This window comes from Crocuta crocuta, unplaced genomic scaffold (assembly GCF_008692635.1).
Source record: "Crocuta crocuta isolate KB4526 unplaced genomic scaffold, BGI_CrCroc_1.0 scaffold102, whole genome shotgun sequence".
Lineage (NCBI taxonomy): Eukaryota > Metazoa > Chordata > Mammalia > Carnivora > Hyaenidae > Crocuta > Crocuta crocuta.
In genome coordinates, this window is record NW_027530019.1 from 2014196 (window position 1) to 2086284 (window position 72089).

Consider the following 72089-nt stretch of genomic DNA (forward strand, 5'->3'; position numbering starts at 1 on the left):
TACTCCAGTTCTCATCCTTCTCTGTTCTTCCTTTTCTTTCTTTTCTCCGGTTCCTGATTTAGCTGGGAGCTGTTTATTTATGGCTGCAAATGTGTGTGCGAGGGAGAGGGAGAATTGATCTTTGCCTGGATTTAAAGATGGAGCCGAAGGCGCTGGAGGGAATTTGGGTTTGTGCGTCTGGCTCAGACCCTGGGAGCCAAAGGGGGCCGCTTGGCACGGAGCCCGAGGTCTTTCTTTCTCGCACCCCTCACCTCGCGACCCTGCAGGAATCCGCGGGCCCAGGAGCTGCCTGGCTGACCCACCTGCCCCAGGCTGAGCTGTCGAGAAAGGCTTCATGGAGAGGGCCAACCCGTCCCAGTCTTTAAAATGAGCACAATAAAAGGTATCACCTGCGACATGTGCGGATTATTTTTTCTTAGGGTTCATTGACGCGGCTGCGGGGTGGGGCGGCTTACAGGTTCTGGGGAGGGGGGAATGAGGGGGCCTTAAATTAGACTCCCCGGTTTCCCGGTTTCTTTCACATTTGAAATTATGCAGATTGACTCTCGTTTCCCTCCCTCCTAGGGGGCAAATCCTCCAACGCGAACCTGACCGCTTGTCACAGAAGCAACTTGCCATGAAATCCGCTAATGCGCCGCGACTCGCCCACCGGGGTAAGCCAGTGACACAGGCGCGTGCGGGGGAGGGGAGTGGGTAAACCGGGGCGGGGGCTTCAGGGGCCCCGCCATGCCGGTCCACTGCTGAGCTTGTGACCTAGCAAACAGGGTGGGAGCCGAGGGCGGAGGGCAGAAGCCGCGTCACGGCCTGGGAGCCGAGCGGGGGCGCCCCCCTCCCGCCTGCCCTCCTAGCCACGGCCGGCCGATAACGGGTCCTCCTGGCGAGTTTAAAGTAACAAATGAGGGCAGGGAGGAGGCCTCCCTAGCAGGGAGTAAATATCCCGGCGTGCCCGGATGGGTGGCCGGTACGCGAGCGCGTGTCTGTGGTTTGTGCGCGGTTCTCCTTTGAAGCAGCGTGAGGCTGCGGAACAGCACCTGCGTTGGTGCGCGGTGTGGAACTGGAGCCAGCGGAATTCACAAGGGGGGGGGAGGGGGAATGCCCCCGATTGGAACTTGTCTCCACGTCCCTAGACTGCTTCCCGCTTTCTGAATCTCCCAGATTGTTCGATTGGCTCTCCAAATCCAGCCCTAAACTGCTAAAGATGGTCACAGGCCACTGTTCTTGCAGCACTGACCATTATCTCAGTGGCAGAACCAGCTCCTATGGTCAGAGAACAAAACGCGGCGGCTAAATTTGTTTTCTTTCTTTTCTTTTTTTGAAGTGGTGAGAAATTGTAGGCTTCTTAAACCACAGAAGCAGCCAAACACGTATTTGCCAATGTCCTTTGCTTATATTGGTTCCAGTATTGAAAGCTGTCTGTCCATGAGCTTTTTCGTTGTACTGTTCTATGCAGAGCACTCGGGATATTTTTCTCATTTTTTTAAGCCTTTGTATCTTAAGTATATATATATTTATCTTAAATATATATATATAGACAGAGAGAAGAGACAGAGAGAGAGAGAGAATGCTCTCCTGATTGTTTCACAATAGGTTTCTTAAAGACGAGATATGTGGAGCGAGTGCTTGGGATTGAATGATGAAAAAAGCAGACTGGAAGGTACAAATAAACCCAGTGCAAATTGAAAACAAATTGAACAAATGAAATGATTATGAAAGAAGATCAGGGAATTAACTAGGCTGGAAAGAGCAGGTTTAAGGTCTGAAGTTTGCAGATTTAATGGCTATAGGTAACAAATCGAAAAGAATTAAACCTATGCCTTTGCCTGTGTATGCACAACCAAAGAACACACATCCTCCTGGGTGTCTTGGTCAAGTGCATGTTTATTTCAAGGCGTTTCAAAGGGCAATTCAGCTTTGAGATGCTTTCCTATGTTTTTGGCAAACTACAGCTAGTTAGGTGACCTTTAGTTCTGGTGGAAAACAATTTAAAATTTATTTCTGGCTGTAGAAAAAAAGTGAAAAATTTAAAACCCTGATAATTAAATTGTTACAGGTTTCTAAGGAGTTAATTTGACGTAAATAACCTACTCTACTGTGAGCACAGGAGTAAGTTAGAGGCCTTTGCTACAGAGGCTTCTGCCTGGTGGTGACAGAGCTTTGTGTGTTTGAGAGGGGTGTGAGGAGGCTCTGAACCTAGCTTTGGATTTGTTGCGTCCTTTTCCCTCTCTTAAAACAGTAACTCAAGATGTAAGTAAAAGTGTTTTCATTTTTTATTGATCCTGCTAACATCTTTCATTATCCAGCATGTAGCCACAGCAAATTATTGCTCATTTGATACCGAGAATTCTATTGACCATCACTTTCATTGGAGAGAGAATTCTAACTACTCCGCTGCTCTATAGTCAGTCAAAGCTAATGCTGAGGACGGTCCTCTGCTAAACCTGAAGTAAATTGAGCCCTCTGCCTCCAGGAATTGATGGAGATATGTTCATTACATTGGGCCACGTGAACATGCATAGAAATCTGCTTTTTACTCTGCTGACCTTGCCCCCATTCATGCAAAAGGTCGGCCCCTTTGAAACAGATCTGCCGGCTTGGAGGGCTAGGTATTCGTTTGCCTCTCCTGGATCCCTTGTGTCAACTTCTTTCCAGCTCTGACCAGGGTTGGAGCAAAGGAAATGATGCAATAGAAGCCCACTCCTGTGGTCAATCCTGAGCTCAAAACCAGTCCAATTTGGACACCTACAGAAATCATTAAACCTCCCCACCCCCACCAAAATAAAAATAAACCTCCTAAAATATCCAGATGAGTGATTTTATGGTCTGGATATGATTTTCTAAATTAAACTGAACCCCCCACACACACCAAGACCCCACCTTATCAGAGAGGGCTAAGTAGAGGAGGAGGGAGCTGTGACATAAGCATCTGTTCTCTCTTTGGTTGGCAATGGGCATCCAAAAAAGAATGACGGGCCAGGCGAATCCCGTGCTCACACTAGCAGCTGAGCAGGTGGAAGCTAGAGCCTAGTGAAGGAGTGAAGGTCTGACCTTTGACCCTCAAGCCTGAAGCTCTGGGACTCTCAAGGCTGGAGAACGAGGCCAGTCAGGAAAAGAGATGGACGGGGAGAGGAGACAGATGGGGAGAGGAGACAGCCGGGTTTGTTCCCTGAGAAGCTGGTGGCTGAATCTGCCTTGACACAGGAAGGAGCTGGAGCTACCACACAGCAGAGGCGACCCAATGCCCCAACCCTCGTTCCACAGGCAGCCTCCACAGGCTTTGCCTGTCAGAACCCACACGCCCTCACCTCCTCCCTTTGGGTGTCTCCAGGAAAGTTGCCTGACTTGAGAGTGCGCTGTAGCGCTGGACAGGGCAGCGAGCTGCATGGTACCCGGCACCGGAAGAAGGCTAAGGTGGTGGGGCTGGACTACTGCTAGCCCGGTTTCAGCCCAGCTGGACCAGTCAGATTTCCAAGGAACAAGCAATCCATGCTGGCTTCACTTTAAGCCCTCAACTCCTGAGAAAAGGCCAGACGACCTTGGAGGAGCCATGTCCCTGGGGACTCCGTAGAAGAGTGGGTTAGGTTAGGTTTCATTTCTGAAACCTCCAGGAGATAAGTCCTCCGGGTTCCAGAACAAAAGGAGAGCCAATTAACGACTTTAACAAATGAGTCCGCGGTGTGTGCAATCCATGAAACAGAGCCAGCTCCAAATCAGAAGGCGCATGGGATTCTAAGGGACCTGGCTTGGTAGTTTTTTTCCTAATTGTGCTAAGTGCACATGAAGCTATTCACACTCTCTCACAGGCCTCGCTCCATGAACCATAGTGCACAGCTGGGAGCCACTTTGTTCTAGAACAAGGCAGTGAACGAGTGGGAGAGTGCTCTGGGCACACTAGTCTCTGACCCGAGAGCAGCAGCTGAGAGATGAGGGTAGATTCTAACTTGGCTACTGGGGATAAGCGTATGGGAGAAGGGAATGAATTTAAGACAAGATTCACATGGTGGATTTTTTTTTTTTTTTTGGTTTTTCTTTTTGTTTTTAACGTAGATAAATACCCGCCGGCGTTGGTGTAACCAGCGCACGCCCAATACACTCGTATTCCTCGAATGCGCTCACCGCCGGCCGCACTTGGAGAATCCAGCACACAGAGGTTTCCGAAACCCCATTTTCCTGATTGCAGCCCAGACTCTGGAAACCCACGAGCCTTCGGGGGAAGGGAGCCTGATCAGGCCAAGCAGAGGGTCAGGCGAGCCGGCGCCCGCGCACATACACATGCACACACACGCGCATGCACACACACATGGATGCATACACGCACCCAGGTCTGTCGGTCCCTGCGACGGAGGATGCAGGGTGGCTGGATGAAGATCTGGGAGGCCATGACTGAGTGAAGGCTCTGGTGCTGCCAGAACGATGCAACCTCTAAAGCAGTGTCATCCTTTGAGTTATTTAGGGGAACAAGACCTGGGACTTGGATTTGAGTTAAAGAAGTTAGGGGCAAGGTACAGATGGCCCAGAACATCTTTGGAATGAAGCAGAACTGAGAACTGAGGAAGCTAGACCGGCACTGCTGTAAACTGAAGATTAGGAAATATAATACTCTCGCACACACAGCAGCACACGCCTCCGATGACTGGCAAGGTTATCCCTGAGCAAGGGGTCTCTGGCCCTGGCCGCGCCACTGAGCTTCACAAATGCCCTTTCAGCCTCTTCCAGGTTTTGCCAGGCAAATGAAATGAGCAGAACACCATAGTAAATTATTTTGTTCAGCCCTCTGTCTTTTTATGAGAATAAAAGGCAACACTTTGTCATTTTTAATCATATAAGCAGACAATAAACCTAATTTCGATATTGATTTTTTCCAGAATCAAGTGATTTTGTGCAGTGTCTGTTGTGTTTCCTTTCCAAGGAATGGCCGCTTGCTGGTAGATTGTGTGGGTATAATGCTGCAGCTACACAGCCGGCGATTATCTGAAACATGCAGTTGATTGTGGAATTTGAAGCCAGATAGGTGAGAGGTGGCTCTTCCTGGATGGCAGGAAGTTTGGGTTCTAATTATCTAGATAATAGCCTGCCTCTAGAGTCCTAGGATAGATTTAAGGCTCTCAGCTGGCGCTTTTAAGAGTTATGGCCTCAGAGATTCACTTTAATTTTTCTTCCAAATATAATCAAATAAATAGAAGTAAAAACAACCACCCAAGATTCTTGCTAATATCAGGGGCCCAGATGGCCCCGGGAGGAGCATTAGCAAGGGGAGCACACTCTCCCTGTTTGTCGAGTTCCAAGCCTGGGAAAGGGGTGCCACTGAGCCGGCTGGACATGGACCACAGCAAAGGCTCAGCCGAAAGTGTCGGGATACCTGTTACAGCAAAAGGGCCTAGAGGGTGCTCTCTCTGCATTCTGGACCTCACTTGCCTCTTTCCTTTCGAAGGAAGGAAGGAAGGAAGAAAGGGAAGAGGGAGAGGGAGGGAGGGAAGAAAATATTATTTGATGTCTGTGCAGAATACAGTGAGCACCTTTCATGGGAAAGTCCTGAGGTGCAGAGAGGTGGGCCAGGCCTCCACCTAGCTATAGGAGGAAGAGAAGGAGAAAGGAAATGAGGGAAGAAAGCTTCAGAGAAAAAAAAGAAAGAGAACAAATAGGTTGGGGAGAAAAGAAGGAAAGGAGAAGAAAATTAAAAAGGAGACGTGGAGAGGAAAGAATGGAAGGAAGGAGGAGGGAATGAAAGAAAAAGGAGGGGAAAAGATGGTGAAGGACAGGAAGGAAAGAAAAGAAGGAAGAAAAACAACTTAAAAGAACTAACAAAAAAATACAAAATACCCCATCCTTTGGAGGAAACTATAGTTGACCTGGAACATTTCCTGCGGCTCCAGGTGGCTCCTACTCCCTCCTGAAATGAAGAACAAATGATAGTCCCAAGCATAAATTAAAAGCCTCCCAACTTCCTACTCCAATCCAAAAGACTAGACTCAGGACAAACCGGACCGAGTCCTAAGGGGGAACCCATCTACTACCCTAGCATCTTGCTGTATAAGAAGGCCCTTATAATTAGCAGGGAGGGGTCGTCCTCTCCCCACCCCCCACTGCCTCCGCTTGCAAAGGCTTAGGACCCTGCTCTTGGGAGGGGACCTGGTGGCCCTATGCCCTGAGGTGGGGGCTGTGGAACCTCGGCCTGAGAGTGACCCTCGGGCTTTGACCTTTCCCCCGCCGTCCTCCAGGGTCAGTATTTAACCTTTCGCTCCCCGGTTCGTGCCCTCGGCTAGGGAGAAAGGGAAAGTGGGTCGATATTTGGGACCAGCCAGGAGGAGTGGGGAGGTGCCTAGGCCACCTTGCTGGAGGATGAGGCCCAAACCAGAGGGCTCACACCCCTCCCCACGCTTCGGAAACCGAGCCTCGAGGATCTGAGCCCGGGCGCTGGATGCCAAGGCTCAGTTACACCCCGTGCCTGGTAAAGAACCCCCTGAGGCACGGAGAGGTTGCGTGGGCTCCGTTCCCAGTTTAGAGCAGTTTCCATGCCCTGTTTAGAGCAATTTCTCTTCAAACAAACTAATCCCTTCTAAGACACGAGCCACCCATTCCCATTTGGCGAATCCGGAGAGCCTTAGCCAGATGGACCAGAGGCAACAGTGCGGAATCAGACCTGCGACTCCCCACTCAAGCCCCAAGTGTTAGGCGCTTCTATGGGAGCGGGTGCTAAGAGGACCAGTGAAGAAATCGGGCCAAAGTCCAGGCTGCCTGGCCCCGACGACCGCCTCACTACCCCGCTGGGACCGCAGATCCAGCCTCTCTCCTGCCCCATTCCAAGAACTTCCAAACGCGCCTGCGACCAGCGCCCCAGAGGGCTCTCCTGGCGGGGGTGGGGAAGGTGGGCGGCAAACCGGAGGCTGCAGAGGCGAGCGGAGCGCCCCCCACCCCCCAGCTCCCCTCGGCTTGGGGTTTCGCGGTCTCCCCAGCTGGAGCCGGGCCGCCAGGAGCCAGAGCGTTAGGTTCAAATGCATCAAGACTCTGAAGTCATTTATCCGGTTTCATAAATAATTTTCTTATTACACTTAAGCCTGATTCCTGCCCCCTTCCCATTTTTATTGCGGGGTTTCAGCGGCTAAAAAGTTTCTAAGTCGTGTGGGCCGTTGTTTTCCTTTTTCCATCATTAACATCATTAATATACGCTATCAATAACCCTGTCGTTCAGAGCCGAGTTTCACGGTATTGATCCACGCAGCTATTCATCTCTGCCATGCAAGACACGGAATAATTTTCGCATTACAGTAGCTTGGATTTGCTTTTAATTCATATTTAAAGCTGCAACCGGCTCGGTGGAGCGCTCTGCGAAAGACTAGAGGCGCCTAATTAATAATAAGTTAGAAACGAAGGAAGGCACTGGCGAATAAATAATTAATACAGACATCTATGTCTCTTTGAATATTGCTCCTTTAAAAATTTAGACTTACCAGGACCATACTGTAAGTCTGCAATTTATATTGCGAGGATGATTTAAGAAAGCTATTTTTTTCCCTTGAAATACTATGCTAAATTATTTACAGTGTTTTGCAAACCTAAGTTCCTTCATTAGCTAGCCCCTCCGGTTTGTTCCTTCCAGGTGAAAAACACCAATATTTCTTAAATAATCATAATAAGGACTATAAAAATCTCCCAGCAAAAACCACCATTTGTGATTAGCTGCGAGTGGTAAGGGTGTAGGCATACTGGTCCAGAAAGTCGAGTATGGGGTCTCCAGTTCTCTGAGGGCTGGAGGCTGCCTGATCGGGGGTTTTCTTAGGGAAGGTAAACAACAAAATCCAAACTATTGAGCAGTGACTTTGGGCATTTGCTGGTACCAGAAGGGACAGCATTTGAGGTGAACTCAAAAATCCTCAAAGGGCCTCTGGAAGGAGGCTGGGCTTTGGAGCGTTCCACGTTCTCCCCAAGGCAAAGAAATAAATAAATAAATAAATAAATAAATAAATAAGATTTTTAGAGAAAGGCTACTGAAACAATCCACGACTGGATTCCAGGTTAGCCAGGAACTACAGTGGATGAGGAGAAAGAGCAAAATTCAAGTGGGTAGAAGTGACTGAAAGTCGGGAGCAGTTTTTGTGAGAGAGACTAGGATTTGTTTGCAATATTGTTAGCAATATTGATTTTTTTTGTTACTTGGATTAATGTATGTTAAACAGGAAAATACAGGCATTAATCAAGTACATTATAATCATCTATTGTTGAGAGCAAAATTTCTCAGGTGAGTGCCAGAGATTCGCAACTATGAGGCACTTCCAGGGACCTCAAGACCACCGAGGCTTAGACTGGGGCAGTCGAAGCCCCCAGGGGCTGGCAGTGCCGGAGAAGGAGGGGGCTTCACCTCCAGCTCGCTCTTCCTCACCTCCTTTCAGAATTACAGCCTTATATTTAACCGATCCACTACTCAGGTGTGTCAGGCTTGACCTGTCTCCTGGGTTAAATGACGATTAGAGAACATGAGAGGTGGAGGTGTTCTTGGCCACCCGGGTCCCTCAAAATTCCTCACCTCACCCTCCCATCTTCCTCCCAGCCTCCTAGCCCCGCCTCCAGGTCTCTTGGCTCAAGTAACCAACCTGCCTGGACCTTGACTCAGGACTAGGGGCTCCCACACCCAAGCGTTGGTGTCCCGAGGCCGGGCGGGGCGCACAGCCCGAGTGCCTACACAAATATATGCACACATACACACAGGTTAGGCCTGAAAAAAAGACATGCAAGGTGGAGAGGGAGACACAGAAGCAGCTCTTCATGACCGTCTGCAGACTTTTCCCAACTCCTCCGGAACCCTGGACCTGGGGCGCCGACCGTGCTCAGAGAAGCAAGCCTCAGAGAGACCATACATTCACATACACACATCTCTCTCTCTCTCTCTCTCTCTCTCTCACACACACACACACACACACACACACACACACACACGCCAATCCCTAGGGACGCCGCCCCCCACCCCCGCAGGCCCTGGCTCCACGCCCCGCTTTTGTGGGTTGGAGGCCAAGGCTGCGCTCTCAGATTTTCTTCTCAAGGCCCCTCCTGCGCCCTGGGTCACCATATTTATGTGGCAAGACCCTGCGACGCACGCACTCACGCCGCCCAAGTGAAGGTCTTTTCCGAACTCTTGCGAAGCTAACCCGCACGCCCAGGACCCCTTGGGCCTCGGGCGGATCCGGTAGAGACGAGAAAGTGAGCTCGGGGGTTAGAGGGCCAAGGTCCAAGGACAAGACTTCTGGGCCCCAGAGACTTCATAATCCTGCGCCGCGAAGGCGCGCGGGCCGAAGGCAGGCGCGCTCGCTCGGAGCACGAGGGGTCCCGTGCTCCCGGGACGGGTTCGAACGCGTGCCAGTCGCGGGGGTGAAGGGACGAGGAAGTCAAGACTAGCATTGCGGACAGGGCCAGATGGGCAAGAAAAGAAAGACGAGTGGGAAATGTGAAGGGGAAAGAAGAGACGAAGGAAGGGAGGGAAAGGGAAGGCTCGGCCAGGAGAAAACAAAGGCCCGGAGGGGGCCCGGCAGAGCGTGGAGAGAAGCGCCGTCTGGGGGCGGGAAGCCCGGAACACCGGCGTTTCATTTTTAAATCTTCTAGGTGTCTGCGGGTCAAATAAAGACAAGGGCAGTAACGATTATTCTGTTAAATCTATGGTACTTGACTGCGCAAACACTAATTGATTAGACACCAAAATGATTTGTTTAAAGAGTTTTCCTGCCCAAGTGCAGCTGTTCTCGGCCTGGGTTACCCTGGGAGGCTGCGGAGAACCCCGCCAAGTGGGCCGTGCGCCCGACCGCAGAGCCCGCAATCTGCACGGGTTAAGGGTGGTGGATCCTAGCCTCGCCAGCCTCGGGCTCCCTGCGGGGCCGAGCCCCGCCCAGGGTGGTGTTCCTCAGGGCTGGAGGAGGGGGCACCCGGAGACCGTCGTAAGCCGACTTCGTCCTCCGCCGGCCCCCTTTGTTCCGAGTTGTACCCACTTCGGGTCGCTTTGACTTACACAACCAGGGACGGCTTTCCCTTGTCCCGGTCCTCCCTACCCCCAGCACTGCTACTTTCTACCCGCGAGCGCGGCGAATCCAGAAAGGAGCCCCAGATGGGAGACACCGGAAGAGGAGCCTTTTAAGCATCGCCCCAAAACTGAAAAAAATTCGTCGTCCCCCGCAGCCATTATAGGTCTCCTTCGTGATAGGCTTCAACCACACAGAGATAAGACCAAGGAAATCCGCTGAAGGGTTGGCGAGAGAAGGCCAACTCTCCCGGAAAAGAGCTGACTGCGTCCAGCGCCTGGCCCTCTGGCCAGAGCGTCACCCAGAAGCTTTGGACCCTTCCCGCAGCCCCACGGCCGTCAGGACACCCCTTCTCGCTTCGCCGCTCTGAGACCTTAATAAGCCCTCGCCCAAGTGGAATGGATTTAAAAGCCCAAGAAAAGCCGCCTCTGGTTTACAAGATGGTCCAAGAGAGAAAGTAATCAGAGCTGCTCTATCAGGACCGCTGACATCCTGAGACCGCTGCCTCTCGCATCTCCTGGAATGCAACCCTCGAACCTTCTAGAACCCAGAGTCAGGAGGGGTTGGCACGAGCCCTTCTCCATTGCCTCTTCTCTTTGTGACTTAGAGGGGGAGGGTAGGAAATGAAACAAAGGAGAGTGCAAAAGTACAGAGTCTTATATATATGTGTGTGTCCGTGTGTGAGTGTATAAATTTCATACACAGATCATATACTGTGTGTATGTATATATAATGCACACACACATATCATATATGGTCATAGGCAAAACCTGTAACTTAGGTGGTTAGGTTTCCTTTTTCTTTAAAAAGGGTAAACATTTAAGCTAAGAGTTGAATACAAACTATATGCTAAATAGAAGATCAAAGGTGGACAGAGAGGGCTAGGATAATTGTTTACCACTTCCTTGGACCCCGGAGAGTGGGGAGAAGCCACTGACTAATTTCAAAAAATGTTTTTCAATACTGAATCACCAGGACACTTCTGAATTTTTTGGTGTTCTATTCTAAGCCAACAATAATTTTCTGAATAAAATTCCTGCAGAAGTCTAAAGGACAGGGGAGGCTGACAGGATGCACCCAGTACCAAACTCTTCACTCCAGAGTTATCAATCATGTTCCCTACTGTTGCCAGACACCAAAGAAATGGTTCCTCACCAGGAGTTTAATTTTAGACTTGCTATAGGCATCAGAGATTCTGGTGATTTACATTCTGAGGCTCTAGCCAAGGAGTCAGCCTACCACTGGAGCCCTGGGTGGGGGACTCTGCCTTTGACACCAGGTTTGCTGTTTGTATGGCCAACAAATGGGAAGTAAACATTTTATGGCTTGGGGGGGCTAGAAACCTTTCTTTGGAATGGTCTTAAAAACTAGGACTGAGTCATATGTTACATCTCTATAACTCAAAAAAGAACTAACAGGAATTCTGAAACTGATGGAAGGTTCTGAGAGAACACTGTGTGGCCAGCTTTTGGCAAAATGCCCTTATTCTCAGTCTCTTTTCTAAGCATGGTAGAGTTACCTGGCAAGCGGTAGCCAACTCAGTACAGGAAGGACTGTATCTACCCAACTACCACCACTGGACATTTACAAAATAAGTAGTCTGAAATTCCTGTTTCCACAATGAAAATATTGCCAGTAACAAACATCCAGTCTATAGTCTTTTTTCTTTTCTTCTTAAATATATACATGTAATTTTGTGATGGTGATTGACCCCATTTTTTCCCTTTAATTTCCCTGCAGCTACTCAAAATCTAACTGGCTGACAGTAACCCCTCCCCTCAAATTTCTTGACTGTCATAAAAAATTGAACATCATCCTGTAATTGTATACACTGACTAGCCATATAGTTTTAAGGGGTCCCTCCTTGAGCTCTAATTATTTCATTACCCATAGTGCAGCCGATGGGTACCAGACATTGTACTGGCACTGGAAGGGGGAGGAGGGGAAGGAAGAGAGGAACAAAATGATGAAAAGCTATCCTAGCCCTCCAGCAGTNATGTGTTCACCTTAACTAGGCCTAAGAGCATTCTTCCCACTCATCACACATCCTTAGTAATAGGAAAATTTTCCAAAAGGTCAAATAAGAATACAATGCTTCTTTAAAAATCATTGCAATTTGGGTCAACTACAGGTAAACAATGGTTAAACAAAAGGCATGAAAAGCCAAGAAAGATTAGGAAGATTTGCAAACCAAAGCAAGTCCTGTACACACATTACTTTAACATATTTAACAATTACCCAGATCTTTCCTTTGGCTTCTCCTTTAGAGACCAAGACTGAACCAGACCCCCTTTTCATAGGGGATGGGGGCCAGTGTTGATTGAGCTCACCTGATCCCAACCCTCTTCATAGGCTTCAGGGGCCCAGCTGGAAACCACACATGAAGGAGGGTTTCTAGGATCAAGTCCCTAAGTACTTACACAAAGAGAAAACCATGAACAATTTGTGCACTTGGTGATATTTACTTCTTTCTTTTCACAAACTGTCTTTTGGGAAGAGAGTTGTCATAAAGGCAAATCAATAATTTCAAGGGGATTAAAATATGTGGAGGTGGGGAGGATACACAAGGGTTTAGCTCAAAGGCAGCTTGCTACTGTAAGCCATTGTCTGGTCTCATATGAGAGCTACACGCTCTATGTTGTAAGAAAAGAGAACAGAAACAATAAGGAACCAAGGATACAGCTTCCCACCAATACATTGTGATCCACTAGGCAGAAAATGTGTTTTATGCGCGTGTGTGTGTGTGTGTGAATAGTTAGGTGTAAATACAAGTTTAAATAGAATAACTGTTTTCTGACTTCCTTTATGCCTGTGCTTTTTTCCCCCAAAAGACTTTTCTTTTCTGGGAGCCTTAAATTCCTAAATGTTCACTATGCAGATAGACACTAAGTTCTCCAAGATGCATTCCCATTTCCTGGGCCTCCACAAGCATCATTTGGACAATATAGACATATCTCTGGTGATGAAACGCACCAGACTAGCCAATCCCAGGATGTGACCACTTTCAAGGAAGTCAGGTTGGACTGTACCCACTAGCCTTAATCTACCTGGATCATGATGTTGCCCTGGTTTTGTCAGGGAACTAGATAAAGAGATGGGCCTGCTCACTCCTTAGCTGATTGGAAGTTTCTCCTAAGGATTGTTTGGCCCAAGTGTTTGCCTAGGGGATTCCATCACCACGACTCCCACTATCCCAGCCCTGACCTCTCCTAGGGTCTAAACATTTTCAGCAGAGACACTGCTGGTGGGCTCTGATTGAGTGCCCCAAGAAAGGGACGTACAGTCTAAATTTGGCCCAGTGAAGGCCACACACACTTTGTTCCACATCCGGGTCCCGATAACCCAGGCTCTGGGAGGCTGTCCTGTATTGTGACCACTGCTCGCCCGGGGCTGAGGCTCCGCGCTGACCCGGTCGTAACTGCCAAGGGCTGGACAATGGGCACATCTGTCCTTTCTCCGAGGGATGAAAGCACCTAAGCAGACAGGGCTCTGCCTTTTGTTACGGATTTTTTTTTCTCTTTTGTAAATGAAAGAAAGCCTCGGCATGTGGTAGCCGGGTGTACGTCCCTCACTGGGGGCCTCCCCACGCGTCCGCATCAAGCCCAGGGACCAGGTTCGATTCCAGATTGGAGCGTGATTGTGGGGAGCGGGCAATTACGCCCGAGGCTGAATTGATTTTCAAATCTGGAGACTTCTCGCGGGGATGCCGGGAAGAGGGCGTCCCTACGGGCCCAGCAGAGACCGGCGCGCCTGGTCCACACTCCCCGGCGTCAGTTCTTCCCACAAGCAGCGTCCTCTGGGTGCTTTACCACGGGGGCCTTAGAGCGACCGCAGGAACAGCTCGCGCCTCTGCAGCCACACCAGCACCCAGAAGTTAACATAGGAACCCACCAGGGAACTCTCCACCCCCAACACACACACACACACACACACACACACACACACACACACACACAGAGCCATTCGCGAAGCGGCACTCCGCCTTAATTATCAGCTGAGGTGAAGAAGGACTCAGGCGGCGGGGGACAGCGAGGTATGGCCCCGGGTCCAACTCTTAGCTAAGAGTTTCCCTCTCCGGCGCGTGTAAGAGGAAGGGTGGGCAGAGGATTATCAGGAAGGAGGGAGGTTGTCGGGTCAACAGGCAGCAAGCTGACCAAGGCATTTAAGATAATTTGCTTCTACTCCCTCCAAAGTGGCCGAGCACTTGAGGATGAGGAGAGCGCGGACTCCCAGAAGCCCTCTGGGGAAAAGCTTGGTAGGCCAGACCGAAAGGAGTAAGGACACTGGCTGAGGCTCTCTGGGCAACCTACACCGAGAGGCAGCGACTGGGCAGAAGGGTGAGGGCTCTCCAGGCGTAGCGCGCCTCTCAGGATGGGAGCCTGGGAAACGTTGCTGGGTGAAAGCGCACCCCAGCCAGAGAGCCGAGAGGGGTGCAAGTCTCCCGCGGTTGCGTTGGCCGCCGCAGGCAGCGCTCCACGCCAGGGCTCCACACGTGCGCGCGGCTCCAGGGCCACCCAGCGCTGCTGTTAGGTGCGGGGCCCCCCTTCCATCATTTGTACGGGGACGTCACGGGCCCNACGCAGAGGGGAAGGTGGGGGCAAGAGGGAAGGCGAGACACACACAGAGAGAGACAGAGCCCCACAGTGAGAGGAAGGCAGGCAGGCAGGCAACAGTCGCCGGCAGCCGATGTGAAGACCGGACTGCTTGCGCCCTTCGCCGCCTCTGCCCGGCCTCATCGATGTTGTGTCCGCCGCCCGCTCGCCCGGATCACGATGAACGCGCAGCTGACCATGGAGGCGATCGGCGAGCTGCACGGGGTGAGCCATGAGCCAGTGCCCGCTCCTGCCGACCTCCTGGGCGGCAGTCCCCACGCGCGAAGCTCCGTGGCGCACCGTGGCAGCCACTTGCCCCCCGCGCACCCGCGTTCCATGGGCATGGCGTCCTTGCTGGACGGCGGCGGCGGCGGCGGCGATTACCACCACCACCACCGGGCCCCCGAGCACAGCCTGGCCGGCCCCCTGCACCCCACCATGACTATGGCCTGCGAGACTCCCCCAGGTATGAGCATGCCCACCACCTACACCACCTTAACCCCTCTGCAGCCGCTGCCGCCCATCTCCACCGTCTCGGACAAGTTCCCCCACCATCACCACCACCACCATCACCACCACCACCCGCACCACCACCAGCGCCTGGCGGGCAACGTGAGCGGTAGCTTCACGCTCATGCGGGACGAGCGCGGGCTGGCCTCCATGAATAACCTCTATACCCCCTACCACAAGGACGTGGCCAGCATGGGCCAGAGCCTCTCGCCCCTCTCCAGCTCCGGGCTTGGCGGCATCCACAACTCCCAGCAAGGGCTCCCTCACTATGCCCACCCGGGCGCCGCTATGCCCACTGAGAAGATGCTCACCCCCAACGGCTTCGAAGCCCACCACCCGGCCATGCTCGGCCGTCACGGGGAGCAGCACCTCACGCCCACCTCGGCTGGCATGGTGCCCATCAACGGCCTTCCTCCGCATCACCCCCACGCGCACCTGAACGCCCAGGGCCACGGGCAGCTCCTGGGCACGGCCCGGGAACCCAACCCTTCGGTGACCGGCGCACAGGTCAGCAATGGAAGTAATTCAGGGCAAATGGAAGAGATCAATACCAAAGAGGTGGCGCAGCGTATCACCACCGAGCTCAAGCGCTATAGCATCCCACAGGCCATCTTCGCGCAGAGGGTGCTCTGCCGCTCCCAAGGGACCCTCTCGGACCTGCTGCGCAACCCCAAACCCTGGAGCAAACTCAAGTCCGGGAGGGAGACCTTCCGGAGGATGTGGAAGTGGCTGCAGGAGCCCGAGTTCCAGCGCATGTCTGCGCTCCGCTTGGCAGGTGAGCGGGACAAGGAGCTGGGCGCGTGGGGAGATGAGAGGTTGGGGAAGCTGAAGGGACCGAAGAAGGGAGGGGAAAAGAGAGGGCTGGGCACGCTTCATCCCATTCTCCTTTCCCCCCAAGAAGGGAGGGGGGGTTCTCCTGGGCCTGGAAGAGCCAGCACGCGGCTCCCAGGCGCAGACCGCCTCCTCCAGGACTCAGTGCATTGCGCAGTGTGGTAGACTCCCGGAGCTGAGCGGTACCGCCGGGGCGACTGCGGGGACGCGTTTGTGCTCGAGACAGTGCTGGAAGCGCTCACCGCCGGAGGCGAAGGGAGACCCCGGCACCTGACCGGTTACGGTCTGTGCGTCGCTTATCAGTTGGACGCTCCGGGTTTGGGAACAGGAAGGCGACGCGTGCGTGAAACTGCGCGCAGGTTTTGCCAGCCAGTACCCCTGGCACACACCCGGGTGTTGAGCTGGAGTGTGCCGCAGCCGCCCGCCCACGTTTGGCTGGACTTGGTGCGGTGACCCCCTCCAGAGCTCACTCTATTGGCGCGAGGCAGGGATGGGAGGGATGGGGAGCGGGCTCTGGAAGTTTGGTTAAAGGTTCGGAAGCCGATGGAAGGTGTGTGTTTGGCGCCGACGCTGTGTTTAGAGTTAGCAAGCACTCTGCCCCGGTAATCAGCTGTGGAAGGGAAAAGAAGGCAGATGGTGCCGAGGTAAGGATGAAGGCGTCGGATCAGCTAGGGAGTTGACAGCTGAGCCCAGGGACCGCCTTTGCTGCCGACTAGTTTACGACTTCGCATTTCGTTGTTTTTTGTTGTTGTTTTGTTGTTGTTGTTGTTGTTGTTTTCCCCTTCTGCTTGATGTTTCGAGTGAATCCCCATGCAAGGGGATGGGAGTGTGGACATGAGCCCCGAGTCTGCGAGCGGAGGTCTCCCAGGCGCGAAACCCGGAGACCCGGGGTTTCCGAATTGAGCGGGAACGTCTCCTCGGCGCTGTGCATACAGCGCCTAGCTTTCTCAGCCTCTCAAAGCCAAGGTTCAAGGAAAGCTCCTGGAAGCTGGCCGAGGGCACAGCTTGGCCCATTCTGAATCACACTGGAGATTTCAAGCGGATTCGGCGACCCCGGAGGGCAGAGGACACACGGGGAGGTAAAGCCAAGGGTAGCCGAGGGCGGACACGGTTTGATGAGACCTGGCCGATTTGATTGACTCCTGGGTCCGCGCTACTCCCCCCGCCCCAATCTCAGCCTGGTGCCCTGGCCTGAGTCCTGGTGAAGAGAAAGGTAAAAGCCGGAATGAGGGTTTGTTAATTAACTGATCGTTCTCCATTAATTCGTCCCTGGAGAATGAGAGACAGTCAATCCGCTCAGAGCCGGGGGCACTGAGCCGTTTCACAGTCTAAAATCAAAGCGAGAGGCCAGAGCCCCCTCCCCCACCTGGTGCAGGCCAATGAGAAGCTGGAGCGAGGCAGGTGCTGGCGTGCCAGTGAGCCCGCGGGGGGAGCCGGATACAACCCAAAGCACTCCTAGGGTCTGGGCGCTCCCGGCCTCTGCCTCTCAGCCTCTCAGCCTCTCAGCCGTGTTGGGCATCGCCGAGCCTCTGCCCAGCCAGGGTTTCCAGCCCAGCCCTGCGCTCTCTGGTTCCAAGCAATGTCCCCATGCAGGCTATTACAGCTTGCGCCTATAAGTGGGGGGGGGGGGGAAGGGAGGCCATGGGAGCTGAGGACAGGAAGGGTGAGAGAGAAGTTGACAAGGTGCCCTCTGGGGCTCGGCGAATCCATTTCGTATTCCTGTGTGCATCCACCATATCGCTTCCCACCGTGTGAGCTGACCAAGCGCCCAGGGTAGCTGGACAAGGGACGGGAGAAACAGCTACAATTCTCCCCGACCTGCACTGAAAAGTCAGTGTCAGTGTCTTTTCACACGCCCGCGTCAGCCTTGTACTCCGGTTTGAGGACCTTTTAAACAGGCAGTGTGCTCCCACAGGCCCGGCTGTGGGGCAGAGGAAATGGAGGAATGGGATGGAAATGAAGAGAGATCCCCTCAGGGAAGCTTGGTACTCCCCCCCTACTCCCTGCCTAGTGAAGGTGCTGCTCGAGACTTCGGTGACCACCTTTCCCTTCTGCCCCCATGGCATCCTGGAAAATCAGACTGACAGTTTCTGTTCAGAGATGACCCGCAGCCCTGGAAACGTGATCTGCCTGAGCTCCCTCTGACCTGCATGCATGGGCGCCGCAGTGCTGTTAAGGGGGTAGCACAAGTACTGGGACCATCATGTGGGAAGGCTGGACGGCATGCTGCCAGGCTCACAGGATCCAGGAAGTTATTGAAGGGGCAACGGTCTGGCACCTAGCAGCCGCCGAAGGCGAGTCAAGCTCAGCCTGGGCATGTGGCCTTTTTTCTGGGGAAAAAATTTTTAAAAAGGAAAATCAGAGCCTGTGTCAGGACAAGCTTTGGTGCCCATCCCCAAGTGGAATCCACATCCTAAGACCCCAATGGAGGACTAAGTGTTTAATTTTCCTTTCTTTAACTTAATTGAAGGGGTTGGAAAGGCTGGGATGGGGATGCTTGCGAAGGAAGCCCAACCGAGAACAATCCCATTATATTGCAGGAACCACAACCAATTTTAAAGTCACCTAAGAACAATGAGGAATTCCTTTAACATTTTCATTTCTGGGGTGGGGCGAGAAGGGAGTGAGGCCTTTTCCTGAAGTCTCCAAATGGTCTCTAGTAGGCCCTGAGTGCAGACTTAAATGCATTGCAGGATGCTTTGGCCGAGGCTGGGGACATTACCGCCATCATCAGCCTTCATGTACAGAGGTGCCCCTTGCAGTTTTGGGCTCACTATTGCACTAAAGACCCTTCAACCTCCTCTCTGCCCCACGGGGTGGGGTTTTTGCTTATTGGTGAAGAGTGGCTTCTCCATGCTCTTCCGTGTACGCCAGACTCCACAAAGCCTGTTGCAGAGGGTCAGAACCTCCACATGTGGCAGCATGTTTGGGGAGGTGCTTTCTCCTTACAATATTACATTGGCTTGGTGGTAGATGGAAGACAGGAGGAAATTCTCACCAAATTAACTACCTTTAAAAAATCAATGTGTGTTCCCTTAATCTAATACTTGCTACTGTCCCATTAAAGTATGGTGCAACTAGGCTCCAGCCGCTTCGCATCCTGTGTGGGGTGGGCTGGCTGGACTGTATGGGTGGGTGGACGCCTATTAAGACCTTGATTTAGTTTCCAATTAAATATTCCAGAAGGCTTTGACCATAATAGGGGAGCTGTCAGCCTAGAAAGAGGCTGCAGTGTCCACCCACCAGAGGGCACAGCACCATGGACCCAGGAGGCGAGGCCCCAGGCCCAGGCAGGGGTGGGTGCCAGACCCCTTTGACCCTTGGGTACCTGAAGGAAGGGAATCTCCAAACAGTGCTAGGAAGCCTGCCAGGTCTCCTGCATCTGGGACTGCATCCCCTTCCTGTCCAGAATTGGCCCCAGAAATACTTGGAGGAGAGCCTGAGTCTGGGGGTATGTGTGTAGAGGGGAATGTTCAGCCAGGAAGTGGCCATGAGAAAGTCTCACTGGGACCAACCTGGGCCGTGTTTGCCATAAGTGGCCTTGCGCTCTGGTTGATTGATAACTGGCCTCCTTGCAAGTCCATTTGCTTTTTGTTAATATTTATCCCAGCGGGTGCCATTTCAACTGTCCCCTCAGATCCCTGGGCCAAGTGAACCTAGAAGGAGTATAGTGCTGGGCCTTGGGAAACTCACTTCCCCAAATCTCAAAGACTCCCAGGCAAGGAGAAAAACCAGGCCTGGGCATATGGGGACATGGGAACTGGAAGAGTTCCTGGGCCCAAGAGTAGGAGAAGGTGCCAAATGGACTGGTTCTCTCAAGCCCTACTTCTCACTCAGTGCAGCTGCTCCCAGCCCACTGCAGTTCAAACAAAAGGCCTTCAGGCAAGCGGCCAACCACATCCTCCTAGCAGCCCCAGGAGCCAGTGGGACTGGGGAGGAGGGGCAGTGGGGGGGGGGAAGGAGCACCTCCTAACAACGTGCAATGGTAGGGGCAGCCACCATTGCAGACTGAGGAGTCCCAAAAAACCCCCATCCCCTTAGGGTGAATANTCCTTAGGGACAGTCACCAAAAAGCTCTGCATGGGCCTTTCTCTCAGCATGTGCCTGATCCCTTGAGAGTTTGGGATCCTTCTTGCAGTCCCCACTAGAGAGCACAAATGCCAGTGAAGGGAGGATGGAACACCTGGTGTTAAGAAGTGTGCATATGGTAAAGATTGGAGCCAACTACTTGACTAGGATAGGAATGCCTGTTATTGAGGCTTGAGAAAGCCTGCTGGTTATTTTTAGTGACCCTAGTGTCAGCACATGCAGGATGGCCCACCTGAGACAGATAACCCCATTCTGATGGTGGCTGGCTGTTCCACCAGCAGGTGCAGCCCCAAGCCCCTTGGAAGTGCCTAAAGGGTGATCAGAGTCAGTCAGAGTGACATGCTGGCCCCAGGGGTGTAGTGATCACTAGAGAGCCAGACCCTGCCATAGCTGTTTTGCTACTGGCACTTGGGACAGACTGCTCCAACAATACCTGTGTTGTAGCAGCAAAGCAACTCAGAGCCCAGGCTGCATCTTTCTCTATCTTCAAGCTTTGAGCCTCAGTGCCCGGTTGGGAGCTGGAATCCTGACCTCCCAGATGCCCTCCATTGGGCTCAGCTTCCCCTGGTGTCTAATGGGCTGTGTACGGTGATAGCTGCACACGCCCCCTGCAGGCTGCTGCAGCTGGCCACCAAGCAAGACTCCAGTGGTTCAACATGCTGTGGAGAGGAGAGGAAAGGGATGCTTGCTATGGCTTTGTTTTTAGAACATCGTTGTCCTAGTGATTTGCAAAACAATGATTATTTTTTGATAGGAAAAGGGTATGAAGGAGAAAGAAAGGGCTACATAGTGGATCTGTCTTGGCTCCTGACAATGTCTGGGTGTTACTCAGCTGATGAGACAAAATTGCATCCCTCCCAAAGTACACCCGAACTCTGACCTCTTGAAACAAGATTCACATTGGATTTTTTATCCAAATTATACTTTTGCTGGCATGTTTTTGTTTGAGGAAAACAGGGTCAGAGCAGAGAAGGTGACCCTGGCAGTGTGGAGTAGGAGGCTGGGGCTGGGGGATGCAGTACTGGAAGCGTGGATTAGTGATTCCTTTGTTTTGTTGTTTCCCCTTATAGCTAACTGACAGGAGTCAGGAGGCAGCCCTGAGGCTTTGAGCTTGAAGGTCTTTGTTTCCTCTTGTGTGGGGTGGGTGAAAGGGCATGCGGAGGCCGACCCGCCTGGAGTCTTGGTGTGGCGTCAGGACCCTGGACAGGGCCCCGCCTGCGCTAGCCTGTTCCAGTTTCTTTTTGCTGCTGGAAAGTGGGTAGAATGCCTTTGAAGAGTTGTAGTAAGAACGTGAAAACTAACAGCAAATATTCTGAAGTTTATGAGAAGTCTTGAGGCCCGCTAGGAATAGACACCGTCACAGTCAAGTAATCAAAAAGATCAAACCTATCCTCGTCGATCAGGTGATTGATCTTTTCGTCCCTCCCCGGCAGCTTTCTGTGTGCATCTGAGTACATGAGCACACCTGCTTACAAAATCAGAATTCGAGTCCCTATGGGTGTGACAGGGGTTGGATCATTAAGCTAAAATGTTCAATTCAGTCCCTTTGATCCGTGCTGGGGAAAATCTATAGTCATCTCTAATCTACGAGGTCTTTAAGAAGGTTGTTACACGAGCTGTTTTGATGTCATCATTTCCACATTCATGGCAAATGCAGCTAATCAAACAGACCTTGCTACCCAAAGTTCTCAGAGGAAATCATTCTTACGAGTATATCAGTAAAATTTATTCTTGATTTCCTTGTAAGAAAAAAAAAATCCTCAAGCCTGATGAAGGTGGGTAATTTAAAAAGAGGCTCTCTGTGTCTTGCTCCTCAAAATCCATAGCTAAAACCCTTGTCCTCCAAGTAACAGTGCTCTCTCTTTTTTAAAAATTTTTATGTCTTTTATTTTGAGAGACAGAGACAGAGAGTGAGTGGGCGAGGGGCAGAGAGAGAGGGAAACACAGAATCTGAAGCAGGCTCCAGGCTCTGAGCTGTCAGCACAGAGTCCCATGCAGGGCTTGAACCCATGAACTGTGAGATCATGACCTGAGCCGAAGTCGGACACTTAACCAACTGAGCCACCCAGGTGCCCCAAAAGTGCTCTTTGTAAACTCCACATATTGGAATAGTTAAACACCTTCTTAAGGTTTTAAATCAACCAAGTAGCCATCATGGATTGGGTGAAAAATGCCTAGTTTCATTTCAGTTAAAACAGCAGAATCTCCATACTCTTAGAACATTGAATGGTCCCTAGCCTAGGTTAGCAATAGAAGGAGGGTCTTAACTGAAGTCATGGTAGTTAGAGGATAGATTTCTCATCATTCTGGATAAAAGCATTCAACAAGCATTCAGCAAATACCATTTTCATCATGTCTCTACTTAAATAAGATGAATAGCCACCTTTGGGAGAAGAAAGCCACATTATCTCTACATGAAAAGTGTCAGCATCATAGAGTTCGGTAAAAAGAAAAAACTGATTTCTAATGTGTATGAATTTAGTGCATAATGATAAATTCCTGTATTCTATCGATAGATATGCACAGGTTTTTATTTTGTAACAAGTATGTTAATACTAGTGAAGTTTAATTTCCTCCTGAAGTGACAAGATTGGATTACATGACTAAACGGTCTGATGATTTTGATACATACATAGAAATTTATGTTTTATCACAGAGTCTTGCTACAGAATCATCTACATTATGTTCCTCCCAAAGATGTTACATTATCATAAAGTTGGGAAAAAGTCAGATTCCAGGATTTTTCTTTTCCTTTAGGTGAGACAATTTGGTAAACTAACAGCTAAACAGAACCAGTCCCTGAAGTCCTACCCACCAATTTGTCATGGCAATTAATAAGGAAGGGGCTTATGTCTGTTGTGACTGTTCTATTAGACAGGTACTGTATGAGGGCATATGTTCTATTAGTCAAGTACTGTCTGAGGGTATAGGTGTTCCCATTTAGTATTCACTGTCAATTTTAGAGGTTCCCAAATTTTTCTACATGTTGGAATCACTTAGGGATCTTTACAAATATGATTCCTAGCTAAAACCCTAGACATTCTGGTGTAATTAGTATAGGGCATGACCTGGACATTGGGATTTTAATGCTCTAAGGTGATTTTAATGAGCAGCAAAGTTGGGGAGCCACTAGTTTAGTAGCACTTACTACTATCTTCCCTATTTCTATGTTAATTGAAGTTATATAACTTACCTGTGGTAAGCACTGATGTTTTGAACTCAAGCTTTCCCAGCTGAAAGCCCAGAACCCTCTCACTCTCCACCCCGTGCTTGTATAGATTCATCAGGTCATTGGACCTAGAATGTGGAGATGTCTGATTTGCTGCCATAAACACCCCATCTGCAAAGTGTCTACATAATAAAGTTCTTGAAATTGAAGAATATGTATCTTTCTCTAGACTCTCAAGGAAAGTTACTTATGAGAACTTATTTCTTTTTTACCCAAGACTTATAAGTGAGCCTCTTTATTGCTCTCTTTTGAAGAAGCAGCCAGAGGGAATGTAAAGTAGTATGAGAGCTAGACATGGAACCCAAGTCTCCTATCCATTTGTTCACTTAAACAGTTATTGATGGGCAAGATCCAATCATTAGATGTGTTCTGTGGGTAGGACTGGTCCACTGGGACTCGTGCCTGGAGAAGGGCCCAAAGGCCCAAACCTCCCATACTTTCAGGCGTTGGTGTTCTAATTTGCACTTGGACAGCAATTACGTTTCTTTGCTTCAGATCAGTGCCTGTCGTGCTATTCCAAGCTTGCCTGTTACTCATATTTTAGGACCCTCCACTAAAAAATAATAAATTAAACTAAGACTATATATAAGTTGGCAATCATCCAGAGGACAACTTACAACTTCCCTCAAACACTACATGTTTCCAGTTATCCATGTGTCTCTCATCTTCCTTTGCATATGCCACAGGGTACTCAGAATCGACAGTTTCTGAAATCACTGCTTTCGTCTTTGCATCTGGTGATGATCTCATAGTCCCAAAGAGAGGTTATCAAAGGAACACAATAAACTATGAGCTTTTCGCTTTCTTTCCTGTTGTCTTCTAAAACAGATCAATGGAGGGGGTTGGGGAGGAGGATTAAATAAATAAACGAGCGAAGCGCGCCACCTAGTGACCCCTGTGCTCACTGCAGGTGAAGTGCGTGAGAGGAGGGGCTAACGCGATTCAAGTATTGATGGAGTCACAAAAATCGTTCATTAAGGCAATTTAATCTTTGCTATTAAATGTCCTTTCAATTCATTTGGGATAATTAAGATGCAGTTAAAGTGATTAAATTCTAATTACTTATGCTAGACAAAGACATATTTGTCACACTAATGCGGTTAACTAAGGACTCAGAAAGAAAGTTAACATTTACTTCAAATGATGCAACTGGAAAAATCAGTTCCTCTTTTCATCATTAATCCAGCGAGCTGGGTGATTATGTAATGGCACTACAAGCTCATTAAATAGGGGAAGTGCTGATTAAAATGACTGCTAGGAGGAAAACCTGAACCAGGAGCACCTCAGCAGTTTGGGTAGCAGTCCTAGCAAAACTTCTTGGTGTTCTTTCCCTCCAAGCCCCTATCCCGAAATAATAAACAGCTCCTGAGTTTTATCCTGACATTAAAGAAAAGGATAGGCCTTTATTGCCAGCCTATAGACATTGTTAAACCAGAAGATATTTTATTTATTTTCATTCATTCATTCATTCATTCATTCATTTATTTCAGAGAGAGAGAACGAGTTGAGGAGGGGCAGAGAGAGAGGGAGTGAGAGGATCCCAAGCAGGTTCCATGCAGTCAACACAGAGCCCAACATGGGGCCCGAACCCACGAACCCCAAGATCATGACCCTAGCTGAAATCCAACACTTAACCGCTGAGCCACCCAGGCACCCCAACAGGCAGACATTTTTAAGTGGGAAATGGATTCTCAGTGTGGGGAGAAGCTAGGCAGGTGAGCCGAGGGAGGGCTGGTGAGGGAATTCCTGAAGTGAACAACTCCAGAATGAACATTTCCACTGAAGGCTTTTGAGGCCATTTTCCTTTACTTAAGCACCCTTCGTAGTAAAGCAGTCCTCCTTCTCCCTAGTTCTGCTTTTACTGCCTTTGATGCAAGAGGACAGATTCCTCTGCAGAGGATCATGCCATGCTTGATTGTTATGCACACTCTGAACAGTGCTAAGTTCCTCAGCTGCAAATTGGTCTTTTTCAATATTTTTCTGCATTCCCCTGTAAAGCCATCTGATATAAACCATCAAGTTACTGAGGCTCTCTTACTATAATGTTCACAGACAACTCCCAGCCTCTTATGATAGCTTAATTATCAGTGCTCGTAAGAAGATAAATTGAAGCAACTGAATTTGAAGTTTGCCTTCCTCACAAAAATGACTTATAAAGTAGTGTTTAGCATTTGTTGGGGGGAGGGGGTTGGAATGATCCAAGGATGAAGATAGTCAGACATAAAACTGAGGATCATTTTCCTCAGGAGATAGGCGTCCTTTAGTACAGTCAAATTTGCATGGTGAAAACCATAATTGTGGAAATTGCATTTTCCCCCTATTTATCCTGGTGGAAATCAATATTATCCCTGTTTCCTTCATAAGCAGAGAGGCTAAAGTTACTAAATTCATCAGTCACATAAGTCAAACAACTGCCTTTAAAAAATAAATTGGCATTTGTTTGGACACTTACAGTTACTATTAATTTGGTAGATCATGATATGCTACCTTACATTACTAAAACAAAAAAATTAAAATTAAAAATTCTGGACTAAGAATCAAAAGCCCCAGAGACAATTTCTTGCATTAATTAACTCAGAGAACTTGTTACATACCCTTTCTGGGGCCTCAGTCTCCTTAAATGTAGAATGAAGGATTTGACTATAGGGTTCTTTCAGGTCCCACATTCTATAACTGATTGCCTTCTGTGATGACTGTGTATCCACGGCAGTCTCTTGTCTTTATTTAGTGCTCTGCCCCAAAGTCAGGATTCAACAAGGCGTAAGGCCTGGGTGTCCATCTCATGGGCAGAGACTCAAGCTAGGCTCTCTTGTCAGATTGTCAGGAGAAAACACCCCATCCAGTCAGGAGTGCTGTCTTCTGGCACAAATATGCTGCAGTCTGAGTTTCCTGTATCCTAATGACACCAGCCGTTGGTGAGGATTTGGATCAACAGGAATTCGCACACTGCTGGTTAGGAATGTAAATTGGTACCATTGTTTCAAAAGATAATTTGGCATTGACTTATAAACCTGAACCTACACCTATCCAGTGATTGTACTCTTTGGTATATACCCTAGGTAAACTCACAGATGCTCCTGGGGATGTGTACAAGACTGTAGCAGCATTGTTCATAAGAGCAAAGAAGCCAGAAACGTCCAAGTGTCCATTGACAAGGAGTGCATAAATTGTAATATATTTACATAATGCAGTAGTATACTACAATAATATTTTGCACTATATATAGCCACAGCTATATACAACAGCATAGTTGAGTCTTAGGAACAATGTTGAATTAAGGGGGAAAAAAGCTATGGAAGATCACATCAGAACACTACCACTTTGGGACGCCTGGGTGACTCAGCTGGTTAAGCTTCCATCTTTGTTTAGGTCATGATCTCATAGCTTGTGAGTTCAAGCCCTGTGTCAGGCCCTGTTCTGACAGCTTTGAGCTTGGATCCTGCTTCAGATTCTGTCTCCATCTCTCTCTGCCCCTCCCCTCCCCCAAATATAAGCATTGAAAAAAAGAACAATACCACTTTTCCAAAGCTCAAAAGCAAGCACTGCTGAACAATTTATTGTTTAAAGATACATAAGTATATGATAAAACTATTTTTAAAAAAACAAATGAGGAGCACCTGGGTGGCTCAGTCGGTTAAGCGTCGGTCTTGATCGCAGCTCAGGTCTTGATCCCAGGGTTGAGTTCAAGCCCCACATTAGGCTTCATGTCCAGCATTAAAAAAACAATTAATAATGAATAATAAACTCAAATTCCAGAGTGTGGTTACCTCCAGTAGGGGAAAGTCAGAAGATAAGTAGCTTTACAAGGCAACTGTTTTAGTTCTTTTGCTGGATGCTTCCTTCACAAATGTTCATTTTGTTACTAGGCTTCCTATCTTAATTATACATATTGTTCATAGAGGTAAATGCTATTTAATTTTAACATTGGGGAGGAAAAAGATTGTTTTTTCTGGTTTCCCAACCCAAATAGCTCATACCAAACAAACCTCACAGCATTATGATAACTTAAACTGTTCGTAGCCATGTACTAAATGTCAACCCTCTTAGAAATTATATTCTGCCAGTTGTGGACAGGACACAAGAAGTGAAAGAGGATGCTTATAGCAGCATTGTCTGCAATAGCCAAATTATGAAAACAGCCCAGTTGTCCATTGACTGATCAATGGATAAAGCAGATGCACCATACAGACATACACACACACACAGACACACACACACACCCAATGGAACATTACTCAGCCATTAAAAAAAGAATGAAATCTTGCCATTTGCAATGACATGGTTGGAGCTAGAGGGTATTATGCTAAATGAAATAAATCAGAGAGAGAAAGACAAATACCATATGATTTCACTCATATTTGGAATTTAAGAAACAAAACAAACAAGCTCTTTGGGGCGCCTGGGTGGCTTAGTCGGTTAAGCGTCCGACTTTCGCTTAGGACATGATCTCGCAGTTCGTGGGTTCGAGCCCCGCGTCGGGCTCTGTGCTGACTGCCAGCTCAGAGCCTGGAGCCTGCTTCAGATTCTGTGTCCCTCTCTCTGACCCTCCCCTGCTCACACTGTCTCTCTCGCTCGCTCGCTCTCCTAGAAATAAATAAAACATTTAAAAAAAAAAACAAGCAAAGGGGAAAAAAAGAGACAGAGAGGTAAACCAAGAAACAGACTCTTAACTATAGAGAACACACTGATGGTTACCAGAGGGGAGGGGGGATGGGTGAAATAGGTGATGAGGATTAAATGCACTTGTGATGGGCAGCAGGTTTTATAGGAAAGTGTTGAATGACTACATTGTACACCTGAAATTAATACTACATTGTATGTTAACTGGGATGCGAATTAAAACTTCAAAATAAAAACTGAAACAGGAAATTTTATTAGATATGGACAGAAGGGCTTATTTTTCATTTGAGCACCAGCTACAGCATGTGTGCTCACTACTGGGGATGGCATATTCGGTCAACTTTTCTCTTAGGACTCATAAGCTAGTGGGGAAGAGAGACAAATAGCTGTCTCTTGATTCCTTCTTCTTGATTGGGGTGTGGGGGGGGGCATGCACATGCCAAGAGAAGTTTAGGCTGTTATGAAAGGACAAGTTTGAAGGTCTGGAAAATGAATATGACTTGGCTCAGAAATGGAAGAAGAGATTACCAGGCACAGGCAACAGCATTATGTGTGGAGGCCCTGGCTGAAATGTTTCTGCAGAAGATGTCTTGAATCTGAATTATTATACAGCTGAAATCTTGTTTCTTCCCTGGCACGGCTGAGTGACATAATACCTTCCCATCAATAACAAAAGTGTTCTCCAAGGCTGTGGTTTTCAGTGCTGGGAAAGAGTGGGCAGAGGGTTTTATATTCCTCTAAGGGAGCAAATCAGGTTGGTGGAGGAGAGGTGGGGAGAAAATAGGTGTTGGTTAAAAAGCTTCACAGGTGATTCTAATATAATTACACGTTGATAATTAGAACATTGATATGGAAGATTTAAGGGCAAATGAGTTTTATTTTTGCCCCTTTATTTACCATTTTTCTGGAATAGTCTATAGCTTCATAGTTTTATAATCATAGACAGATAGATTATTCATAGCGGTATTAAGTCAGATGTGTGCTTTTGAAAGCAAATTTGAGTGAGATAATAGAATAGCAATATCAAGGAACTAGCTGGGAGGTGGGGTGGAAATAGATGATGAAGGTCTGATTGTATGTCATTGTCAGCAAAAATAGAGAAAATGGATGGGCAAAACTTGAGAGATATATCTAGAGTCATGTAGAGAAGACATCGTGGAGAGCAAAAATGAGAGAGGAACTGACTCCTACGGTTCTGATTTGGGAAGCTGAGTGCTTAGATATACCGTTAGCCATAGGGTGGCTGTGTTGATGTAAATATAAAGATATAACATTTCAGAACAGCCCACCCTCTCAAGCGTATTCTTAAGAGAGGTGGGCTCTCTGACCTCCACACAGATTTGAGATGTAAAATCAAGTAGATTGCCTCTGCCTCACAGGAACATGTTACTGAATGGGGGAGACATGATGTTAGCATCACCTAGTGAGGTGAAGATTGTGGGTTCAGTCTTTTCGGTCTGGTTTGTATTTCCCCAGTGTTGGTGGGCAGTGATGGGTACTTTCATTCCAACCAGCTGCCTGCCATTGGGCACACAAGAACCATTAAACCCCAGTGTCAAGGGGTAGCCCAAATCTGGTCCTGCTGGCAGAGGAACAAAAGCCTGGGGCTTCTGAGTGGCTTAGTCAGTTAAACATCCAACTTTGGCTCGGGTCATGATCTCGCAGTTGGTGAGTTTGAGCCCTGCATCAGGCTCTGCACTGAAAGAAAGCTCAGAGCTTGGAGCCTGCCTCAGATTCTGTCTCCTTCTCTCTCTGTCTCTCTCTCTCTCAAAAAATAAACATTAAAAAAAAAAAAGTAATCCTCTGTAACAATTGGTCAGGAGCCCTCTGTCTATAACCGAAGATAACAGAGGAGGGTATAGAAGCACAGGTGTGTCAGAGGGCAGACAGGTATTGGAAAGTCTTGGTTTTTGTCACTTTCACAAGAATGCAAATTTTGCTTTTCTTTTTTTTAAAATATTTTTATTTATTTCTAGGAGAGAGAGAGAGACAGTGTGATCAGGGGAGGGTCAGAGAGAGAGGGAGTCACAGACTGAAACAGGCTCCAGGCTCTGAGCTGGCAGTCAGCACAGAGCCCGACGTGGGGCTCCATGGACCTCGAGATCATGACCTAAGCGAAAGTCGGATGCTTAACCGACTAAGCCACCCAGGCGCCCCGCAAATTTTGCTTTTCTAAAACTAATCTAGTTTACACAGTTGTTGCCCCATGAGCTCCAATTTTTTAAAGAATTGTTTTTAATTAATATTTATTTTTAAGTATGTTCTATGTGCACATTGTGTTGTAAAAGTTAAATAACAAAGCAGGGTGGCTCGGTAACTCAGTTGGTTAAGCGTCCTAAGCGACCTGGTTTTGGCTCAGGTCATGATCTCACAGTTCATGAGCTCGAGCTGAGTTGGGCTCTGAGCTGACAGTGCGAAGTCTGTTTGGGATCTTCTCTCTCCCTCTCTCTCTGCCCCTCCCTGCTCAAGTGTGCATGCATGCATGCTCTTTCTCAAAATAAATACATAAACTTTTAATTAATTGATTGATTAACAAAAGTTAACATAGAAAGGTATACAGAGAAAACCAAGTTCTCCTCCTAATCTATTCCCTCAGTACCCAGCCATCCCCCCTCCCCCAGAGACAACCCTTGTTACCAGTTTCTTGGGTATCTTTTAGAGATAGTCTATGGCTTTTCAACTGTGTGAGCATGCATGTGCATGCCTGTGCATGTGTGTGTGTAGGTATGTGTATGTATCCCTCTTTTAAAATAATCAAGGACCTCTTCCATCTCCCAAATAATAACTTTCTGGGGAAAAAAATCAATGCTTCTTGCTTCCTTTATTCTGCTCTTTTCACTGACAGTNTTAAGGAGTAGCACCAGTAGGGTTACCACCCTTCTGGGTATATTGAAAATGATCTCAAGTACTTCATTAAAGTGCTTTAATCCAGCTCTTTTATGAAAGACATCTTTATGTAGGAAAGTTGTTCAAAATTTAAGTTTATGTAAATATACACTATCTACCTCCCAGCCTCCCTATTTTAAAGTAATATAACACCCAAATGCAGCTACTGTATCATTTTAGAACACTGCCTTCAATACAAAGATAGAGATTTTTAATGAGTTAATTATTGTACTGTATATATGTTTAGTTTTAGGTCCTGATTTTGTCATGACATAGCCCTAGTAAACATTTTTACTATTTGTTGCATACCTACCATGTCTAGGCACGTTATGTCTTGTTTTTATAATTTCAGTTTTAATTCCAGTGCTCTAAAAAAATAACTTCTTTGTAAAAGAAAATGTTATTCAAGAAAAAAAGATGACAAGAGATGACTGGCTGGCTCAGTCGGTGGAATGTGTGACTCCTGATCTGACAGTTGTGAGTTTGAGCCCCACATTGGGTGTAGAGATGACTTAAAAATAAAATCTTTAAAGAAAAAAAGAAAGAGGGGCATCTGAGTGGCTCATTCTGTTGGGCATTCAACTCTTGATTTCGGCTTGGGTCATGATCCCAGGGTTGAGGGATCAAGCCCCATATTAAGCTCCACACTTGGCAGGGAGCCTGCTTGGGATTCTTTCTCTCTCTCCCTCTGCCCCTCTTCCCTACTTGTGCTCTCCCACTCTCTCTCTAAAATAAAAAAAAAAAAATTAATCTTTATAATAAAAGAAAAAAGATGACAATAATCACCCATAACACCCCCACACAGAGATAACCCCCCCTTTTATGAAGATTCTTATAATCTTTTCTCAATGGGATAATACAAACTATTTTAAAATTTTTAAAGTTAAAAATTCCCATATTATTAAATTTATGATAGAACATTATAATTCCCATATCATAAACATATGATAGAACATACATAAAAGAATAATGGAGACAATAAAAATTTCTGGTAATTCCATCATCCCTTCCCCCTCCCAAATACCCCATGACTAGCGTTCATTCATTTAACAGATACGTGTTTACGATTTGCAGGACAGCAGAGATAGACAAAGATAGTTCCTTCTACTCCTAGAGCACTCTACGTCAGAAAACGTTACACATTTTGTGTTTTACAGCTATGCTATAATTTAAGCAATCCCCTGTTTTTGGACACTTGGGTTGGTCCATAAATATATTGGGTAAGCATAAATTTTTATGACTTTATAATATTTTAGAAGTATCATAACTGATATAAACTTTCTGACAACGGAATGTCATTGTCACCAGACATTCAGTGATTTCAGGGGTTTTTGTTTGGCTTTGTTCTTGCTATTACCAAGGAATGACACAGCAGTCAGACACATTATGCATAAAACTTTACTGAATATCTGTTTTACTTCTTCAAAAGTAGTTTCTAACTATTAAGGTAATACATCCAGGATGTAGAAACTTTGGAAAATATGAAACATTATAAATAATACAACAGAGTCAAATTATCTGTCCTATAATTCAGAATGATACCTGGGTATAGATTGGTTTGTTTCTCTCTAGCTCTTTAAAAGTTCAAAAATAGGGGCACCTGGGTGGCTCAGTCGGTTAAGCACCTGACTTCGGCTCAGGTCATGATCTCACAGTTCATATGTTCAAGCCCCACATTGGGCTCTATGCTGACAGCTAGCACAGAGCCTGGAGCCTGCTTCAGATTCTGTGTCTCCCTCTCTCTCTGACCCTCCCCTACTCATGCTGTGTCTCTCTCAGAAATAAATAAAAACTTTAAAAAAAACAAAATCATTTTTTAAAAAGTACAAAAATAAAGATACATTTAAAATTTTTATTTTTCACAAAATTGAGCTCATAGAGAATTTACAGTTGAACAAATATTATCCAAAAGCTTGATTTTTAAATTTTTTTTGGAAGTTATTTCAGAAATTTTTAAAGGTACAAAAATAAAATAGTACAAAGAACATTCATAAATCCTTTTCCCAATTCTTAACAGGGCCCACTGACCAATTGTTTACATTTTACCCCACTTAAATGTACACACATGCTCAAGCACTCATACTCTCACTCTGTCTATGCCTCTCTCTCTCTCTCTCTCTCACACACACACACACACACACACACACACACACAGTTTTTTCATGAACCATTTGAGGGTAATTTATATACATCTGGTCTCTTTCCCCTAAATACCTGAGTGTATTTCCAAGAGCAGAGAAGATTCCCTTATGCAGCTACACTTCACTTTTGTCAGTTGACCCAGTAATGTCCTTCATAGTATTGCTCTCCTCCAAGACAGAACCAGTCTCAGGCTGAGCTGTCTCATATATCCTTTTTTTCCCCTTTAATCTAAAACAATTCCACAGCCTTTCTTTACCTTTTATAGCATACAATTCCCACTTTTTAAAAAAGATATTTCTTATTTTGTGTTAGACTGATATTTCCTCACAATTGGATTGAGGGAATGCTTTCTTACCCAGAAAGCTGCATGGGTGAAGTGTGTTTTCTCAGAGGATCACATCTGGAGGCCACAAAGTCTGTCTGTCCATCACTTAATCGGTGAGTTTATTTTGATCACTCATTCAAGCCGTTGCCGAGTTTCTCCACTGTATAATCACAGTTGTGGGTTTCTTTTTTCTTTCTTAAAACTAATAAGCAATCCAAGGAGAAACACTTCAAGGTCATGCAAATATCTTTGTTTTCAAAATTCCCCATAGATTTGGCTTCTACTGATTCTTGCCTGATCTAGTGCTTATCACAATGCTTTTAGAATATATTCCATCTCTAGCATTCCTGCCATATTTAGCAGTCAGCTCTCAGCTTTCTTCCATGAGCAAGAGCTCCCTTCCATTTATTATTGGTGTAGCCTCAGACATTCCTTTACTGTACTCACCTATTTCAGTGCTCAAATTATCCCAGACTTGACCAGGGGAAGCACCTTTGATCTGGCTTCTATGTTCTCATGACATTCTTCCATCTATTTTTTTTTTTTTTAACTTTCTGGTGTTATAGTAAGATGTGCCAAGATCATCTATTACCTACCCTGTCCCACTCATGGAATCTGCTGTTTTAATGAGCCCTGATATATTTTGGTGAGGAATGATATTAGAGACCAAAAAGTCCTGGGTGTGAGGTGTGTCTGCTAGGGTGACTTTGTTTCGAGATCCTTCAGAAAAATCCAGGAAATATATGCATGTATATTTACACACACACATTATATATGTGCACACATAAACATGCTTATGTATTTTTTAAATCGTGAGTTCACACCAATACTTCACATACAATTATAATATATACCCATGGGATTTTTTTCTTGCCTTTCCCCATTCTGTATTTGTACAGGCATACCTTGGATATATTGTGGGTCCAGTTTCAGACCACTGCAATAAGATAAATACTGGAATAAAGTGAGTCAAATGAATTATTTGGTTTCCTAGTGCATATATAAAAGTTATGTTTATGCTACACTATAGCCTATTTTTCAATATAATTTTTAGTTTATTTTAGAGAGCATGAGGAGGGGAGAAAGGCAGAAGGAGAGGGAGGGAGGGAGAGACAGAGAGAGACAGGGAGAGAGAGAGAGAGAGAGAGAGAGAGAGAGAGAGAGAGAATCTTAAATAGGCTCCACACTCAGCATGGAGGCCCATGTAGGGCTTGATCTCACAACCCTGGGATCATGACCTGAGGTAAAATCAAGAGGCAGATGCTCAATGGACTGAGCCACCCGGGTGCCCCAAATATAACCTATTAAGTATGAAATAGCATTATGTCTAAAAAAGGTGCAAACCTTAATTAACAATACTTTATTGCTAAAAAATGTGAGCCATCATCTGAGCTTCAGCAAGTCATAATCACTGATCACAGATCACCATAACAAATGTAATAATGAAAAAGTTTGAAATATTTTAAGAATTACCCAAGTGTGACACAGAGACACAAAGTGAGTAAATGCTCTTGGAAAAATGACACCAATAGACTTGCTCCATGAGGGCTGCTATAAACCTTCAATTTGTAAAAAAAAAAATTTTTTTAATAAAAAATAAAAATAAAGCAGTATCCATGAAGCACCATGAAACATTGTCTGTATATCCCTTTCTCTACAGTGAGAACCCTGGCACCCATAACATCTCTATTTTTGTTTCTCTCTCCCCTACCCATACTTACTCATTTACTCAATCCTATCATACATCTAAAATAATTCCACCCATACCCATAAATTAAACAAATCTGCTATAAAAAATTTTGGTAGGGTTCATTTGCAATTCTCCCCCCACACATATGCCCCAGCATCCATTGGGAACTTGGTAGAAGAAGTCCTACTGATTCAGAAACCCTGAGATAGAGCCCAGTAATCTATATTTTTGTAAGTTCTGGAAGTGATTCTAAAGCTAAATTTTGAGAAGCATAGCTGGAAATGTGCAGCATGGGCTTATGATATGTGTGCGTGTGTGTGTGCATATAACCATGTGTTATTATGTAAAGCAATACTTTAAACATATCTTAAACATAAGGTCACCTGGGTGGCACAGTTGGTTAAGCATCCAACTTTGGCTTAAGTCATGATGATCACACAGGTTGGGGGTTCGAGCCCCAAGTCAGGCTCTCTGCTGACAGCTCAGAGCCTGGAGGCTGCTTTGGATTCTGTCTCCCTCTCCTTTCTACCCCTCCTCCCTCTCTCTCTCTCTCTCTCTCTCTCTCTCAAAAATAAATAAACATTAAAAAAATAAACATTTTAAAGGTAACAGTCATAAAACAGGTCCAGAGCAGATAAATAGGGGTTCTACTGTCACAGCATGGGTGTGAAGGTGTAATGTAAAAGAAAATAAACACCGCAGCTCTATTTTCTCTTCCTGGTGCCAGCCCTGGAAGATACCCCAGATGCAGAGAAGGAAGGGGAGTGTGAAGTACCCTCACCTGCCAGAGGGGGTGACCTCTGATTCCACAGCTGTCTCCTTACTACAGTGGACAAATCAGAGTACAGTCAAGATGGAGGAGGTGCCATCAGTGCTGAAAAGCTCACAGCTGTTAAGCTGATCCTTGCCCCCTCTTCTCACCTAACCTCCTGTTTCTTGAGAATCAACATATAAATCCCTCTTCCTCCAGCATTGAACACTGTGGATGCTTCTACCCTAACCCCTTACATGCTCACTACTCCTCTACAGACTTTTATGACAATCAACGTACCTGGGTTTTTCAGGGACAACTTCATGGTGGAGAAAGGGAAAAGAGTTAACTGTACCTTCCCTGTCCCCAAGGAAAGATCCTACCATCCAGGGTTTCCTAAACCTAAAATCAAAAGGGATCAACCAGAAAAAGTGCCCAAGTAGAGACCCTGGGTATCAGAGGGCAGAAAGATACTGTGTCTGTCCTTGCTAAGTCTGAGAAAGACTACTTTTCTTAAAATGCAGATCCCTAAGCCACTCCTGCAATTCTGATTGGGTCAGTCTGCAGTCTTGACAAGTGTATGGAGTGATTCTTTTGATCTTGGCAAGTTCTGAAATACCAGCCTAGGAGCAAGTGGGTGTCCAACTTGGGGATCTGAATTACTTGCGAGGTTTGTTTAAACTGTGTATTTATGAATTCTGTTTTCTCAGAGAATATAATTCATTAGGGATAAGATGGGGTTATGGAGTGCATTTTGAACAAACCACCTCTTCATGTGTCCAAGTGATGCTGATGTATTTGGCCCACAAGTCCATCAGTTAGAATTTCTGCCCTGGAGTCTAGACCTGCTTACTCGGAGTGTAGTCGGAGACCAGCAGCTAGGTGTCACCTGGAGTTTGTTCCTTGTGCAGACTCTTAGGCCCCGCCCAGACCAGACCAGCTGAATCACAGTCTTCATCTTCACAGGATGTCCAAATGACTCAAGTTTGTACACCAAGTTTGAGAAGCACTGATGTAGAGTACTGGTTCTCAACCTGGCTATATATGTTAGAATCACCTCAGGAGCTTTCAAAAATCTCAGGGCCTGGCCTTTGCTAGACTGAGTAAGTCAGTATCTCTGGAGATGGGTTTCAGGCAGCAATGTTTCTTGAAGTTTCTCAGGTGATTCCAATTTATAACCAAAGCTAGGACCCTCTGAGGATCCCTCCAGACTCTCCCACTGCAGAATTCAGGCCAGACCGGAGACCCAGGGTGGAAGGAAAAGCACCTCTCACCTCTCGATCTAAGGTCTCCCAACAGCCAGAGGTCCTATGCAAAAAATCCAATGATTTGGCAGTTGCCAGGAGTAAAAGAAACAAAATGATCTTTCATTTCACATATATAAATCATTCTTCATTTGAGTTTTTCAGCCCTTGATTTGACTGCACCCCTGTATTTGAGGGATGTATGGACCAGTCACCACCCAGACTTAGCAAGGACAGACACAGTATCTTTCTGCCCTCTGATACCCAGTGTCCCCACCTGGACACTTTATCTGCGTGAGGCTGATTGCCCTACTCCCAGCTTATTTCAATGAATGCTTCATCCCAAATTCAGCCCCTCTGCAACTTCTGCTCTTCCACTCTGTTACTACAGTCTCCTCCTTATCTGGCCCTGAACTACTTTCTGATTCAGTCATAGGAGTAATGGCAGTGCTCTCTCTTACTCTCTCTCAAGGAGGGAAGGAAGGAAGAAAGGAAGGAAGGAAGGAAGAGGAAAAAGGGAGAGAGAAAAAGTAAATCTTTATGGGGTGCCTGGGTGGCTCAGTGGGTTGAGCATCCGACTTGATTTTGGCTCAAGTCATGATCCCAGGGTCATGAGACTGAGTCCCATGCTCAGCGTGGAGCCTGCTTAGGATTCTCTCTCTCCATACACCCCCCACTCTGTCCTCCTCCTTCTCTCTCTCTCTCTCTCTAAAAAGGGGAGGTTATTTTTGAAGGAACTCCATTTTATAACTTTCAATTGCTGTGTATGTTATGAAGTATTATACATAGCTATTGATTAAAGAAATAAGATCCATAAATTAAGACTTAAAATTTACAGGGCACTTGGGTGGCTCAGTCGGTTAAGCAACCGACTTCAGCTCAGGTCATGATCTCATGGTTCATGAGTTTGAGCCCCACATAGGGCTCTGTTTTGACAGCCAGAGCAAGCTTGCTTCAGATTCTGTGTCTCCCTCTCTCTCTGCCCCTCTCCTGCTTGTGCTCTATCTCTCAAAAATAAATAAATGTTAAAAAAAAATTTAAAAAGCTTGCAATTCACAATAGGCCTATTTGAGATAATAACATCATAAACATACAATTCATCAGGTCTATAATTTGTTTTGACTTTTAGAGGAATCAGCATCATAGCTAGGGCATGAATATCACGTTTCCAACTATTCATGGGCTCTTTAAATGAGGGATACTGATATAATAAAACTCCAATGGAGCAGGCATTAACAGAAGTTTAGGAATTTAAAAATCAGAATTCCTGAGACAGCCTTTCAGAGAAAAGAGTCACATTACCTTTTGTTACTAACTGAACAAGTTAGGTACAAGGCAGCAGTGTCTCTTCTGCTGGTTCCTTTGAAGCTACAATGCAGGGAAAGAGCTTTGTGGAGGGGAGGGTCAGGTAGTGGGTGTTTCTTCCTATGAGCGTCAAAAAGCTTGAGCTTGTGCTCAGGAAAATGTGTGTGTGTGTGTGTGTGTGTGTGTGTGAGAGAGAGAGAGAGAGAGAGAGAGAGATTGTCAATGCCCAGCAAGAAGACAATGCAAGTCTCATAGGGATATGAAAATATTCATTCAATGAGAATTCTCAACTCACCTTTCTAGTTCAGGCTCAGCCTGTACCAGAGGAACACAGAACAAATGGGAGAAGACAAATTTTGTAGGGGGAAGAACTAAGATAGTCTAGAACCACAGAAAAAGGGCTGTTTGAGGGTCCACAGAGACTGAAAGCTGGTATGATCCTCTAGTGCCCTCCTGGTCTGTGTCTGAGGAATCTCCTGGTCTCCTCCAGTACCATTACGGAGACCTGCACAGGCTGGAATCCTGGCTGCACCATGATGACCTCAGACCAGTCCCTGAGTCTCTGAACCTCAGACAGCCCATTTGTAAACTAGAGATAATAATAGTACCTACCTCCCACTGTTGTTGAGAGGCTACGTAAGGTGATACACATGCTGAGCTTAGCACAGGGGAGCAGCCACATGCTTCAGCTGATCCTGTTCCACCTGTCCCAAGCACAGGCAGCCTCTGCCCTCCTTGGATTGTAAAGTCCAATAGCCTCACCTCTTGGGCCACAGCCTATTGAGCTTTACCTAGAGAAGAGAGGTGGATGGAAATATTTTATATGCTAACTCCAGAAGGACTCCAGGCAGAAGATGCATGGGAAGGCAAGTCTCTGTCCTAGGTGGCTCTGTTAAAGAAGCAAACCAGACAGAGTGATGAGAGGTTTGGGTGACTTTTCCAACCATAATTTGTTTTTTTAAAAAAATTTTTAGATGCTTATTCATTTTTGAGACACAGAGTATGAGTAGGGGGACAGGGAGACACAGAATCTGATGCAGGCTCTAGGCTCTGAGCTGTCAGCACAGAGTCCAAACAGGGCTCGAACCCACCAACTGTGAGATCATGACTGAAGCCAAAATTGGACACAACTGACTGGGCCACCCTGGTGCCCCTTCAACCAGAATTTAATGAAGTACACTCTCCCAGCTTTAGCTGCTCCCCACCTTTCTTTGCCCACTGGATCAGCTCAGTTTCCTCTAGCTTCCTCTCAAAGCCCATATCCACGTGAACATAGCTGTCCCCTGCCCCTCTTCACCCCTACCGAGACTAGCTTCCCTCTCCCAGGCCAGCGTGGGTGTGCTGTTCCCTGCAAAGCCTGAACTACCTCCACATCCTCTCCGGTGCTGCTCACTCTCCTGGATGGGCTCACTATAATCCTTTCAGCCACAGCGAAACAGGTCTGACTGACAACTGGCCTGCGGCCCGCTGGCCAACTGCTCCTGTATTGGCTCACATTCGCTATGGGTTCCCTGGGCTCCCTTTCACCAGCTGTTACTGTCCGTTTAACCATTCTGGAAGAAGTTTTCATGATGTGTCCATTGTGCTGACATCTGCCTCCAGGGCATAGTGGGTTGGAGGTCTCCCACCCAATCAGCTGTGTGCCCATAGGCAAGTCACCCAACCTCTCTTTGTTTCTTCATCTATAGAGAAAGAAGTAATACCCATTTCTGCCTTGCTTGAGTTTTGTGGGGATCATATGGGAAGGTTCAATGGTGATGTTGTAAGCACTGTAAAGCAAGATACAGGGGTGAATTATAGGGATAATTTCTGGCTGGGAATGTCTGTTTGCAGGTTTCTGTGAGTCCTTCCATGTGCATGCCCAGAAGAGTTTGCACTGGTGCTCTGGCTACCCGCAAACTCACAGACATAAGCAAAGCTAGCTTGTGGCCAGCAGGGCATATTGGCTCCAACTCCCTCTGCTGGGCATCACAGTTTCTGGACAATGTGTGCAGGAGTTCACTTCCTGTGCAAAGGCTGCCCTTGACCACATCAGTTAGAACTCCCTGAAATTGCTTTTCAAATTACACCCTATGCATTGGGCCGTGCCCTCTAACTCTGCCAAGTAAGAAGCTATATCATTCTAAAAACAACTGGGAACCTGGCTTATAAAAATATGCGTAGTCTAGCAAAGTAACTCAAGGCAAGGCAGATGACGTTATGACCCAGTACTCCTGCTGGAGTGTGAGCTATAATCCGGAAGCTGTTGTGGCCCCTACTCCATCTGTTTGAGCTCTGCACTGTGGGTATTGGCCTAGTCAAATGGGCTTGGAAACCTGCCATAGTTTCCCTTTTTATTTTTTTATTTTTTAAATGTTTATTTATTTTTGAGAGAGAGAGTGCAAGTGGGGAAAGGGCAAAAGAGAGGGGGACAGAAGATCTGAAGCAGGCTCTGCCCTAATAGCTTACAGCACAAAATGGGGCTCAAACTCACAAACCATGAGATCATGATCAGAGCCAAAGTCGGCTGCTTGACCAACTGAGCCACCCAGGCACCCCAATAGTTCCCCTTTTTATATCTCTCCCAACTGCTATCTTCTTTTACTGAAAGCTGTTTTGTTTGCATTCTTGGCTCCTCCACAGAGTCTGCTTTGAAAAGCAGCTTCAGCTGTCAAGAGAGGGTCCTTGGGGGCTCAGTAGATATGAGGAGGTGACCCCTGGTTGTCCTTGCCACAGTTTAGAAGAGGCTGGCGGGGAGTGATAACAAAGGACTCACCCTATGTGCGTGCCCAGCTACTTCTTTTGTGAATAATTTTATTAAGATATAATTTAAATACCATACAATTCACCCATTTAAAATGTATAATTCAGTGGTGTTAGTATACTCAGAGCTGTGCAACTATCACCACAACCAGTTTTAGAAACTTTTCATCACCTCCCCAAAAAAGAAACCCTGTACCCATGAGGAGTTACTGGCATTTCCTGCCACCACCCACTCAGCTATAGGTAACCACCAACCTACTTTCCGTCCCTGTGGCTTTGCCTTTTCTGGCCCAGCTGCTTTTTTACCCTTTCTTTTCTCCCCTGAAGCCCCAAGCTCCCCTGAGCAGAGTGTGCAGGGATGTGTCTGGCAAGCCCTTCAGGAATATGGGTAGAATTTTGAGGTGTGCTTTTACCTCAACAGTGCACCCCACCTGACTCTGGAGGCACTGGAGCCGCAAAGGAACTGAGGGCCTTAGTAGCTGCCTGTACTCTTCTCCAAACTGAGGCCTGACCTCCCCTGAAAGACATGGGGCATCACAAGCTTACCTGCTCAAGAATACCCGGCCCTGGGGTGCCTGGGTGGCTTAGTCAGTTAAGCGTCCGATGTCAACTCAGGTCATGATCTCACAGTTTGTGACTTTGAGCCCTGCATCAGGCTCTGTGCTGACAACTCAGAGCCTGGAGCCTGCTTCAGATTCTGTGTCTCCCTCTCTCTGCCCCTCCCCTAATCACACTGTCTTTCTCTGTCTCTCAAAAATAAATAAATGTTAAAAAAAAAAAAAAAACTCAGCCCTGCAGGTTGCAGATTTCGGCTCCAGCACTGACCTTCAGGGCAAAAACACTGGGTCTCTAGCAGGCCCCTATTAAAATGCCACACTGTCCTGAGATAGCAAGGCAATTTCATGGTGCCCTGGAAATCTCAGCTTTCCCCTTTACTTCTCTCTGACCCATCTCCTACGGGATCCTGTTAGGACGTCAGACACTTGGGCAGTTGTTTGGAGGGAGAAAATACTTTGCCATAGCGCAGGGTAGGCATACCGGCCTCCTTCATCCATTACATTCAGACTACCAAATGAATCTGATTTGAATTCCACCCCCCCCCCAACCTGGTTCTTTCACCCTGCCTCTCTGCAGTTCTCCATCCAGACATCAAGGCTAAAACTGCCCTCCCCACAGGGTAAGTCCCTAAATTTCATTCAGCCTATCAACTGTGGTCCTCAAGAAGCCATTGCCGAGATTCAATAATGCCTCTAAAGTGAAGACACATGATTTGTTCCTCATTTGGCCCCATTCCCATCTTATTCTATCAGATAAGCATGACTGCTTAGATATGAGCCCCCAGCCCTGATTTTTACTTGTCTGTATGTGCATCTATAGCTGCCAAAACACACATTCTCCATAGTTCTTCTCAGTTTAAGGTAAGCTAGAATTTTCCTTTTTTAAAAAAATTTAGTTATTTTTGAGAGAGAGCAAGAGTACATGCACAAGAGGCAGAGAGAGAGAAAGAGAGAGAGAGAATCCCAAGCAGGCCCTGCACTGTCAGCACAGAGCCTGATACAGGGCTCAGTCTCATGAACTGATCATAACATGATCATAACCTGAGCCAAGATCAAGAATCAGTCGCTTAACCTACTGAGACACCCCAGGTGTCCCAAGCTAGAATTTTCTGAAGGACCCTTACGAAGTATGTCTAAGAATAACACAACTTATGAAGCAATTTTTGGGTCCTATCTGATAATATTGTTTACTGTACATGTAGGTCATGTTCCCCTTCCTACCTCATTGGAAGGTGCTCCACCCCAAAGATCTTCTCTCCTTAATCCCCCTGGCCATTTCTGCCTGCCAGGAGTGAGATGGAGGTAGTAGTGTACATGGATGGTCTGACAAAAGAGAGGGCGTGGACTGGGAAGAATGCCCAGCTATCCCTAGTGTGAACAGTTCAACGCTCAAACGTGTCCAGGTGCCCATTAATGACGTAGAAACCAATAGTCCTGAACAAGGCCTGATCTGCCTGCTGCTTCCCTCTAGAGTGATGTGGAAAGCTGTTAACACACATCAAGTCATAGAGTTGTGTCTTGAAGGGACTGTAAGTTATTAGTCCAGTCCCTTCATTATACAGTTAAGGAACCTGGACCCAGCTTGGTTTAGTGATTGAACCCAGACATTCGACTAATTAATGACAGAGTCAGAACCAGAGCCCAAAGCTTCTGACGACTAGTGCAGTGCTTTTTATAAAACCTTCCTCCCCCATATATTGAGAATATGGAGTACACTCTGACTACACCTAGACCCACGGTGCACCCTCAGGAAGCATACGTTGAAACATACACAAGAAGGTAGCCGTATTCCAAAACACAATTCCATCCTATGTGAAGCAGCCAACTCTGGGACAAATTATCAAGAAAGTCAGGAAGCAAGTTAAATAAATTGTCCTGCAGTTTTCATGAAAACATAGCAGCTCAGTAAAAATATAAACTGCAATGGTTTAATGACTCAGAGTCCTGGGTGGGCAAATACTTAACTGTTCTCAATGTCTGTGGTCCTGGTTGCTGTAAATATTTTAACCTCCAGAGCTCATAAACTTTAAAAGTCAAAGCAACTATGAGGAATGTGGGTTTTTGTTTATCACCATCACTCAGATGAATGCAGATCTGGATTATTTGCAGAACTGACTGGTGAGCCGGCAGAGCCATTACTTTCTGTTTTTGAGAAGCTATAAGGTGAAAGATGTGCAACAAAGTCAACATAGTGGCTATATATTCTAAAAGACAAAGTAAGCTTACACTGGAAATTTTTTAACTGAGGTGATAATTGACTTTGGAAACCAGGAGAGACACTGCAGTCATGCATTCACTGACTCACAGGGCTTTTGCATCCACAGGGGCCTTGAAACATAGTCTGCTCATTTAAAGAAAGCAGAAAAAAAGATCAAGTGATGTGTCCAGGTTTATGCCACAGCCTAGAATCAGAGCGAATATCCCAGTCTACCATGTAAATTCAATATTTATACTTGTATCATGACTGAAGAAGAAAATTAATTTGCACACATCTGGAATACTCCCTTAATGGTTTATAGTTTTTAAAATAATCACTTCGATGTATATTATCTTATTTAGTGCTTATTTTAATCCTATGATGAAAGAAGGCCATTGTTCTCTGTTTTGCAGCTGGGTAAACTAAGGCTCAAAGAAAGAGAGGGACTTGCCCAAGATTACACCTCTATTATTGGTCACAGAGCTGGGACTTGAGCTGCATCCTGAGCCCACGTTCATCTACAAAGTTGTCTTATAAATCTATCTGGCTTTATAAATGTCTCCTGGCCTGTATGTCTGTGCCCACATGTTCCTAGACAAATTTTTGGCAGGCTTTTGCATAACTCAGTCAGCACTTTAGATGCTGTAAAGTCCTTTCTGTCATTAAATCAGGAAACTGGATTCAACTTGATGAAGGAATGCTTGGCTGACAGCAGATTCTAGAATGTTACTGTCTATTATGCTTTATAGAGTCATGTTCTAAGACAGGGTCTCTTATACCCTGGTTGTGAAGGGCTAGTTGCTTGTTTCTAATTTCCGTCTGTCCTGGAATAAGAGTTTTGGTAATATAACAAAAAATGTATTACTAGGACAATAATAAGACACTTGAATGTTGCAGCAATACCAAACTGCTGTAAAAATTTCTAATTGCTTATTCTCAGTTTTCTGTACTGACCTTGCTGCAGGTCAGTAACAGTTCACAGACCAGTATGGGTCTGCCAACCACATTTTGAGAAACACTGTTCTAAGCAATGCCATTCCTGAGAGAAATTCCCTGAATAAAGAGCTCTTTTATCAAAGAAGCTTGGGAGACACCATTAAGTATCAGTGCACATTAGTATATCAAATCTGGGGAGACCCCCAAGCATCAGTGCACATTAACATATAAAGGCTCTGAGAAGTCCTACATATAAACAGCTTTTTTAATCCTTAATTAACTTAATATTTCCCATACTGATCTCAAAACTCATTATTATTGGATACCTCTCAACATCCTGCAGAATTCATATTTCTGGAAATACAGTTGGCTCAGTCTTGCCAATTATGGGCAAAGCACAGGTCCCAGGCATGCCTGAAATGAAAGCCTATGTCTTTTACCTATATCCTCATGTGCTGCCTTTTAAAAATAAAAAATAATTCTTTACGATCTTTTATTCTTGTGGTACACAAAGTCATGCTCTGCCTTTTACCATCTTTAATGCCTACTTCTGCCTCCCACTTAGTACTCACTGTGGGTGACCTTGCCCATAGAGAAGATCAAAGTCTCTTGGGGTAGCCCCCACTACACTTTGCCACATCATCCTGCAAATATATCAGCTGCCCACCTTCATAAAGGTGACTCACGACAGGTCGTCTTCTCTTCAACTACCTTCCATGAACAATAAGTATCCTCTTCCCTTTAATCCAGTTCTATGATAAATACTTCTCTATTTTTAATGGAAAATGTATGGCTAAACAGGAAGTATAACTTTCACATAAAACACATGCTGTGGTGCTCCCTGAGCAGCACTATCTCTTGCCATGCCTCATCTCACTCCTCTCCTCTTACTCCCTACTTTGCACACTGTGTGGACTCTCATGACCTCCAGCTGGTAGTTTCCTACCTTATAATGGGTAATCTCTACCTTGGAATGTATTCCATGGAAGTCCCAAAGAATTGCTCTCATTCATATTCTCTTAACAGTTCTAACAGTTGTAGTTCTAACAATCTTCTAGAAGCATGATTTTACTTCTGTGGGTTGTTCTTCCAAGCCTCTTAGTTAAGGTCACCCAGTGACCCTCAACAAGTTCTAGTCCACTCTTCAGTCTACTGATATCTCTGCATTCTTATTCAGCACCTCCAACTTCTGCACAGAGTTCTCTCCAGATATACCACATTTCTTGAGTCCCAGCCGCCCCCCTACAATACTTACCCTTTTAGCCAGGCACTATGCCAGGATGCCCTGGAAGTACAGAATGAGTCAGCAGTGCCTTCCTCCTGGAGAATCTCTCTTCCCCAGTTCTGACATTGTGACATCTGTAAGGCTTGAGAGTTCAGGGCAGAAACTTCCAAACTGCATTTCCCCAACATTAGTGTGAGACATTAATATACAGAGTTCTAGGGTTAAATACATTTGGGAAACATAATTACATTTGCTAACACATACCGTGAATTTTGAGGAAGAAGTTATATATAGTAGGTTTTTCCAAATGTGATGGACCTGCAAACTATCTTTTCCAGGAACCCATTGGAAATAGTATCATTTCGCCGACACCATTGGGAAAATGCTGGTTTGGGGGGGCACCTGGGTGGCTCAGTCAGTTTAGCGTCCAACTTCCACTCAGGTCATGATCTCACAGTCCATGAGTTCGAGCCAGGCATCAGGCTCTGTATTGACAGCTCAGAGCCTGGGGCCTGCTTCACATTGTGTGTTTCCCTCTCTCTCTGCTCCTCCCCCATTCATGCTCTATCTCTCCCTGTCTCTCAAAAATAAATAAACTTTAAAAATATAAAAATAATAATAAAGAAAGTGCTGGTTTGGAAATAGCTACAGCCCACTGGTCCTACCAAATGCCAAGGACCAGATTGAAGTCATTCAAATATACAACCTTGTTAGGTGGAAAATGAATATCTCTTTGTGATTTCCCTTAGCTCTGCCTTCTGAATGATAAATAAGTTGAGTCTACACCTGATGCTCAATTACTTACTTTTCCGTAGGTGTGTTCCGTGTAATTTGTCATCTAGAGCCCTAATGCCTTCCCAGTCTACAGTCCTAGCCCACACCTCCCTGCTGAGCTCCAGGCTCCATATTTCCTGATGTCTTCTGGACAACCACCTGTTGGAGATCTTTAACAGAATGTCCAACAAGCACTTCAAATGCAGCTTGTCCCACGTAGAAGTGATTACTGCACTCGTAAAGGTCATTTCTCCATCTGCATTCCCTAATGGCCTCATTGCTATCTTCCAATCAGAAACGTGGGAGATGTTCCAAACTCCACCCTCCCAGCCAAGTTGTCACTGGGTCCTCTTGATTCTACCTTCTAAGAAGCTCTTAAATTTGGTCTCTGTACTCTAGCCTCAACTGTCATTGTCTAATTTGGGGTCCTCAGTATAGTGGTTTTCTTAGGTCAGGTTTTCTGGGAAACAGACAACTGGGCTTCTGAGTCTTGCATGTAGGCACACTATTGGAGAGAGCTATGGAGAATAACTCCCACTGGGGGAGTGGAGGAAGAAAGACCAGGCTGAAGAAGTTGAACTTCGATATAGTTGCAAGAATAGCCTCAACCAATCCTTGGGGTGCTCTGGAACTGGGTAACCCTTCAGAATTGTCCCAACTTGATGCAAGGGGTTGGGGAAGGAGGTCCTTAAACCAACACATTCCCACTCTCTTCATCCTCCATCCTTCACACCCCCATCCCCTACCTTCCTCACTGCCCACTGGATGTAGAAAGCCTCCCACCCCACTCCCAGGGTAGCATAATCTTTGGCCAAGGGCAATACCCAGAATGGCCCTCAGCTGAGAGCCAACAGCCACCAACTTTTCTAGCAGGTGGAAGGTGAATGTCTTACTCTAAATGGCATCAGGGTGGCACACCCCAGCATCCTTTTCTCTATTCTTGCTGCTTGTTGGTTTATCCCTCACAACACCACCAGAACGGTTTTTTCTAAACCCAAATTTAATCACACTACACCCTTTCTCAAATCATTCAGTAACTCCTCCTTACCAACAAGATAATTCAGTTCTGATCTCTGCCTACCTGTGAAACCTGGCCTCCCACAGCTTTCCTCCTTTTATGTGCTCGTGCCCCCACTAACCCCAATCTACTAATGTTTATCAATCCTACATGAGTGCTGCTCCCCCTACTGGGCATGCCTTTGTCCTACTTCTTTCTAACAAATTCCTATTCATCCTTTCCAGCCCAGTGTAAGCACCCCTTCTTTTTGATGCCTCCTTTAATATCCCCAAGGAGAAGTAATATCCTGTATACTCTTTTTATACTCACAGTTATTTGCTTCTGTGACCATAAGAGTGACCTCCTTAAGAACAAGGCCTGTGTTGTATTCATTTTTTTTAATGTTTATTTACTTTTGAAGAGAGAAGGAGCAGAGAGAGAGAGGGACAGAGGATCCAAAGCAGGCTCTGTGCTGTCAGAGAGAGCCCAATGTGGAGCTTGAACTCATAGACCTCGAGATCATGACCTGAACCAAAATCAGAAACTTAACCGACTGAGACACTCAGGCACCCCTGTTGTATTCATTTTTGAAGGCGAATGAATGAATCAGTCAGCCATGTGCATCAGTATTGTGTAAAGCTGGGTCTACATGGGCTGATTCAAACTAACTAGAATTGCCTTCAGTCTAGTCAGCTGTTTTTTCAGAGACTTAATCTAGTTGCCCAGTGACGGCTATAGGTGCCTCTGGGGGCAGGGATTCTATTTGGGGAATCTCAGCTGGTTCACTATATGTGGCTCAATGCTCTGAGGGATGGGGCATTTAGTACATACTTCCCATTATGTTAATATTGCCTCTCATGTTGAGAAGGGGTGGAGCCAGTAACCTTCAGGCGATGTTATGAAAAGTACCATATGGCCTGACTGGCTAAAACTGTCTCTTTTATGACTGAGCTTTTCCCTCATGTTTTTTTCTGAAATTCTCACCGTCATATTTCCCTATGATTGGAATTGGACCAGTGGTCCTTTGGTTGGGGTGAATGGATGCTAGGGCCTGAGGAAGCTAATTCATCTGGAGAAGAGAATTTCTGTGTCTATTTATTTTTATTTTAGTCGTTTCAAAATTTCTATATTTTGTGTATATTTTATTAAAAGCATACTATTGTAGAATAACACATATATACATAATTTATAAATAAGTAATATTAGAAAGTGTACACTCAAAAAAAAACATTTTTTATTAAGTAGCACATGGTTACAACATTTTAAAGACTCCTTGATTGGATTCCAAAGATTGGAGTCTTCTTCAGCCTTCACCCTTTAACTTTGCAGCTGATCTGATTGCTGAGCTAATTTGTGCTAAGGCCTTAGGAAAACTCTGAAATCCAGGAGCTGAAGCAATTAAAAGTGACAGGTACGGGCAGGCAGGGGAGCAGGGCCGTGTGTGGAGAGCACGGAGACTGCATCTGTCTAAATCTAATAAGCCATCTGGTAAGAAACTGAGAACCTGGAATAAAAAGAGGCAGGAGGTGGAGCAGGAACCACTGAGGAAGGCAGCCATCAGGAGGTATAAGGAGACATGAAAGAGTAAGAGCATTTCAGGCAGAGACAGAGACCAGGATGTGGTCACGTGTTGAGAGAGTGAACTTGTGGAGGTTCTGGGCTTGGAGGGGAGCCTGGAACATGCCAGAAGCAGGTACACCCTCCCGCTGCACACCCCACTAAGTGTGTTGGAAGTGACAGTGGCCTTGATGTGCTGATGTGGGCAGCTGAGGTTCAAGCAGCCACCCTACCACCTGCCTGGGTGCAGTGGTTGCCGTCAGCCTCCTCGTCCTCTGGGTTATAGGCTGCACTTGTACCTTCCTGCTCAGCGTCGCCAGGCCCGTGCTTCTGAATCTGGTGCATGCCTCACTGCACCTGCAAAACCTCAAGAACAAGATTGAGAATGGGATTGAGAGTATTGGTCTCCAGTGGACTCCAATTGGGCTGCTACTAGAGGTGCTGGGACAAGAGCAGGACACGATCCTAGGGGCCTGGGATCTATACACAGACATGGAGAATGCCCTCTACCAACTCTGACCTGGAATCAGGGACCCAGAGCCCTTGTCCACAGCCCTAAAAATAGAGCCCCCCTTCAAATTCAAAAAGCAGGACATCTGTGAGCATACCCCCAGGTTCAAAATTGGGATATCCCTCCTACCCAGTCCCAATTGCCTCAGAGACCAGACTCTTCCCCAGCTCTGAACTTGGAGTTTGGAGACCAGAACATCCATGGCCATCCTCAAACCTGGATCCAGGGATAGTCTCCTACCCCTAATCTGGGACCCACCCATCGCCCATTCTCAGCCCCAAAGCCAGGATCTGGGACCAAGGCCTTCTCTTGAACCTTGGACTAAGGCTTTTCCAAACCCCACCCCAGCTTTGAACCCAGGTCAGAGCATTGCTAATCTTGAACCTGAGGCTCAAGTATTCCCAGCCCCCATCAAGACAGAGGATTCAAGCATCCTGACTGCCATTGAACTCTTGGTTCCAGATGATCCCCACACTGGCCAATCCCACCTGACTCTCTCCAGCTCTGCTTAGAGATTCTATGCCTCCTTTCCAAAGTCCCACAGTGATAAGGACCAAGGGGTGGGGTGGGGTAGGGGTAGCCTTAACCCAGAATGAGGCATCTCTATCAGGGTTACTGCAGCCATATAGGCTGTTGCATTGCTCAAGCCAAAAAGGAAAAAAGGAAGGAGAGGACAGGAGAGGAGAGGAGAGGAGAGGAGAGGGAAGAATAAAAGAGTCGTAGCCTCTATGTCAACCAGGAAGATACCCCATCTGCCTCTCACTGTGACTGGAGCTCATGTCAGAGTAGAACCAGCCAGAAATGAAGAAAGCACTGGCAGCCCCACAGTGTCTATGTAGGGGGCTGAGAGGCAGCATTCCGATTGGAGTCAGCGCACAGGAGCCTTCTTAAGTTGCATTAGCATAACTAGAGCATCATTTTTATATAGATTGTACAGTTATTTGGGGATGGCTATAGGGATTGATTGATGATGGATATTAGGAGTGGGTGGAGCATGATGTTTGCAATGTAGCCCTTAGTGCCTCTTTGGCAGGTGGAAGCTAGTGAGCCATGTTAGCCCTCAAAAAGGAAGTATGGCACCTGAGGTGAGGAGAAACCCTGATCCAACACCAAACCCCAGGGGGCCCAAAGGCCACATTGGGATGATACACCAGAATAGTTCTAGGAGCCAATAAGCATGATACCTGATCCAGAACCAAAAGGCATGAGCAGGAAATAGGCCTTCAGAGTGGGAGATGAGGTAGGGAAAGAAGGGGACTCCAACAGTAAAAAGGAGGCACAGAGAGACCACAAAAGGGAACATGACTAATATGACAGGTTTACCCCCAATTGTAAGGAAACAGGCTTCACAGCTCCCAAAGTCCTGGTTCCACTAAATCTGTAGAAAATTGTTTGATGGGCATGGAGGTCTTACATACAGAGTTGCCTCAGAAACAAAAAAGGTCAGAAGGATAGCAAATGCATTTCCTTTTCCTATTGTTTTCAGACTCTCTCGGGCTCTTAGTACCACATCTAGGTGGTAAGACTTTGCATTTGTAAAGCATTTCAGTTAACATAAACTTCTGCACATGCTATTTCATATATCCTTACCACAACACAGCAAGGTAAGTTTTTTGCAGATGCTGATATAAAAATTCAAGCAGCAGATTTGTTTTATCAGAACAATACAGAAAATACATTCTGCAGATGAGGAATCTGAGGCCCTGGTGGTGTTAATTGATTTCCCACTTACCACGGACAAGGAGTAGATGCTTATAAAGCCAGGACCCACACCCAGGACTCACAGAACCCCACCTCCTAATTCTCTATCCTTAATATTACGCTTTCCTCCCAGCCCACCCTGGTGCTAAAATTAGCGGTCAGCAGCCACAAAGCTGTCCGTGAGGAATGGGAAACAGATGTGATTGGTGCTGCCTTTCTCCTCTTGAATCTCCCAGGCAAGTTTGTTCTAACATCCGCTGTGTTCTGTTGCAGCATGCAAAAGGAAAGAACAAGAACATGGGAAGGATAGAGGCAACACACCCAAAAAGCCCAGGTTGGTCTTCACAGATGTCCAGCGTCGAACTCTACATGCAATATTCAAGGAAAATAAGCGTCCATCCAAAGAATTGCAAATCACTATTTCCCAGCAGCTGGGGTTGGAGCTGAGCACCGTCAGCAATTTCTTCATGAACGCGAGGAGGAGGAGTCTGGACAAGTGGCAGGACGAGGGCAGCTCCAATTCAGGCAACTCATCTTCTTCATCAAGCACTTGTACCAAAGCATGAAGGAACACCCACAGACTAAACCTCGGTGGAAAAGCTTTAAGTAAAAAAATTTTTAACAGACCAGGACCTCAAGATAGCAGGTTTATACTTAGAAATATTTGAAGGAAAAAAAAGTGTTATTTATAGTCCAAAGAAACCAAAGACTTAGCTCACCTGCATCTATCTGACTTTGTTCGGAGACACACACTTCAGCGGGGCAACGACTTGGCAAGAAAAAATATGGGCAGGAAAGCACCACTGGATCTCACACCTTCAATCCATAATCATTCTCGCTGTGCTTGGCTGTTTCGTGGTTTGGAGCATAGTGATTTTGAGCCATTGAGTGGACATCTTTTAAGATCAGACTTTCTCATCTGTTCCACCATGCCACGAAGGTGTATGCTGTCTCAGTACTGTGTGTGGGTACGTGAGTGCATACACACACACACACACACGCGCGCACGCACACACACACATACCACCAGTGGTTAGGGACTTAGGCAGGGCTGGTCTTCAGGAAGGGTTGTGCTATAGGAGTGCACCCAACATAGTGTGGGGTTGTCTGAGTTCATTGGATAGGAGTGTGATTTCACTCATCTAACCTAGCGTTTGAACCTGCCAGGCCCGCAACCTAAATGCAGATTCAAACCCAGCAAAGAAAATTTGAATGGCACCTAAACCAGTGCATTCTCTTTGTTTGTTAAGGAATGTTCAGATATTTTTTAAGAAATGAAACAAGAGTCCATCCATTTAAAAAAAAATCACCTAGGTACCAAAGAACACAATATTATAGTGCAGGTATTTTATTGCAATGATTTTAATAACCAAAGCTATTTTTACACAAGATACTATGTAAAGTTATACGTATGAACTGATCTAGCTGTAATACACATGCCACATAGAATCATGACTATTATTTATGACTCTTGAAGCATTTGAAATATTAGTTTTCAGAACTGGCAAGAAAGAATGTAGCTTCAGGGAAGCAATTAATATCATAACAGAGAGGTCAATGTAGTGTACTTGTACATCCAGATGGCACACTCCCTTTGGGGATCCATAAATGATACTTAAGTCGACATATAGACATGATGCCATGAGCTATTCACAGCTGAGAAAACCTGGGGATTCTTCCAAAGTAGGACCCCATTTATAAATTAGAAAATTAAGTTTAACAGAGCAAATAATTAAATTAGAAAATTTGTTCAAAATAATGCTTTTTTAGAAGACCAAAGAATAAAGGATATCATACTTAGATTAATTTGACTTAAAGTTGCTTTATGCATTTGACACCAAGTACTTTTTAAAATATTTTATGAACACACAAAGTGACCAGACCAACATTATTATTAAAATGAACTATCCAGTATTTGTAATCAAATTGATTTTATTGCCAGTCTCAAACATATTATGACTTGAACACAATAAAAATAACAGAGGCAACTGAGAAGCGGTAGAACTCCATAGAAAAAAAAAACAGAGTTCTAGCGGAAGATAAGACTTTGGGTTCTTTTGGCATGAAGCTGTTTATTTCACTAAGCATAGCCTCCAAAGTATACTACATTCTTTCTTGCTACTGCATTAAGCTGGAAATTTTCTAAAAGAGAGTCCACTCTCTAACAGGGACAAATTAAACACTAGACTTGAGCTTCCAAATACAAAATTTTCGATTTCTGTTTTTCCAAATCACATAACTAGAGCTGGAGAAACCAAGGGGGAAGAAAAAAACGAATACAGTTGTACTAGCAGTACCCAAGTAAATCACTTGCTTCCCAGAAAAATTCTCTCTGAATTCCATTGAATTGTAACTCAAGCAAATATTGCCTTTTGTAATATTTATTAGGTAATTATTAGGTATTATTAGGTAAACAATTGGGTACTCTTGGTTAATTAGCACATCTAATTAGAAATATAAAATGAAATGTTATAGGGAAAAATACTGAACCATTTTGACACAAAACCTAACTCCTTAAGGTCAAGTCTCAGCGTCTTGTCTAAGTCTAGAAGAGACAGGCACGTGGAGAGATGAAACTAAATCAACAAGCCCTCTAGGTCTCCTTCATGTCTGCTGTAGAATGAGATAAGCAAACCAACATATACTTCTCCTTTAATGAAATAGCGCATTTGCCTTGACACATTTTGTCTTAGTATTTTTTTAATCTCACACCAGACTCCAGATTAAAATTTCCCTTCTAAATATGGCACAATTACAATTCAACTATTAAAAGAGACCATTTCATTGGCCACCCTTAGAGATTTTGCTTAACATATGATCTTGTCAATGACATAAATCAAAAGGAAAAAACTAACTTTTTCACTCTCTCCGGGAATGGTGGGGGCCAAGGTTACAGCTATATAATATATTTATAATTCAGGAGGGAGGAAAGCCTTATTTATTTAAAACATTAGAATATTAAATGCCGGGAAATTCAAGCTGTGTCTACACACAATCTTACCAAATTCAGCTCCCCAGAAAAAACAAAAGTTGAATTTGAACACTATGGTTTTTGCTTCATTTTTGCTATATAACCCCTTTAAATTAATCCAATTGCATTTGACATTTCAACCAATTGTTTTGGTGCTGTGTAGACACAGTCTCAGAGAATATTACTACATTTCTAATACTCCCATCATAATGCTTTTTTGAAAAAAAGTCCAGTGATCCTATTTGCTGACACCAAAGATAATTTTCATACCAGCATTAAATTTGCACCCATTACGTAATTTCAGGGCCTAGAGATATATTTTCTCATAATCAGATGCACAAATCAGAGCCTAAAAAGCAATTTTTTTACTTGACTGTTCAAGCATACTCACAATCTTTGCTTTTTAAAAATCATAATGGACAAACTCAGCTTCTCACGAGCAATACACTTGTTACATCATGTATGACTGATTCTTTATTGCTTCTAACTTGACATGTGGCATTAATTTATGGCACAGCTTTCTTAACCTACCACATTCAACAGAACAGATCACGTGCCATTTGCTCACCCATTATTTTTCAGTCCTTTTGCAAAATTCACCTAAAAAGGTATCTTCTCACTCTTTCATTTGTATGTTTGTTTATTCCAAAACTGCACTTCATATAACATGTTTTGGGGTTCTGTGGAGGTTTTTTTGGTAGAATGAAAGTTGGACTGTTTTTCACCATAAACCATTCAGGTCCTCTCATGGCTACAAGCTTCCCTGAAAGGGGGCAAAGAAAGAGAGTGGAAAATGAGAAGTCTGGATACTCAAGAAGCCCAGACTTCAGTAAATGTTCAGGTAAATGAATTCTGGAGGTAAGGAACTAAACATGCAGCTGACATAGACCCCAAAATCCAAAGAGAATGTGGGGAAATTCAGAAATTCTAACTGAACATGTCTCACTCTGCCCCCTGCCAAAAACCATGATTAATCTTCCAGGACAAAAAAGTAAAAGCACCACACTACTTTTGGACTCATGCCACTCCCATTGCTACCCCAGGTGAATGATCCGTCTTTGCAGGTTAAATGCAAACTTTGCTATACCAAAGAGTCCTAGGACATTTTCACATGAGCTATAAAGGCATTTTCTCTAAGAAAGGTCCTCCCTTCTTTGTACATAAAGGATGAAAACTATGCATTTAGCAAACAAAGAGAAAGCACTTCTCCCTTTCCTATCTAGTTGTTTAGGGTGCATTCAAACACCAGAGGCCATTTTGAGATGCGATTGGCCTTCTGGATTTTTCTTGTGGTGTGGTTAGCTTTACAGTACATTTGGTAACTATTTCCTAAATAGTAAGGACAAAGAAGCAGAAGGTAAGAAATAGCTACTTCCACGTGTAAAAAAAGAAAAAAAAAGAAAAAAAAAGAAAAAAAGTGTAAAGATCTACTATTTATAGTGTGAACCAAAGACGCTACCTCACTCGATTTCCATTGGTGATTTTAATCACATTGATGATACCAAAGAATACCAAAGATATTTTCATGCACGGCCTTGGTCTGCAGAGGGAACTCCGCCCTTTTCCCTCCCCCACCTCTCTTCCCCTCCTCACTCTTCACTCAGTGTGTAAACTTGTCTTCATTCTTAATAATAATGATACGAAATGATAACAACATTAGGAAATACTACTCTTACTACTGCTAGTTCTACTTGTAAATCTCTAGGCAAACATGTTGCAAACTTTGTAAACTCCTAGGATGAGTGCCTTGCTTGAACCAAAGTGTTAAACCGCTGTTGACCTCTCACCTTATACTCTTTGAATACCTCAGCCTCTTAGAAAGGCCACTAATGAAAAAAAAAAAAAGGAATAATTATTCACCGTGGTGCTTTTTCCGTGCAACCATGCAATGAAACTTTCTTTGATACCAAAGGATGACTTCCCCCCACCCAATTTCTTGCTGATAAACCAAAGCTCCTCCTCCTCGTTCCCTCTCAAGTTCCCCCCACTTCACCGAGCCCCTTCACCAGGCAGGCCGTGCATCACTTTTACCAATTCCTCCAAATACCTCATAGTAATAAAGTTTTAGGGTTATGTTGTATAGAGAGTCTATGTGATAAGGCAGAACTTACTAGTTTGATAATTGTTAAGGTTACTTTTAAAAAAAACTTTATAATTCTTATTTATTTTGTAGTTTGTATGTTTGGGATGTCCCCCCATCTCTCCCCCCTTCGGTTTGGGGTTTATTTTCTTGGCAGAACTGCTCTGTTGCTCAAGGAAGACTTAATTTCCAGAAATGTTCCCCAGGTGGGTTAAGGGTTGTGTAAAAAATGCAAGAATGGAATAAGAAATGATTCTCCTTTTGATGGTTACTTACGAAGCTTTNTTTAATTACATTTTATATGAGCTTATTTAATCACTGCTTTAATTTATGACTGTAGTTTTTAAAATGTATATAGTAGAATTGAAACGGCCAAAGCTTTACGTTAACAATCTTTTTGTTCTTGATGCTAAGATAAAGCTGAAGGCAAGAGCTTCTCGGAACTGCAGGGTGTATCTTCAGCTTCTTCTTAGCAGGCACTTCAATGTGTGTTGTGAACACTGCCAGGTTCCCCCCTCAAAACATTTGTACATGCCAAAATGAGTGTTTCAAGGTAGTCCTTTTCGTCGCTTAGAAAGGAGAAAGGCGTTATTCTTCCTTTAATTTATTAATTTTTTTTCTTAGAAAAGATTATTTTGCAGGTTAGACCTGAAATTCCAAAGAATTTAAGAGTTGTTTAATGTTTCAAAGCACCGGCATTTGTGAGATACTTTGCTACTTTTTTTTTTTAAACCATTCACACGGGTATGAGAAGTAAAGAGTGTAAAAAAAAAAAAAAAAAACTCAAAGAGGCAAGCTAACTTGAATTTGGAAATCCTCTTAAGTTTCACCAAGTTTCTGAACTGCTTTGAGGCAGGGGGCAGGGCAGAGAGGCACTTCCTGCCTCGGAGCTGAGGAGAGTGTGATGGCTTCATGCCCTGACTGAGAAAGTCAAGGCTGAGAGGCAGCCCAGACCAGCTCCTGCCTGTCTGGCCAACCCATAGGAAAGCAAGACATGATTGCTCGGCCCCAATTATCAAAGAAAATGCTTCACAGTTAATGCTCCTATGCACATCTGTTTCTTGTAATCTGCTACTTACATTATGCTCCCCTGCACACACAAACCACACCTGCCTCCCACCTCCATCCATTCCCCCCTACCCCCACCAAACTGGCAAGAGCTCTCCTCAAATGTCAGAGTCCTGAGTGAATATACCCCAGCCCTATTTGAGTTTGTCTCTTCTCACTCTTCATCTTCACACTACTTTTCTTGTCCACACCAGAGATGCTCCCTGCCCCAGGCTCCCTTAATCGAGGCTGTTCAGATTCTTGGCCCTGGTTTAGGTCAGCACAAACACACAATTCTCAGCCAACTAGCAGCATCCTCAGAAGCGCCGGTGCCCACTGCTTTGTTTTATTTTGCTGAAATAAGTTGCTTCAACTACATGGCAGAAATCCATAGATGTAAATACTTTTCCTCTCAATACAAGAATTTTATCTTTTCTTTTGCAAGGGTATTAGGGGTGGGGAAGGAAAGGGAGGGCTTAGACTTTGGGTCAAATGTTCCATTTTCTTAGAAACATTTTTATACTCGTTATGTATGTTAATAGGGCAATAATTCTGCTCTGACTTGCAGAATCATTGGTAAGCATTGACTAATTATTTGTTTTTAATACAAATGTTGAGCAGTGAGTTACAGAAAGCCCAGGAAAATGGTTGAGGGAGTAGACTTCTACCATCAGCAGTGAAACACTGAACGGAGTTGTATTCACAAGGTCATATTTTCTGTTTCTGTGTTAGTCTTGATTTTTCTTTTTGTGGTATGTTCTGCATTTATTACATAATCATTGTGGGCTCATTTTAGATTTGCCATATGAACCAAGTGACAAGTATTTTTTAACAAAATAAACTTTAAAACATTGTCTTCCATTTGCTTCGGTAGTTGTCTTCATATCTCCCTGTGTTCCTTGTCCCTTCAGAAGGCAGCCCATGTGTCACTCACTTAGACCTGTCCCCCCTCCCTTGTATTTTCAGTACACCTTTGACCTTCGCTATTGTTTGAGTGTGACTCAGTTTCCCTGTTCAAGTTAGCTTGATGGTTTATTATGTAAGGAGGGTGCCTAAGACAATCATCAGGTAAAAAAAAAAAAATTAAAGATAAAATTTTAAAAAGATCAGTAGAGTAGAAAATCTTCCAAGAGCAGAGGGAGTTCTTCCTTAGCAATGAAAAAAAAAAAACAAAAAACAAAAAAAAAACAAAAAAATTTAAAAAAAAGGTAAATACATAATTAAATAATTAATTAATTTAAAAACCTAACCATGAGGGGCTTAGAAGATTTTTTTGATAAAAGACAAACGTTGTTGTCATTTTCTTCGTCAATTAGAAAGCAGTGGTAGTTTCTACGTTGCATCTGCATTTCAGACTAAATGATTATTGTACCCAGTTATGGTTGTTCGCTAATATTTTGTCTCTCTCTCTCTCTTTCTCTCTGTCCAATGCTTCTTCTGTATTTTTGTGTGTAGCAACAAAAAGTGTAATGCATTAGGCATTATTCTGGTTTGTTTATGAGTATCTCCTGTACTGCATTAAGGTTTCTTTCATTTTTTTTAAGCTTCGCTACTGTTCTCACTTTATGCCGTGCAATATCATCTGCTGTGTTTGCTAAGCAAAAAAGAAAAGAAAGAAAAAAAAGCAAGTGATGATGCCATCATGCTTTTCAGTGTTAAAATGTTTCAGCATTTATGTAGTCACCAAAATGTAGTAAAATAAAATGTTGGATTTTCCAGCACTTTAAATTTAGACAATTCTTGCCTTCTTTTGTTCTTATTCTCTGCCATTCTCGGCAAGGAGTTGATGGTTTTTCTTTGGAGGAAGGGTGAAGCTGAGAGGGTGACGTGCTTGAGAACTAATGCCAGTGCCATGGTTTAAAGAAGGGTTCATTACGAGGGAAAAAAGGAAATGGTATTCTCCAGTGGAACATGAGGCTGTTTTTGTGTTGTTTTGCTTTATTTTGTTTTTGTTTTTGTTTTTTAAATATTTTAGTTTTAGGTAATCTCTACACCCATCATGGGGCCCGAACTTATGACCCCAAGATCAAGAGTCTCATGCTCTCCTGACTGAGCCAGCCAGAGCCCCAGGAGGTGTTTTTAAATGGAAGTGGGACATTCTATTTGTAGATGTTAGCCATCTGTATTAACCTGATTGACTTTCAGAAGAAATAAAATTAATATTAGAGAGAATGGCCTTTAAAAGTCCTCATCAGTAAAATACTGTGTGTGTGTACATGGCTCAGGAGCTAGGGGAGGATGGAGATTTAGGATCTTCTTTCCATTCATAGAGTGTGTGATTGATCATGAGGCCCGGTTCAGGTAAAAGGGAAACTAGGTTTGGAATTCCTGCTGTGCTCATTACTAGATTTGTGGGCACATTCTTTAACTTTAGTGATTTAACTTCCCTAAATCTCAGTTTCCTCATCTGTAAAATGGGTATAAGTATCTATATATTTTTTAAGTGTTTATTTATTTTGAGAGAGAGAGAGAGAAAAAGAGCAAGAGCAGTAAAGGGGCAGAGAGAAAGGGAAAGAGAATCCCAAGCAGGCTCCATGCTGCCAGGGCAGAACCCAATGCGGGGCTTGAACCCACCAACCGTGAGATCATGATCCGAGCCAAAACAAGAGTCAGCCACTCAACTGACTGAGCCATCCAGGCACCCCCATGGGCTATGTATCTATCGTATCTATATTACAGGGTTGCTGTGAGGATTAGATATTACAAGCAAGTGAAACTTAGTATAGTGTCTGGCATATGACAAAGTTTAATAAATCTTAGCTGTTTTTATTATTGGTAAATATCTTAAAGTGCAGATATATTTCTAGTTAAAAAGAGTAATTTCTAAGTTAGGCTTTCCATTTTTTCAATATAAAAGTAAGGTTGCTTTCTTGGCACAGTCTAGCAATTACTTTATATTTTCCAAAGGTAGGAGATATGCAACAAAGATGTAGAATAAAATGTGAATAGGGCCTTGCCAAGTGGTCCAGTGGGTTGACCCTAAAGAGATATCCAGTTTAATGTTTAAGTCCCAGGACAGCAGAAAGGAAAATTACCTGTCTGGAAGAAGTTCTTAAAGGGCAAGTGGACTTTGAGAGACTCCTTGGAGTCATCCAAAACACTGTCTCCTGAAGGCTTCAACTATGTGAGTCTTTAGCAGAGTGGAGCTAGTTTGGGTAGATTTGAAAGGTTACACAGAGAGAACCTAGAGGGTCTAAGAATACCTGCAGAAGACATTATAAATGAAGCCCAGGGGAAGAGAAGTCAAACAAAATGGAAGCCTCCCAGATGGGGTCAGTATTTCTCTATTTCATTAAAGTGCTGAAACTAGCATGCATACTGACTGCAGATGGCAAATAAATATCTATAAAATGTAATTGGTTTCAATTCCTTCCAAAGAAGTTTTTTCTGGTGTGCCTGGGTAGTTCAGTTTGTTAAGTGACCAACTTCGGCTCAGGTCATGATCTCATGGTTCTTGGTTTCGAGCCCTGCATCGGGCTCTGTGCTGACAGCTTGGAGCCTAGAGCCTGCTTCAGATTATGTCTCCCTTTCTCTATGCCCCTTCCCTGCTTGCATTCTGTCTCTCTCTTTTGGAGAGGAGGTGAGGATGTTTCCTAGTAGGGTGGAAATAGAAAAAACTTTTTAAAAAAATGTTTTAGTATTTTCAGGTGTTTAAAACCTTACTCTCACCACCAACCCCCTAACATGTTACCACTAAAAGTCTCCACAACCAGGGGTGCCTGGGTGGCTTAGTCGGTTAAGCGTCTGACTTTCGCTTAGGTCATGATCTTGCGGTTCATGGGTTCGAGCCCCGCGTCAGGCTCTGTGCTGACTGCCAGCTCAGATCCTGGAGCCTGTTTCAGAGTCTGTCACTCCCTCTCTCTCTGACCCTCCCCTGCTCACGCTGTCTCTCTCTCTCTCCTAGAAATAAATAAAACGTTAAAAAAAAAAGTCTCCACAACCAGATCATTTACTTTGTTCCATCTGAATTTTAGTCAAGTTACCATGTTCCGGACCACACAGTGTTTATTACATCAGTCAGTTCCTTAGAAAACATTAAGCTGGAACATTTTTGCCTTTGGCTTCTTCTTTAAGATTTTTTGTTTTGGGGGGAAAAGGGTTAGGTCTCAAAAGCCATCTCTCCATAACAACAAGCATTTTAGTCATAGGATATGGCATCTTTTCTTAACCAGTAGTCTAAGAAAACACCCAGGGAATGACATCAGTAAATTGGCCAAATTAGACGTTCCTCACTCATATCCCCCCATCAACAACAATTTGGTATCCTTCCAAGGTCACAAGTACCTTCGTGGGAGCTATGGGATGCAGCACCATCTACCAAGGGACCCAGGAAGAATTCTTGCCCACCCATACAGGGCACTAAGGCTCAGCTATGGACCCTGCAGTGGACCAGGAACTGGCTCTGGACTCTCTTGCCCATGGTCCAGGAGCCCCTGGAAGGCACTATCTGAGACAATTATCCATAACAAGAAGACTTTTGTGGATGTCTAGGAGTCCAGCAGAGGTTCCAGAACACCATTAGAGCAAAAAAAAACAAAAAACAAAAACTGAGTTTGGATTCATTGGAGAGGGTAAGAGGAATAGTTTGACTTTACCCACATCACTCCTCCCCCAAGAGAGGCCTTCTTAGCCCATGATTTTTCCCAGAGTGGAAAGTGAAAGCACATGAGTGAGCACCCAGCTTCTATAGCTGTGCAGGACAGGACCAAAGAAGCCCATTTCTGTCTCACTGCACCTAGAATACTGAATTGTGAGCTCACACATGGGGGACAGGAAGTAGCTTGCATAGTGGTAGATAGGGCTCTCAGGGCACTAAGGAGACACAGACCCTAATAACTGTGTCATGGACTCCATTAAGAAGTTTACCCATGATCTACTGGGGAGTCCCTCACCCACAAATCCCCCCACTGGCCACAGGTATCCCAGCACTACTTGAGTCTCACCCCTCTACTCTCACACACACCCCCTATAGACAGTTCCCTAATGTGTGCTCTCAATAGTGGTAAGAGAGAGCTTTGGAAGATGGCGAGTGAGCCCTCAGAGAAAGCCTGCACCAGCCCAAATCTTTGGTTCAAGGAGAGACTGAAAACTTGAGATTTAGCACAACCCCTGGGAAAGCAAAAGGGAGGCTCTCAGCACTCAGCTTGGTATGCTGAAGGATCAAAAGAAGGCATACAGCCTAAGAATTCTGCCACATGAGGAAGCAAGAAGCCTGGAGCAGGGGTATCCATAGAAGGTCTAATAAAGCCTCAGAACCCTTAGCAGGATTCAAGGAAGATATTTCTCCCCCACAGTTATTCAGTAAAGACTGGAGAGGGTCACTATGACTTCAAACATGAAGATAGCAACAAGACTTAAAGAAAGATAAACATTTGAGGAAACATGACATCACCATTGTATCACAATACTCCTCCAGTAACCTACCCCAAAGACCTGCAATCTACCTAAAGAGTTTTTAACAGCTGTTTTTAGGGAGATCAATGAGCTACAAGAAAACATAGAGGGGTTCCTGGGTGGCTCAGTCAGTTGAACGTCTGACTCTTAGGTTTAGCTCAGGTTATGATCTCACAGTTCATGGGATCAAGTCCCACATCAGGCTCTGAGGTTGACAGCGTGGAGCTGTCCTTCAGAAATAAGAGATATAGATTTTCCCAGACAAAAGCTGAAGGAGTCATCACTAGACCCGCCTTACAAGAAATGCTGAAAGGGGTTCTTCAAACTGGAATGAAAGGACACTAATTAGCAACATGAAAACACATAAAAATATACAACACTCCGGTAAAGGTGAGTATACATTCAAATTCAGAATACACTAAAACTCAAATACAGCAGTGTGTTAACCACTTAACTATAGTATAAAGGTTAAAAGACAGAGGCATCTGGGTGGCTCAGTCACTTAAATGTCTGACTACAACTCAGGTCATGATCTCATAGCTCATGAGTTCGAGCCTCGTGTCAGGCTCTATGCCGACAGCTCAGAGCCTGGAGCCTGCTTTGGATTCTGGGTCTCGCTCTCTCTGCCCCTCCCCTGCTCGTGCTCTGTCTCTCTCTCAAAAATAAATAAGCATTAAGGCACCTGGGTAGCTCAGTGGGTTAAGTGTCTGACTTCGGCTCAGGTCATGATCTCATGGTTTGTGGGTTCGAGCCCCATGTCAGGTTCTGTGCTGACAGCTCAGAGCCTGGAGCCTGTTTCAGATTCTGTGTCTCCCTCTCTCTCTGCCCCTCCCCTGCTCGTGCTCTGTCTCTCTCTGTCTCAAAAATAAACTATTTTTAAAAAAAATTAATTTTTAAAAATAAATAAGCATTAAAATTTTTTAAATAAAAATAACATTAAAGGACAAATGAATTAAAAATAAGTATAACTATGGGGCGCCTAGTGGTTCAGTTGATTGAGTGTCTGACTTCGGTTCAGGTCATGATCTTACAGTTCGTGAGTTCTAGTCTCTCATTGGGCTCTTTGCTGACAGCTTGGAGCCTGGAGCTTGCTTCGGATTCTATGTCTCCTGCTCCCTCTGCCCCTCCCCGGCTTGCACTCTGTCTCTGTCTCTGTCTCTCTCTCAAAAATGAATAATCATTAAAAATTTTTTTAAAAATAAGTATAACTACAATAATTTATTAATGAATACACAATATAAAAAGAAGTAAATAATGACATCAAAAACATAAATACATGGTAGGTACAATTGGGCTCCACTTTGGCTTTTCTGTCTCTTTGATCCTCAATAAATCTCTCAACCCAGTGCTTCTCAGACTCTGTACACAGATCGCCTGGAGTTCTTGTTAAAATGCATATTCAGATTCAGTAAGTCCGAGATGATACCTAAGATTTGGCATTTCCAAAAAAGCTTCCAGGTGATGCTGTGATGCTGGTCCACAGACCACACTTTATATAGCAAGGACTTAACTTCTCTGAGCCTCAGCTTATTCTTTTGTAAAATCAGGGATTAAGACTTGAAGGCTCTTCCCACTAGAGCACATTCTGATAACCCCACAGGCAGGGCTGAATCTGCAGGGGCACTAAGCACTGAAAAGATTATGATGTACCTTTTTCACCCACCTTCTCTCTACCATATTCCTAATGTAGAATTCAAACTCAAAAACAATACTAAACCTATAGTACACAGAAAGAAGTTAAACATATTTTCTATTTTTCCCATGATAAATACTTTAATGCTTTTTTTAAATAGATCAAACATCATAGTCTTTCCAAAATTTGTCCTCACATTTTGAGTGCCCCTGCATGGTTGGCACTAATATTAACCCAACTAGGTCTAGTCAATCAGTTGGCTCAGAGGTTCTCAGGCCATATGCCCAGAACATTCAAGGCACTCAAAACACTTGGTTATATGCACATTATCATCCTCTGGGAAGAGCTAAGACCAACCTGGGAGCTATCCAATCATAAGAAAGTGTGGTAGGGTCCCCTCCCTAAGGAAAGTAAAAAAAAAACCCAAACAACCTCAAGGCAACCTAGCTATATGTGACAACATCCCTCAAGACCTTGTAACATGGGACCACCTAGTCAGACTACATGTTTTTGTGTTACCATATATGGGAGACAAAGAAGTAGAAAAAATATTTTAAAACTATGCCACGTGGCATTTGAGGCTCAGTTCTTTGGGTACAAACCCAACTGAATAGTGCCGGCAGGAATAAAGTTGCTTCCTGGAAAGAAGAGCCACAGTGTCACGACTCTGTGTGAGAATCCTGCCACAAAAGGACTTTTTGTTTCCTTAACTGCAATTCTACCTTATATGCCAGGTATCTTCTGTCCAAACATTTGATTGCCTCTTCTGCCTATGCCTTACTCAAGGATTGCCCCATTTGTTTAGTTCCATAGCATCTAGGGCTGCCAGATACAGCTATGCCCACCAGAAGGAGGTGGCTGGGGATCCTATATAAAGTCTCCTTCCATCAGACCAAGGTACTGGCTACACACTGTTACGTTTGATTGCCTACTAAGATAAATGTTCACTAGAAAGGGGAAATAAACATAATTTAGTCTTTCCTCTAGCATAGTAATTCTCAACTAGGGATGATTTTAGTCCCCATGCAAGACTAGCAAACCAATTCAGTAACACACAAAAAGGATGACTTACCATGATTGAGGGGAATCTATCCTAAGAATGCAAGGTTGGTTTAACATGTGAATATCAATTAATTTAACATACCATCTTAATACAATAAGGAACAAAATCCACAAGATGATCCATGATCATCTTAATAAATGCAGGGGGAAAAAAAGTCAAAATTCAACATTTTTTCATGATAAGAAATTTCAACAAGCCAGAAACAGAAGGAAACTTCCTTAACCACATAAAACACATCTATGAAAAACTCACAGCCAACATCATACTTAACAGCTAAAGACTGACTGCTTTTGGGGGAGCCTGGGTGGCTCAGTCGGTTAAGCGTCCGACTTCAGCTCAGGTCATGATCTCATGGTTCGTGGGTTCAAGCCCCGCGTCGAGCTCTGTGCTGACAGCACAGAGCCTGGAGCCTGTTTCAGATTCTGTATCTCCCTCTTTCTCTGACCATCCCCTTTCTCTCTCTCTTTCTTTCTCTCAGAAAAAAAAATTTTAAAACCTTAAGAAAAAAAGACTGACTGCTTTCCTCCTTAGATCAGAGACAAGATGAGGATGTCCAATTTCACCACTTCAATTAAAAAATGTACTGAAGGTTCTAGCTTGGGAAATTAGGCAAGAAACAGCAGTGAAAAGGTGTCCAGACTAAAAAGGAAGAAGTAAAACTATATTCACAGTTGACACAACCTTGTATATAGAAAATCCTAAGGGATCTATAAAAAAATTATTAGAACTGATAAATGAATTCAGCAAGGTTGCAAGATGCAAGATACAAGATCATTATACAAAAATCAATCATATTTCTGTACACTAGAATGAATAATCTGAAAATGAAATAAAGAAAAAATTCCATTTATATGAGCATCAAAAAAATAAAATACTAGGGCACCTGAGTGGCTCAGTTAATTAAGTGTCTGACTCTTGCTTTTAGCTCAGGTCACGATTTCACGATCATGAAATCAAACTCCACAATAGGGCTCCATGCTGGTTGTAGAGCAAGCTAAGATTCTCTCTCTCCCTCTCCCTCTGCCTCTTTCCTGCTCTCTCTCTCTCTCAATAAATAAATAAATAAATAAATAAATAAAATACTTAGGAACAAATTTATCAAAAGAAGTGCCAGACTTGTACATTGAAAACTGCAGTATTGTTGAAAAAAATTTAAAGCAATCTAAATAAATCATAATAAGATATATAAATGGAAGATACACACATAAAAAGATGCTCAACATCATTAGTCATTAGGGAAATGCAAGTCAAAACCACAAGGAGCTATTACTCTATACCCACTAGGAGGGCTATAATAAGGACAATAACAAGCATTGGTGAGGATGTAGAGAAATTGAAACGCACATGGCTAGTGGGAACGTAAACAGGTGCAGCCACTTTAGAAAACAATCTGGCAGTTCCTCAAAAAGTTAGTCATAGTGTTACCATTTGATCCAACAATCCCACTCTCAGGTATATAGCCAAAATAACTGAAAACATGTTCACACAAACACATGTACACTAATGTTAATGGCAACATTAATCATTATAGTAAAAAATGGAAATAAGCTAAGTGTTCGCTGGATGAATGAAACGTGGTATGTCTGTACTGTACAATGCACTATTATTCAACTATAAAAAGGAATGAGGAACTGATACCTGCTGCACCACAGAGGAACCTCAAAAACGTTACGCGAAGAGAAAGAACCCAGGTACAGAAGGCCACGTGTGTACGATTCTGCAGGCTCAGAAAATGTATCCCTTCTCTCTTCTACATTCTTTGGTGAGTCTAATAATTAAATTGATATAAAACTGATTAACATGAGAAAAACAAATTTAATTTCATACATAAGGGAGCCCTAAAGGTATGAGACATAAGAGCAAATCGGGCAGTTGAGGCTTGTATGCCTACCTGAGCAAAGGAATAGGATATGGACCTGGGGCTTCGAAGGGGAGAAGGGTAATTCACAGAACAGATATTCGGTAATCAGATATTTACCCTGCCAAACAGATAGGTCTTTCAGATTAAAAAAAAAAACAAAAAACAAACTATCTGTGGTAATAGCCCTCTTTCTGGGGAGGACCCCTATCTAAATTCTTTCAGGTAGTTAAGGGAGAAGTAGAAGTTTTTCTTGAGTCTGCAACATCTTGATTGACTGCAGCTCAAAATAATCCACATGCCAAAGTGACACATTTTGGGGTGTCTGCTACCCTTCAATTCCTTTTGTATGAAATGTCCAGAATAGGAAAGTCCATTAAAAAAAAAAAAGTAGGTATTAGTGGTTGCCAGGGACTGAGGGAAAGGAAACGGGGAGTAAGGGCTAATAGATTCCTTTTGGTAGTGATGAAAATGTTCTTGAATTACACAGTGGTAATGGTTGCACACTCTTATGAATACATTAAAAAACACTGTATTGTACACTTTAGAAGCATGAATTTTATGGTATGTGAGTTATATCTCAATACTGTTGTTACTTTTAAAATGATGGTCTGTGTTGAAGGGCACAGGAGTGGACTTAAAAGAGCTCCCAAAGGCCTAAGCTTGGACAGTATGAACAACAAAATAAAAAATGATAGCATTGGATTCTAACCCATAGAATAAAATAAATATCCATGAGTACATACTGATATGAAGAAAGAAAGGAAGGAAGGAAGGAAGGAAGGAGGAAGAAGAAAGAAAAAAGAAGGAAAGGGAAGGAAAGGAAGAAAAAGAAAAGAAGCAAGGAATGAACAAAGGGTCAATGGGACAAAGGAAGGAAAGAAAGAAGTGGAGGGATAGCCCTCCTCACAGCAGAATTCCAATTTCAAAATATAGGAGAAATGGAAATAATCACCACTAGGCAAATAATACAGTAATATTTGCTGCAAGTGACACCCACTGATGAACACTAATATCACTAGGTTAAAGTATGATAAACAGAACTTGTGCAAAATTTCAAGGTATCTCCCAGAAGATACCCATCAATTTAAAAGAGGAAAATAATAACTTTACAGCAGAGAAACCTGACAGACATCTCCTTAAGTAAGAGGTCAAAGTTAGCATCACTGGGGACCCCTGGCTGGCTTAGTCAGTAGAGCAGGTGACCCTTGATCTTGGGGCCATGAGTTCAAGCCCCATGTTAAGTGTAGAGATTTCTTTAAAAAAAAACCAAAATCTCAAAAAAAAAAAAAGTATCACTGTTTGTAAGTCATATCAGCATGATTTATCCTCTTATATGATTCACTGACAAAAATGTATTTCTTCAATCTAATTATGAGAAAGTATCAAACAAACCAAGGGGCATTATACAACATAGCTGACCAGTATTCTTCAAAAGTATTAAGGTCAGGAAAGACCGAGGACCTGTCACTGTTGGAGGAGACTAAGGAGAAATGACGACATGGGCTCCTGAATTGGATCGTGTACAAGAGAAAGAACATTCGAAAACCAAATTAGGTCTCTAGTACAGCTAAAAGTATTGCATCAATGTTAATTCTCTGGTTTCAATAATGGCACTATGGTTACGTAGGTTGTTAAAATTAAAGGAACCTGGGTAAAGGGTTAATGGAACTCTCAGTACTATTTTACAACTATTCTGTAAATCCCAAATTACTTCAACACTATTTCTAGAGTTATTTTTCTCTGAAAGCCAGTTATGGATTCTGTATTTGCTTTACAGAGTAATATGTTGCTAACAGAATAATATGAAAAGCTGCAACCTAGTGACATCACAGCACACGGTCTTGGAAACATCGGGTTTAACGTTTTCCCTGCCACATCTCCTTACTTATATACATTTTGGCCAGCAGATGGCAGCACTCAACCAAGGTTCTTCTCAGCACAACTCCAGGCAAAACCTGAGATTGCAAAGAGGGAGGTAAAAGGAGACATCCCGACCCACGAGTTGAAGGTGACGATGTCATTATATGATGTACAGTCACAATAGGGCGATGCCATTTTTATTGGCACTTAAGTGATGAGGCGGGAAGGAAAGAACTTGTAAACAGTGATGTAAGGCTTGGAGGCAAAATTATCTACCCCACCCCATCTCCACCCTGCCCCACTCCAATCCTGGGGCATGAAGGAGCCCTGGGCACCGCGTCCACTGGGTGCTAATGCCACACTGGGTGAAAGAATAACAAAGGATGACTTGCCAATGTTTTTAAAGCTTTCAAAATATGAATTACAAAGAAATGATAAATTATTAATATTATAAGAAGTTTAATCATATTTAAATACAACTAATAGCAATTTTTTTAGGCAACTGTATACTTGGAAGAAACTCCACTTGGTTCTCTCTCTCCTCTCCTCTGTCTTCTCTCCCAAAGCCCAGAACTGCTCCCATGAAAGTCTGATACCCTACCCCCTTATCTCAGCATCTAAACTAGTTGCTGAGCCCCAGGGCAGGCCAGGGACTGGTTTAAAACACCAGAGCCAGCAAGTGCCAGAGCTAGAATTTAAAGCCAAGACTTTGGGTACGTCCAGTCCTTCCACTGGAACGGAAACTGGTTCTGAGCTCCTGCCATTTATTTGCAAATGAGTGGGCTCAAAGGCATCAGGGATCCAGGCTGATTTTTGCTGGAAAACCATCAGGATTCCCTGATGAAGGTGAGCTGTGCTAAGCTGAACCCTGCCCACTCCCCTCAATGGTTCAGACATATAAAATATGTATTGTAATGTTTTCTAGTCTGATTTTCCTAGACTGAGGATTTTTGTTCCTCATTCCACTACCCCACCCACCTAACCTTTTCTCTCCCCCATTGAAGTAGGAGAGAGGATAATGGCTGTGAAATGTAAAACCCAAAGCTTCTGACCAGAGCTTCCTGCTTCTTCTGAAGCTTCTCCCAGAGTGACCTCAATCACTAGGCCTGAAACCAAACAAACAAAACAAGAAATCTATTTAAAGATATCCTTTCTACCACTTCTAATCCATAGCCTACTGCTAATGGACAGATGGGCATTGTGGTGTCTGCTCAGAGCTCCCCAGCAATACTAAAATACCCTGTTAACGCTCACTGCCTGGCATCCTTAGACATCCTTTCCCCTTCCAGCCCTCCCAGCCCATTTGACAAAGCAGCAGATTGGATGTGTAGAAAGACGTGGCTTTCAGAATCAGCCAGACTCAGCAGGGCTCCCTGGGGCCTAGGCTTGAGAGATATTAGGCCTGACAGAGAGGGCTTAAAAAATCCCAACAGGAGCTGTTCCTGAGTTTCTGGTACAGGCCCAAGGTTGGGGGTCCCTGCAGGCAGCTATCACTGTGGGAGCCACAAGGTCTAGTCCAAACCAGCCAGCCCAGAGACCCACCCAACTTACTTCTGTCTTCCTTCCCAGCCCAGAGTCCTTGTAGTTAGTTCTGACCCACAATATACTTGCTGCTTTGGAGCCTCTTCCCCCATCCACAGCAGAATGTGAAGGGATGTGGGTGAGAGGGCCTAAATCCTGTGATGCAGGAATCCCTGGCTTTACATAACACAGGCTCCGCTCTGCTGACAGTGCAAAACAATTAGGAAAAGAAGCAACTCAAGAAAGACATGCATGGCTGTGAACATTTTGATTTGCTGTAATTTCCTCCCCACGCCTCACCCCCAGTTGTCAAGGATGACACTTGGTTTTAACCAGAAGGAAAAGAAAAATGAAGCACAGCCCTGTGCCCTACTCTGATCTGGTAGCTTTCATTTTAAGAACTCAGTCTAAGTCTGGTGGCGGAATGGGGGGTGGGTGACGACACAGTTTGTTTTTTTACTTCAATATACATCTTTTTAAAATAAGAACATTTGTGGGGCACCTGGGTGGCTCAGTTGGTTAAAATAAGAACATCTGTCCATTGTCTGTGCTACTGTCCCAACCACGGCAGAGGGGAGATCTTTGAGTGTCTCAGGGGCCTAGAGGCCTGCGAGGCTTGGACCCAACGCTGCACCAGGCTGAGGTCTCCTGTTTGAAAGGAGAAAGTGGGTGCTAAGATGTGCGAGGAAGTGTCTGGGCTGTGTGGCTCCTGGGTTGACCCAACCCAACCCAAAGCTCCCATCTGCCTCTTGGATGCTCTCTCTCTTTTTCTGTTGATGTTTTGCATTTCTCTCTCCAAGTCTTTACCTGGCTCTGGCTCGCTCTCCTCTGTCTCACTTTTCTCACTGATTCTGCTGATGTGGGTCCTGGTCGTTTCTCCCTGGGGCTGACCCATCTGCCTCTCTCCTCTGCGTTCCTGGGTCCCTTGGACCGCCCTCCGCTGATCCCGCAGAATGTGTCCCACAAGACCTCACCGCCTTAGGGCATCTGAGCTGGCCCTGTGATGAGGACTCGTAGTGTCGTCCTTCGCAAGGCAGGCAGGTTCTATGTGAGCCTGCTGCTGAGCCAGGTTCAGGCCCTGCATTTCACTCCCTGGCTGAATGAGTCTGCAGTGGGCTTCAACACCCTGGTGCAGGGCACCTGGGGCCCAGGGGAGAGCGGCGCAGGCATTCCCTTCCCGTCCAGGCGGTCCTTCGGCGGCGGCGGGCTCCTCACCACCACGGAAGGGTTCCCGGAAGCGGTCCGGCAAT

The 72089-nt window shown here is 44.8% G+C and overlaps 3 protein-coding genes across 3 annotated transcripts in view; all 3 read left to right on the forward strand.

The window, feature by feature from the left end:
- Nucleotides 1-14770: 14770 nt before the first annotated feature.
- ONECUT1 (one cut homeobox 1) lies at nucleotides 14771-51975 on the forward strand. The gene is made up of 2 exons (XM_077764314.1): nucleotides 14771-15875; nucleotides 51683-51975. Exons 1-2 carry the CDS (start codon nucleotides 14771-14773, stop codon nucleotides 51973-51975), a joined length of 1398 nt encoding a protein of 465 aa, XP_077620440.1.
- On the forward strand, nucleotides 17573-49716 carry LOC144231788 (PRA1 family protein 2-like). The gene is given in 6 exon segments (XM_077764359.1): nucleotides 17573-17594; nucleotides 17943-18052; nucleotides 18595-18672; nucleotides 49308-49386; nucleotides 49389-49415; nucleotides 49418-49716. Coding segments are annotated over 6 exon segments (615 nt in total).
- A 19867-nt stretch (nucleotides 51976-71842) lies between the features above and the next one.
- The window catches only part of LOC144231798 (galectin-7-like), a 405-nt gene continuing 158 nt past the window's right edge, over nucleotides 71843-72089 (forward strand). Inside the window, exon 1 of the mRNA XM_077764362.1 lies at nucleotides 71843-72089. This exon is cut by the window's right edge and continues 158 nt beyond it. Within this exon, the coding sequence (XP_077620488.1) occupies nucleotides 71843-72089 (247 nt within the window).

Coding starts and splice junctions, on each gene's coding strand:
- ONECUT1 (XM_077764314.1), top strand. CDS start 14,771: ATGAACGCGCAGCTGACCATGGAGGCGATCGGCGAGCTGCACGGGGTG. Junction 15,876..51,682: donor GTCTGCGCTCCGCTTGGCAG/GTGAGCGGGACA, acceptor GTTCTGTTGCAG/CATGCAAAAGGAAAGAACAA.